The sequence below is a fragment of the Hibiscus syriacus genome, unplaced genomic scaffold (genome assembly GCF_006381635.1).
Source record: "Hibiscus syriacus cultivar Baekdansim isolate YM2019G1 unplaced genomic scaffold, ASM638163v2 tig00113725_pilon, whole genome shotgun sequence".
In the NCBI taxonomy this organism is placed as follows: Eukaryota; Viridiplantae; Streptophyta; class Magnoliopsida; order Malvales; family Malvaceae; genus Hibiscus; species Hibiscus syriacus.
The window spans coordinates 9,288,365-9,360,453 of record NW_024063471.1 but is presented as its reverse complement, the minus strand read 5'-3'; the positions used below and the strand labels follow the sequence as shown (position 1 = coordinate 9,360,453).

General features: G+C 32.9%; 1 protein-coding gene and 1 long non-coding RNA gene across 2 annotated transcripts; one reads left to right on the top strand and one right to left on the bottom strand.

Annotated features, from left to right (window-relative positions):
• Positions 1-19,567: 19,567 nt before the first annotated feature.
• Positions 19,568-20,835, top strand: LOC120187587. Its single transcript, XR_005522312.1, has 3 exons — positions 19,568-19,750; positions 19,873-20,001; positions 20,663-20,835. It is a non-coding gene; the product is annotated as an uncharacterized LOC120187587 (long non-coding RNA).
• A 1,457-nt stretch (positions 20,836-22,292) lies between these two features.
• LOC120187662 (endo-1,4-beta-xylanase 5-like) lies at positions 22,293-62,055 on the bottom strand. Its single transcript, XM_039191328.1, has 9 exons — positions 61,977-62,055; positions 61,771-61,885; positions 27,354-27,490; positions 24,534-24,593; positions 24,311-24,360; positions 24,008-24,230; positions 23,684-23,847; positions 23,522-23,620; positions 22,293-23,453 (listed from the first exon to the last, which is right to left on the bottom strand). Exons 1-9 carry the CDS (start codon positions 62,053-62,055, stop codon positions 22,311-22,313), a joined length of 2,070 nt encoding a protein of 689 aa, XP_039047259.1. The 3' UTR covers positions 22,293-22,310.
• Positions 62,056-72,089: the final 10,034 nt, after the last annotated feature.

The following is a 72,089-nucleotide window of genomic DNA, read 5'->3' as shown; positions in this document are numbered from 1 at the left end:
ATTGTTTTAAGATTAAAACTTAATTTTACACTTGAGTAAGGATTAAAAATGACTTTTGAAAGATTTAGAGTAATGTTTTGATATTCGAATAATTATATCGAATATACTTAGAAAATATTTTTGGAAAATCTTAAAATTCATTTATCTTAATTTGTTATATCGAAATATCAAAATGTTTTCAACAGTAACCTTACAACTCCCTCAAGAATTATACCCCAAATTCTTGAGAACACTCTCTCCCAAAGAGAACAATACAAATTTTGCAAACTTACAAGAAAATCCTCACAAGGAAAGATGTTTGCACAATTCTAAAACAAGAAAAGAACACTCAAGAATGAATACAATTGAATACAAATGGTGTTCTTAAAAGCAGAGATGAATATTGAATGAAATAGGCTTGAAAATGCTCAAACTTAAGGTTTGATGCTTTCTCTTTGATTCTCTCTTGATTCTTGTTTCTTGTTGTTGATCAATGGCTCCAAAGCTTGTTTAAATACTCCTTCAATTGATTCTAAACGTTGGGATGATTAGTGGAGTCAATAGAGCCGTTTAAGTGTGAAAACAATTAATAAAACTGCTTGGAGTGTGGGGAGAATCGGTACCCCCTTATAGGGGACGGTTCCTGCAGAGTACAATTCAAATATTTCGACTGTTATGAGCTGGGGGGAATCGATACCCCCTGGGAGGAATCGGTACCCTCCGAGTAATCTGTTATTTCTCGGAGCCAAAAGCATTCAGGTGGAATCGGTACCCTCTGAGTAAACTGTAATTTTCAGTTTAAGGTTTATTATAAAAATATTTTTGGCTCGATTAAGGCTCGAAATACTTTGCAAAATTGTTTAAAGATTAAAACACATTTTTACACTTAAGTAAGGATTGAAATTGACATTTGAAAAACTTGGAGTAATAATTTTGATATTCGAATAATTTAATCAAATATATAATTAAAATTCAATATAAAATCTTAAAATTCATTAACACTTAATTTGTTATATCGAAACATAAAAAAAATTCAACAATCTCCCCCTTTTTGATATAACAAAACATTTTAGTAATTATAAGATTTTCTAAATCATTTTTAAAATAAAAAATTATGTGTTGAAAAATTACTCCCCCTTACTCTAACACTTCTCCCCCTTTTTGTTAAATCAAAAAGACTCTAAAAACGGTTTTAAAACAAGGATTTTGAAATTTAAGCCAATTGATATATATAAATAAAGCGTAAGCTACTAAGATCACAATCAAGAGAAATGTTAGCCATTAGTTTCATAATTCAATATTCATAAACAATGTGAAATGGCAAAAATTGGTCATAATGCAACTAATATATAAATGATGCAAAAATAAACATTAAGCTCAAAATGAAAGTTAAAACCAAACCAAATATATAAGCATGTAAGTTCAAATATCCAATCATCCAACAAATTCAAACATCCAAAATAAAACAATCTATGAACATCAAAATGTTTCATAATTTAAAGTTCTGAGTTTGAGGTTTAGTTCAAGCAAACTAAAGCAAGATAGGTCTAGTCGTCCATAGGAGGATCGGGAGGAGTAGGATAACGTGCTCGCACTTCAAGTGTAAGAGCATCCATACATTCACGCATCTCCCATTGAACTCAGTCAGTTGAGACTCCATGGAAGCAAACCTTAGATCAAATGACTCCATAAATGTTCGAAAATATGGAGGCATTTGTTCCTCTTGCTGCTCATGGAGTTTGCTTATTGGGACGATACACCCATTGGCCTGTTTCCTTATCCTTTTTCCATCCCGCTTTCTTTAAGGAAGTAAGATTGATTTGTTTTTGGAGAGGGATATGAATATCAGAAGAGATCCTAAAACCAAGTTTGATAAACAAATTACTAAGGAGACAACCATAAACCAAGGTTTCTATATTCTTGGAAGGAACAGTGTTTATGGTAACTCACTAAAGATGATCTGTGGCAGATTAATCTTCTTATTAGGTTGAATACAATATATCCACCATATATCTATGTTCATAAGGGAGAAGTACCTACCTCCGGATGGTCTAAACCACCAAGAGATCATATAATGAAGGAATCTATCATGATGTGTTCTTAGGGTACTTTCACTATCCTTAGACTTATAGGGTGAATCCACAGTCTCTTTTTCATTATATAAGCCTGAGTTATCTAGTCCAAAATGAGTAGCGATTGAGTCGGAGTCAATAAAAATGAATTGTCCTAAAAGATAGGATCGAATTCCTATAGTTTTGGATCGGCGCTCGTTTTGGACACATACCACATTTGAATAGAAAATGTAGACTAATTGATGATAAACCAAAGGTTTGAGTTAACTTCTAGGATTTAAGAGTAGGAAGATATTGCAAGTCCATATCTTCCATAGCTTGGATCGAAGGGATACGCTCTTCCAGGATTTTGTATGACTCAAAACAAGTATGGTACCTATGGTATAGATCTTTTCTACGGCCAGGTACGTTGAAACAAAAGTTCAGAATGGTCATATTTGGGTCATTTGGATTAAGTGGAGGAATAAGAGGTCGGTTTTGACTTGAGCGACTAGACGATGTCCTAGGTCGTTTAGGATTTGACATGGTTTAAGAATCAGAATAGAATATGTAACCTACAAATTTAAACACATGTATGCAATATAATCAAACCCAAAACTAAAATGAGTCCTCAATATTTCAAGGTTCTCTAAATCGAATCCTAAAGGGCAATGTTTTGAAAAACTATTTGAAAAATAATGTTTGAAAATCATAATACGTATAGTTTTTATGAAAACAACATAATTGAATAAAAACATCAATTAAAACAACAATTTTTTTATTTTGAAATTTAAAGATAATTTTGAAAAATTGAGTGTTTTTGACGAAATTGGTTGAAAAATCATCATATAATCAATGCCCGATGTAATGTTCATCTTAGAACTAATCAAAACTAGTCCTAAGTTCAAAAACTAATAAAATAGGGGTTTAAGAGATATTACCCTGAGAGTGTGTTTGGTTCAAGAATTCTATCATTCCCGGCCGTCATTTTTTTTCCTGATTAAATATGCCCATGTTTGGTTGGGTAAGATTCCCAAGTGAGGGTAATCTTTCAATACCAACAGTATATGTTGGGGTGTTTATTCCTGGGAATGTTATTCCCACATGTATCTGAGGTATTTTTTCATTCCCGTGTTAAGGGCTAAAATACCCTTCGTTTCCCCGTTTGTCTCTACATATCTTCTTCTCCGAGCTTGCCTCTACGAAAAATTTCATTTTCCCATTCTCCTGGTAAGATTTCTTCTCACTCCCTTTGTTTTATTGTCTCAGCAGTGAAATTCATCGTTTTATATGAAATCTAGGTTTGTTCTGTTTTCTGTTTTCGTTCGTGTTATATGATTCTATGGCTTCAGCAAACGCGTTCTGATACATCACCACCTTCTTCTTCTTTTTCCTAATCTCTTATAATATTCACCTTCTAGACGTAGACTCAAAATCAAATCTTTTGCATATAAAAACGAATAAAAATGCTTTTGCGAGAGGCTTGATTCCTCGGCAAGTGATTTACGTTAGTTTTATGTTTACCTCCTTTTTCTGATTCTGGGTTGCTGTCGAATTTTGGTTTGTAGTTAAGGATTACCCATTTTGGGAAATTTAAAGTCTTGATCTGCTTTTTCTTTTCTAATTTTTCATTTCTGAGCTTTGGGAATGTTATGTTACAGTGGTTCTTGATTGGGTTTAGATTTGCTTGTTATTCTTTGTGAAGTTCTTGTTTTTATAATTTTGGGTTTTGATCTATTGTTGCTTTTGATGTCTCTGCTTGGTTGTTGATATGCAAGTAAACCCAAATTTGAATTTAGATTTGTACTTGCTTAATCAGATATTGAGTTGAGTTGTTATTGTATTATGGAATACCCAACCTCACAAGAGGTAGCTCTTGTGTGACAAAATTGTAAATAATTTCAGCTCGAATCAGATGATACCTCTCACGTCGGATACGAGCATCCGCACCCGAGCACTTGTCCATTTCTATGTGCACTATAACTCTATTGATACTTGAATAAAGATTGCCATTTCTATATGAATATCCGATTTGCATGCCTGGAAGTATGTTGAGTTAGTTAATGACCTTTCTGGATTCTTGGGCTTACTAACCATGCAATAACATATCATAGGAAAGAATATTAGTTCCCTTTGTCTAGTGATTTTGATCCTTCTCCAGGTTTTACGTTTCTGAAATGACTTGATGTACATCATAGCACAGCTGGTTGAATTGTTATATTTGTAAACTAACTTCATTTCTTTCACATCTAATGTTACAACTTCTCGTGTTTGGACGATATTATCGTGTCAAATATGAAGCTTCTTATGCATTTATGCTGTTGGTTTTCCTTGTTTCGTGTTTCCGCTTGTCTCAGCGGCAATTGTAAAAAGTGTCTAGTGTTCATGTGTTTGCTACTTATGCATTTATGCTGTTGGTTTTCCTTGTTACATATTTCCTCTTGTCTCAGCATCAACTGTAAAAAGTTTGTCAAGTGTTCATGTGCTTGCTACTCAAAACATAGGTTATCACTATGTATCTCTTTTGTGATTTTGTTCTTCTTTTGCAGGATTGAGCAATCTCTCTATCTTAGGTTGGAGATTATTCTCTCGAATTGGTTAAGTTATTTCTTTGTATTCAACTTTTTAATTGAAAATCATGTATGCCTGAATCGAACTATGACAACACAGATTGCGGAAGTAGTGACCCTGATATCAAACAAGAGATGGAGAAGCAATTTGTGGACCTTCTGAAGGAGGAGTTGAAGTTGTAGGAGGCTGTTGCCGAAGAGCATTCCCACCATATGAATATCACCTTTGGTGAAGCGAAAAGGGTGGCTTCCTAGTACCAAAAGTAGGTGGAGAAATGGATCGCAGCCACCGAAACCTGTGAAGAAGAAAGAGAGCGAGCCGAGGCCTAGCTAATCAGGGAGAGGAAAGTTACGACATTGTGGGAGCAACGAGCTCGTCAAATGGGTTGGGGAGGGGAATAAACATTGCGTGTGGTCCATTCAATTATCCTAGGCTAGAAAGATTCTTGTAAACAGGCAACGCTTGGTTAAATCTTGTTTGGGCAAAAGCCCCCAGAATCTCCCTCCCTTCTACATTTTCAACTGTTTTAACTGTCATACTATACTACTGTGTGGGTATATATATATTTATATTTCACATGTAATCAAGTGTTATATGTACTGAAATTATGTTTATAAATGTTTTCAACATCCATACAAACACGATGAGTTCTTCGATCACAATAACTGTCATATACATGGCCCTAGGGGGATGCATCAAATCCACATTTCTCATCCATCAACATGGTCTCGTTATACTGCTCCTGCATTAGAGAATGAATTTTTTTAAAGAACTTGTGTTCATAACAACTAAGTATATTTAAAACATGCACAACGGAATCAAATTGCAAAAGCATTCTCATACCAGGTTAATCATGGAACTCATTATGATGTCCAAGGATTCAATATATATTTTAACCGATATTATTTCGTGGCTTTGTCTGCTCGAAGAGGAAGTCTGCATCAGACCTCAATCTCGTTTCATTTATGAAGCATATTTTTTCAAATGTGGATTATAAGTATTAATTGCCCATTTTACATTAATGATTAAAAAGAACTGGTTCAATGTTGAAGCAGTGGAACGCTATTGCGAGAGTCTTGATTTCTCGACAAGTGATTTGCATTAGTTTTATGTTTACAATATTGAGATTATATTTCTTGATGAACCTTTATTTATGTGATTGATTATAGCTTAAATGTGGATGTAGATCATCATATGTTGATGAAATAAATTAACGGTATAGTATGTTCAAAGTTTGGCCTCTGTCGGTTTTTTGTATGTTCGGAGAGAAATTGCAGGTTGGGAAACATGAATTATTGGGTTGGTTTCTTTTCGTAATCAAGAGTTGAATACAAATCAGATTAGGACTGAGTATTAATAATTTTATTAAAATATTAGCAAATATAATGATGAATGACGGTGAAATATAAAATTATAAATAATATGATTTTTAGTGTTATATTTTCTTAGTTTTTTGAATTATGTTTTTGTAATATAAATTAATGAGATAAATAATAATGATAAAGTATGCAGAATTAAGTATAAATATAAAAGAAAAATAAATAAATTATTGTATATAGAAGATATAATAAATATTATATCGTAGATAACAAAAATAATTTACATTTTTTTATTATAAATATCTATGAAGAATTTCCACAATGTAAACATTTAGTTAAATATTGATGTAAAATTTTAATATATTTTTACATAAATTATGTAAAATTTAATATTAATTAAAATTAAAATAATGCATGATATATTTAAATACTCAAGTAATATATTATCAACAAATTGAATTTTTATATAAATAATTTTTATTTAAATATTTAAAATTTCACTTGTTAAAAAAACAAATATAGAACAATGACAATTTGGTAAAATATACATTCCAGTAATCTTTTATTCCTTTAACCAAACACTGTAATATTACATTCCTGCCAAACCAACCAAACACAGTAATGTAACATTCCCGGTAATCCTATTCCCTGGTAATCTTTTATTCCCACTAGCAATCTTACATTCCGTGAACCAAACGCACCCTGAGAAATTCGGATTTTGTGAGAATGTGATGATTTTTGCACTAGTTTGATGATTCCAACAGGTTTAGGAAATGAACAATGATTGAAATTCGACTAGAAATCGTTGTTTTTAGGTGAAGAGAAGATTTAGGGATGATAGAGAGTGAACGATGTTAAAGAAGAGGATGAAGGGTTTTGAGAGAAAAAAGTTTATTTGGGTGTAATAAACCAAACCCTGTGGGGGGTATCGATTCCCTAAAGAGGGGAATCAGTTCCCATTCAAGGGGGTATCGATTCCTCCTACACTAAAATTCAAAAATTTGTGTATAAACACTCAAAATGCTAAATTAAATTAGCTCTAGTGGAATTGGCAACTCATTTATGAAAAATTAATCATGTTCAATCAATCAATTCTATCTTTAATCATTATTTGAACATATAATTAATTTTCACTAAGGATTATAAGCTCCCCCTAACTAATAGCAAAGAATGCAATCAAAATAGTTATTATTATAAGCATTTTTCATTTATCCTTAAAAATGCTAAAATTAATTTAAACACTAAGTGAAGAAAGGTCAGTTAAACCTAATTCTCTCCTAAGTGTCCAAAATTTTTCTTTGTCTAAAGGTTTTTTAAAAATATCTGCTAATTGGTGCAAAGTATCAACAAATTCTAGAACTACATCTTCCTTAGCGACATGGTCTCTAATGAAGTGATGTCTAATTTCAATGTTCTTAGTTCTAGAGTGTTGGAAGAGATTTTTAGTGAGAAAAATAGCACTAGTATTGTCACACTTGATAGGAATGGTATATACTTCAATTCCATAATCAAAAAGTTGTTGTTTCATCCATAAAACTTGTGCACAACAACTACCGGCTGAAATGTATTCCGCTTCAGTACTAGATAATGCAACACAATTTTGTTTCTTTGTAAACCAAGAAATCAGCATATTTCCAAGGAATTGGCAAGTACCAGAGATTTTTTTCCTATCTAATTTGCATCCTACATAATCCGCATCAGAGAAGGCATGCAAGTTAAAGCTAGAGTCTTTAGAATACCAAAATCCTAAACTATGAGTGTCTTTAAGGTATCTAAAGATTCTCTTAACAGCTAGTAAATGTGATTCCTTAGGACATGATTGAAATCTAGCACATAAGCAAACACTAAATATAATGTCTGGTCTACTTACAGTTAGATAGAGCAAAGAGCCAATCATTAACCTATATAATTTAACATCCACACATTTACCTCCTTCATCTTTGTCAAGCTTTGTTGATGAGCTCATTGGAGTGTCATGAGGTTTCCCATTTTCCAGTCCAAACTTCTTGAGCATATCCTTGACGTACTTAGCTTGATTGGTGAAGATGCCATTTTTTCTTTCTCTGATTTTGAGTCCCAAGAAAAATGAGAGCTCCCCCATCATGCTCATCTCGAATTCACTTTGCATTAGCTTAGAAAATTCTTGGCAAAGAACATCATTAGTAGAACCAAATATTATATCATCAACATAAATTTGAACTAATCATAAATCTTTACCTTTATGCTTTAAAAACAATGTTTCATACCAAGCTCTAGGAGCTTGTTTTAAACCATAATGCGCTTTTGTCAATTTAAGAACATGATTTGGAAATTTTGAATCTTCAAAACCAGGAGGTTGTTCCACATACACTTCTTCTTTTATAAAACCATTTAAAAATGCACTTTTAACATCCATTTGATATAATTTAAATTCATGAAAACATGCAAATGCTAATAACATTCTAATTGCTTCCATCCTAGCTACGGGAGCATATGTTTCATCATAGCCTATGCCCTCTTCTTGAGTATACCCTTGAGCAACAAGTCTAGCCTTGTTTCTCACTATATTACCACTTTCATCAAGCTTATTTCTAAATACCCATCTAGTACCTACAGTAGATTAATTACTAGGACTTTCAACTAATGTCCATACTCTACTTCTCTCAAATTGATTTAACTCTTCTTGCATAGCCATGATCCAATTTTCATCATTTAATGCTTTTTTAATATTCTTAGGCTATATGCATGAAATAAATGCAACATAATTACATATATTTCTAAGAGAAGATCGAGTTGTTACCCCTTTGGATGGATCACCTATTATTTCACCATCCTTGACATAGGTGTATTCCCTTGGATAAGATATTTCCCTTTCTTCAATGGTTGGATTCTCGAGAGGATCTTGAGTTTCCTCATCTTTCGTTTCTTCCTTTGATGATGGTTCTCCAATGTCATGTCCAACATCATTTATGTTTATAATACCTACATCATCATTCACACAAGAATCATTCATCGTAAGGAGATTATCATCGAAAACAACATGTATAGACTCTTCTACAACTAAAGTTCTTTTATTAAATACTCGATAAGCTTTAGAATTTAAGGAATAACCCAGAAAAATTCCTTCATCACTTTTAGCATCAAATTTGCCAAGATTTTCTTTACCGTTGTTTAAAACAAAACATTTACATCCAAAATGAAGAAAATAGCTAATGTTAGGTTTTTTATTTAAAAAACTTCATATGTAGTTTTCTTCAAAATAGGCCTAATCATTACTCGATTAATAAAATAATAAGCGGTATTTGTGGCTTCCGTCCAAAAATATTTTGGCAAATTGTTTTCACAAAGCATGGTTCTAGCCATTTCTTCTAAAGTTCGATTTTTCCTCTCAACAACTACAATTTTGTTGAGGGGTTCTAGGTGCTAAAAAATTATGGCTAATACCATTAGAATTACAAAGTTCAGTAAATGCAATATTTTCAAATTCAGTTCCATGATCAGTCCTAACACTAGTTATAGAGTAATCTTTTTCGTTTTGGATTACTTTTGAAAAAGTGATGAATTTTTCTAATGCTTCATCTTTTAGTACTTAAGAATAGAACCCAAGTATATCTAGAATAGTCATCTACCAATACAAATGCATATTGTTTTCCACCCAAGCTAGTAGTCCTAGATGGCCCAAAAATATCTAAATCGATCAATTATAATACTCTACTAGTGGATATGTCATTACTGGATTTAAAAGAAATTCGTTTTTGTTTTCCTTTAGCACATGTATCACAGATTTTATCTTTATCAAATTTTAGCTTTGGCAACTCTCTTACTAAGTCTCCTTGAATTTGCAAAACACTCATGCTAGTATGTCCTAGTCTCTTATGCCATAACCAACTATCATGCTCATCCTTAGCAACTAGGCATAAATTAGTCATATCAATAGAATCTAAATGCACCATGTATATATCCCTATTTTATGACTAACAAGCATAATCAAAATGGATGCAATGTCAATCAATTTTGTAAACTTTAATTTAAAATAAGACATTGTATATTTTATTAAATTCATTTTTCAAAAGATTATGCTTTTAACCCATTCACAAATAAAACATTATGTAATGTTAATTATCAAGATTAAGAGTTTATGCATAAAGTTTTTGAAAATGTTATGCATTAAAACTTTATATTATTAAAAAAAATAAGATCTATGCATAAACATTAAAAAATATTAAGGTCAAAATTTTGCAAAACCAAAGTTTTTGAAAAATCGATATCAATTGTTAAAGAGATATTAATTACATTTTAAAAACAATTTTGACTAAAAATTAATATGACGAACAATAGTTTATAAAACATTACCAAAAATTACTATGTTCATCATACAATATTGTTTTTAACATACATGAGATAAAACATAATCATTTAGAATTATTCAACATTTAAAACCTCATGCATGCATAAACTAAATGAGCAACCAAATAAAATAATTACGTTAAGTTTAGAGGTTACCCATTCCTTTTTCATGTGTGGCCAGATCATCTTGAATATCGTTATTTTCATCACAATTTGCTCCCACACACCTACAAGAGACATTTAAGTAGATTTTGGTATCCAAAATTACTTTGGATCCTTGAATGTTAGTTTCGATGCCTCTTGTTCCTTTTGGAACCCATACTTGTCTAATTTTAAATCGTTTTCCTTTATTTAAAGGACAAGTATGTTCCTAATGACCATGATAATGACAATGTGAACATATTGTCATTATTGAACTAGATGAATTATTTAAAATGATCTCTTTTTCTTTTGTTAAGCATTCAAGCTTAACTTTCAAATCGAAATTTTCTTTTTCAATACTTTCAAATTTCATTTTTGAAAGCTCTAAATCGTTCTTCAAGATTTTATTTTGATTTTCAAAATCCATTTTCGTTTCTAGAAGAAGTTTGTTTAATTTGAAAATTTCTTTTTCAAAGTTTTCAGATTTTGTTTTTGAAAACTCTAACTCCTTTCTCAACATTTTATTTTGATTTTTTAAATTTGTTTTAGCTTTAAAAAGAATATCATTTTTAGCTATAAATTTAGAAATCAATTTATTGTATTTGGAGTTCATGATCTCAAACTCCGAAAATAATTCATAATAAGTATCTTGTAACTCATTAAAAGATTTTGAACTTAATATATTTGAATTAGAAGATACCTTTGGCTCTGTGAGAGCTAATAGAGACATCACCTTTATTGGTTCTTCTTCTTCCTTGTCTCTATAGATCTCCTCAAGCTTATCCCACATCTCTTTGGCATTTGAACAAGAAGAAACTCTTTTATATAAATTAGGATCAATTGCACAACACAACATGTGCATAGCCTTTGTATTTTGTTGAGCTTTCTTTCGTTCTTAATTACTCCACTTCTTTTCCTTTTTCGTAGGAGAAGAATATCCTTTCTCGATCATCATCCAAGCTTCCATATCAAATGCTTGGATAAATATCATCATGAACTTCTTCCAACGACGATAATTTGTTCCATTGAAGTGTGGAGGCACGTCAATTGGTCTGGATTCTTCCATGGAGAATGAATCGGAAGTGGATGCCATCTTTATCGATTTAACTCTTCCCGAATCGACTCAAGAGGTAGTTAAACCTTCAAATGAGTGAGGCTCTGATACCAATTGTTGAGTTAATCGATCGACGGAATAGGCCAAGAGGGGGTGAATTGGCAATAAATATTTTGGTGGAAGCTTTTGTAGAAAATTGAAAATATTTGCACAGAGATTTAGAGTGGTTCGACTTTCTCAACCAAAGTCTACGTCCACTACCTTAGCTATCCACACTAAGGATTTTCCACAAATTCACTAATTTGTCTTTCTTTTGAGGACAAAGAGTAACCTTACAACTCTCTCAAGAATTATACCCCAAATTCTTGAGAACACTCTCTCCCAAAGAGAACAATACAAATTTTGCAAACTTACAAGAAAATCTTCAAAAGGAAAGATGTTTGCACAATTCTAGAACAAGAAAAAGAACACTCAAGAATGAATATAATTGAGTAAAAATGGTGTTTTTGAAAGCAAATATGAATATTGAATGAAATATGCTTGAAAATGCTCAAACTTGAGGTTTGATGCTTTCTCTTTGATTCTCTCTTGATTCTTGTTTCTTGTTGTTTCTTGTTGTTGATCAATGGCTCCAAAGCTTGTTTAAATACTGCTTCAATTGATTCTAAATGTTGGGGATGATTAGTGGAGTCAATAGAGTCGTTTAAGTGTGAAAACAATTAATAAAACTGCTTGGAGCGTGGGTGAAATCGGTACCCCCTCATAGGGGATCGGTTCCTGCAGTGTACAATTCAAATATTTCGACCATTATGAGATGGGGGAATCGATACCCCTTGGGGGGAATTGGTACCCTCTGAGTATTCTATTATTTCTCGGAGTCAAAACCATTCAGGGGGAATCGGTTCCCTCCTTGGGGGGGAATCGGTACCCTCTGAGTAAACTGTAATTTTCAGTTTAAGGTTTATTATAAAAATATTTTTGGCTTGATTAAGGTTCGAAATACTTTGCAAAATTGTTTAAAGATTAAGACACAATTTTACACTTAAGTAAGATTGAAATTGACATTTGAAAAACTTGGAGTAATAATTTTGATAATCGAATAATTTAATCGAATATATAATTAAAATTCAAAATAAAATCTTAAAATTCATTAACACTTAATTTTTTATATCGAAACATCAAAATGTTTTCAACACTTCTTATCATAGTAACTCCGTCACTGGCTCATCGCAAGCCAATGTTGTTCGATAACATAAGAACAAATTAAATTTGCACTCACCTGGTGTCCTTAGCTTGTAAATTCCCCTTCGGATTTCACATTCCATTCTTAAGCTTTTCCTTAGCTTTAATATTGCTTGATCTTGATTTCAAGCACTCAATCTAAATGAACATCATTACCAAACATATAAAAAAAATTCAAACCAAACGTTAGAATCCGACTAACATAGACATTTGGAAAATAAATTCCTAACAAATTTTCAGATGCTTATTAGATACAATTTCCATGTCACAACATAAATATTGACCTTAACACTTCCAATTGACCATACAAATTCCATTTAATCCAAATTCACATAACATTTTCACTTGAGGTCCCAAATATTCAATTTTTGTGCTTTAAACCTTAACTTTTATAAGCTTTCTAAAATAATCCAAATTGCACATCCTAACTTCAATTTCAACACTCAAACATTAATTACAAGCATAATACATAAAATATTGAATAATTACACAACAATCCATAACTTTTCCAAAATTACTAATTAGGTCCCCTCAACTTTTCAAAAATTATAATTTTGCCACTTTAATCCAACGGTCCAAATTTAACATGGAATTAAATCCTCAAATCCAATGGTTTATTTATTTTCCATCGTTTTAAAATGTGGAAATAATATTTTTAATCCTAATTTATCATCCTTCAAATTTTCTCAAAATCTCTAATCGACTTGATTTACCGAATTTTTACCTGACTTTAACACTTCCTAATTTTTAACACAATTCCCATATCAAGAATCTGATTTCAATAAAACTCCACTCTCAAGAGTAAACTATCCATTTATGAAATAAATTTTTTTAGGGAAAATTAACACTTAGGTCCATAAACATTTCCCAATTTTATACTTTGGTCACTAAACTTTCAATATTTATATTTTGGTCACTAATCAAATACATTTATGGAATAAAAATTCTTTTTGGGAAAAATTACCACTTAGGTCCTTAAACTTTTCTCAATTTTCTACTTTGGCCATCAATCTTTCAAAATTTACATTTTGATCACTAACCAAAATTTTAGGGTATTACAATTCTTCCCCCTTGAGAAAATTCATCCTCGAATTTTCAATGCGTTCATGATGTAAATAGACAAGGATGTTGCTTTTTCACGCTTTGATTTCTTTGTAGAACTTTAATAAGTATTGATTCATTTTCATAAGTCAAATCTGGCCAAATCTCTATTTTCTCTGGGGTGATAATATGCGAAGAATCTTATCGATACCTCTTGAGAATTGAAACATGAAAAACATTATAGATCATGTCCATTTCCAGAGGCACTTCTAGTTGATAAGTCATCGATCAAACTTTTTTTATATAATCTTATAAGGTCCAATAAATCTCAGACTCGACTTTTCTTTACGTTTGAACCGCAATATTTTTTCCCAAGGTGATAATTTAAGAAATACTTCTTTATCACCTTCATAGTATTCAATCTCTTTTCTTTTCAAGTATGCGTAAGAGTTTTGTCGATCAATAACTATCCTGAGATTATCTTAAATGATCTTTTCCCATTACAATGTCCATTATAAGTCGTACTTACTCCCACTAAGGGATAAAAATCGGTTACAATAATTCAGAAGGTGTTTGATGTTTTACTTTAACTCATTAACATGTCAGTCATTAAGAAACAAGCTCGATGATAACTCTTTTCATACTTGTTTTAAACTCTTTCCTCGATAATATAAACATTCATCAGACTTAACCTTAAAGTCTTTAGTTTCCCTTTTTTCTACTTGTTCTATCTTTGACAAACACAATAATTTTCATCTTTTCTCTGAAGATCCTTTATTCGATCTAGCAACATAAGCTTTAAATTTAATTATACAATCAAAATACCATCTTTCTTTAAAGACAATCACATATTCAAAACTCTTAGAATAGAAATATCTTTTGGCTTTATCATATCAACCACCACATTATCCTTTCCTATTTGCATTTGATAAGCATGTCATCATTCTTTAATGAATTCAATCTATTTCCTTTCTTTTCACTCCTTCAAGGAAATACATACTTTTGACTTTTGAGATTCACATAGATATAACGTCACTCACCATATAGATAGTGGTGTTATATCAAAAAGAGTAAACACAACTATTGCCAACTCGAGATCGTGAGTCAGATAATTTCTTTCATGATTATTTAGTTGCTTTGAAGCATAAACCAAGAATTTTCCTCTTGTATGAACATTCATCCCAAACCTATGAGACACATTACTATAATTCACATTATCTTTTCCAAATTCTAATTATACTGATCTTGGAGCTTATTTCAGTATTATTTTTAACATCTCAAAGTTTTTTTTGGGCACTTAACAGTCTAAATGAATAACACATCTTTCTTCAATAGTTTGGTCAGAGGGAATATAATCATCGAAAAGTTCTTTATGAACCTTCTATAGTAACCAACAAATCCCAAGAAACTTTGAAATTTGAAAACATTCTTTGGAATTTATCATTCAACAATATCTCGTGCTTCCTTGATATATATTCTTATCCCCTTAGCTAAGTGCACATGGCCAAGGAATACAACCTTAGACAACCAACATTTACACTTGGTAAACTTAACATGCAATTTTTCTCCCAAATAATTGGAAGAGCTATACAAAAACAAACATTGTTGTCTTCCTTGATCTTACAACAGATCACAATAACATCAATGAACACTACCACAAATTAATACAAGTAAACTAAAATACTTAGTTTATCTAATCCATAAGTGTCACAGGAACATTCGTTAAACCAAATGACATTATCACAAACTCATAGTGTTCATATCGAATTCTGAAAACTATCTAAGGAAGATATTATTCCTCATCATTAACTAATAATATCCCGATAGAAGATTCGACTTGGGAGACGCCAATGCACTTTTTTAACTAATCAAAAGATTGTCAATCATTAGAAGAGAATACTTGTTCTTCTTTTTTACCTTATTTAACGAACGATAATCCATACATAATTTCATAGACTCGTCTTTCTTGTTCACAATAACACTAGTGCGTCCTAAATGACACGCATAGCCTTGTAATTTTAGCCGAAGCCATTTGATACGGGGCTATAGAGATAAATGCAATATCTAATAACATCTTTATTTCAATTTTTACATCTCAATCTAGAGGTAATTCATGTAACTTTTGCAGATACACAATTTGATAGCCTCAAACAGTTGGAATATCTCCCACTTAACTATGAAAGTTTGAGTGTCTACCTCATCCGTTAAGAAGGCTTAACAACCTAGTAACAATAACTTTATAGCAGTTGATGCTAAAATCACATTAGAAAACAAATTTACTCTCTTTACTTACCACAAATATCTTAAAACTTTTCGAGTTCTTTAAAATCAATCGCTTTAAGCAATAATTCATCATGACATGCTATAAAACCCTAATGTGAACAAAAACCCTAGAATTTAGAATCTTTGAAATCAAGCAAGATTAACAAGTATAAATGGTACCAAAAGATGGCATTTTTCCCATAGAACAATTTTTTATTTCACGGTATGATCCAAATTCCTAATAAATTGGCTTGAAAAATCAAAAGAAATTTTTTTCTTACCTTGGCAAGGCTCACGGCAAAGCTTGAGAAGATGAAGAAATTCTCTTGAAAATTCTTCTTCTTTCTTTACTAAATAATGAATTAAAAATTCATTAAATGCTAAATTACCAATTTACCCTAAAAATTTAAATATCTTTACTAATTTACCCTTTATGAAACTTCATATTTACCATAAAACCAAGAAAACTCAAAATTATCATCTTCCAAAAGTCAAAGATGAACAAAATATTTCTCACTTTACTGTTTTGCCCTTGCAATTTCCCAAAATTATAATCTTGTCACTTTAATCCAACGGTCCAAAATTAACATGGAATTAAATCCTCAAATCCAATGGTTTATATTATTTTCCATCATTTTAAAATGTGGAAATAATATTTTAAATACTAATTTATTATCCTTCAAATTTTCTCAAAATTTCTATTCGATCCGATTTACCGAATTTTTACCGGACTTTAACACTTTCTAGTTTAACACTTTCTAGTTTTTAACACAATTTCCATATCAAGAATCTGTTTTCAATAAAACACTACTCTCAAGAGTAAACTGTCCATTTATGGAATAATTCTTTTTTGGAAAAATGACCACTTAGGTCCCTGAGCTTTTCCCGATTAACTTTGGTCACAAAACTTTCAATATTTACATTTTGGTCACTAACCAAATCCATTTATGGAATAAAAATTCTTTTTGGGAAAAATTACCACTTAGGTCCTTAAACTTTTCCCAATTTTCTACTTTGGCATTAAGCTTTCAAAAATTATATTTTGGTCACCAACCAAAATTTTGGGGTATTACAGTTTTATTTATGCCTAAAATAACCTATTAAACTAAAATGGAAAAATTACAAAATTAGTCCAGACAAATTAAAATAAAATTTAAAAAGTCACTACATATGACCAAAGTGTAAAAACACGCTAAACTTATAGGGACTAAACAATAAATAACCCAAAAATTATGTAACATGCAAAGAAAAGGAAAAATAATAATTTCAGTCCTTGCATATGATTAGAATGCAAAAACACGCTAAAGTTAGAGGTACTAAACAGTGAATTTACGAAAAATATATAACGTGCATGGAAATGGGTAAATATCAATTTTAATCTATACAGGTGACTATTTTGTAAAAACACACTTAAAGTCAGGGGACTTAAGCATGATTTTACCCTAATTTCTATCTATATATACAACTTTTTCTTTTTTTAATTTCATTTTAACTGAAACTAAAAAAACCAAAAACACTTTCACCTCTCTCATCCATTGTTTTGAAAATCGGACCGGACCGGTCGGTTCAACCAGAAACCGTTGCCTAGTCCGGTTCAAACTAAACCAATTGAACCGCTATTAGTGAATCGACCGAAACCGTTGAACCGCTCGAACCGGACCGGCTGAAAACCGGAAAAAACCGCCAATTTTGTTTTTTTTAAATTAAACCAAACGACGTCGTTTGTTAAACGAGCCAAGTCGAACTCGAGTATTGCTGAGCTCGACTCAAACTTTAAAAGTAAGCTCAACTCGGCTCAAACTCACGAACTAAAAATTATTAAGTTCAACTCGAACTCGAAATATAATATTAAAACTTGAACTCGAAAAGGCTTGAACTCAAAAAAAAAATTAGAAGCTCGATTGAAGCCTAAAATTCGAGCTTGATTGAAGTGAAAGAATAGTTCACTCTATGCTCACCAAAATGCTCTATGATTTTGAATGTCAAATTACCTCTATTATTTATAGAAGTTAGTTGGGATGCTCTTCTATGTTTCTTAGCCATGTGGATTGTTTTGTTCTCATATTTTTACTTTTTAGACTTTTGGGATGTTCTTCTATGTTTCTTAGCCATGTGAGATTGTTTTTTTAAAAAAAATAAACCAAACGATATTATTTTGTTATGATTTTTTTAGCCCCAAATTTATTTTTTAATTATAGTTATATAATTATATTTATTATTTAATATTTTTTATCTTAAATATTATGTTGTAGTTAATTTGAATCATTTTGTTTCACTTGATTTTATGGTTTTTAACTCATATATGTTATGACTTGCTTTGAATATGACTTGTGATATACAAAATTATTTTTTATTAGATATTTTTGGTATTTTTATTTAATTTTTTAAATAATTATGACGTCGTCCGGTTCTTCCGACCGGTCGGACCGGTTCGACCGGTTGAACCAGTGAACCGATAACATGACCGGTTCGCTAACCGGTCCGGTTCTGAAAACCATGCTCTCATCTCTCCCTAGGTCGGTCGCCTCATACCCCTCTCCGGCCATCGTCCAACCGTCATTCCGACTGCCACATACGGCGGTCAGAACTCCTAAAACAACCTAAAAAGACCAAAAAAACCCTAAACCTACCAACATAGGCCCTTATTTAGGGATATAAACACAAAAAAAGGCTCCTAAAAGGCCTCAAAACCCCCCTAGACCTTTCGGTTTCCCCCAACTCTAGCGAACTCCGACAAAGCCCCCACGACTCAGGTAAACTCAAATCTAACATTTTTTTCTATTTTTTTTATTTTTTTCTTTGTTTTTTACTACGAAAAAGCCTAGATATGTTTTATGCCGAAATCAAAAAAGTTCTTTTTCTTTGTGTTTTACTGGTACTCGAAACAAAAAATGGTTTTTACTTGTTGTTTGTTGTTGTTCCGAAACTAAAAGAAGAGTTTTCTGTTGTTGTTGTTATTCGAAAGAAAGCAAAAAGTTTTATGTTACTAATATACGGGATTGAAAAAACAGAAAAGAAAAGAAAAAGAAATATATGCCCAAACTATTATGCCTTGTATTGCTTATCAAAAGAAACGAAAAAAAGCTCCTGGTATATCGTTCATTTCAGGGTTTTATACCCATTACATAGAAAATCAATTGATTACATTTTTTGTTTGCTTGTTGTTTTTGCTGAGCTTGCGTGGAGTATGGAGCTGGGTGGTGGCGTGCGTGGAGCCTACCTCTGGCATTGGGGAAGAAAACGGCGACCATTGATAGGAGATTAGGGGCGATTATCTTAGGGTTAGGGTTTGGTTTAAGGTTTAGTTTGGGGTAGATTCAAGGTTTGGTTTTGGGCATTTCGTGTTTAGGTTTTGGTTTGGGCTCTGAGTCTGGGATTTATTTTGTAAAGGGGTCTGAGTTTCATTTTGTGAAGGGCCTGATTTTTCTTTTGTGTTTGGACTTGTAATGCAAGTATTTGTTGGTTTGTAAATAATAATTTTTATAATATAAATATAATAATAATAATAATATAAAGGTAAATAGAAAAATGGTTATTACATATACGTGTCCACGTCTTAACACAACAACAACAAAAATGTTAGATATTTCCTTTCTCTTTTTGAAAATCCTCTGTATAATCCTATCTCTGTCTTAACTACCTTTCCCGTCCCACTTCTCTCTCCGCTTCAATTTTCGTCAGCACCAACAAAAAAAAAATCAATCAGCAAACGATGAGTTACTACAATCAGCAACAGCCTCCGGTTGGCGTTCCTCCTCCTCAAGGTCAACAGCTCCTCTGAGTTTTTATTTTATGTTTATTTATTTACTTTCTTTTTGTTCGTTTTCGCTATTTGTGGATCATTTAGATTTTTTTTTCATGTTTTCTTTGTGATTGGGAAATATAGGTTATCCACCAGAAGGATATCCTCCAAAGGATGCTTATCCACCACCGGGTATCCTCCGCAAGGATACCCTCCTCAATATGCTCAGCCACCGCCTCAGAAAAATCAGAGTTCCGGTTGCCTAGAAGGCTGGTAAGTACTCTCTCTCTCTATGTTCTACTCGTATGCGTATAGATTATAGTTCTACTCGTATGCGTATAGATTATAGTTCTACTCGTATGCGTATAGATTATAGTTGTACCAGCATGTCTACCGTATATGGATTGATAAGATCTAGTACTAAAATTCTGATGTTTGGCGAAATAAAGGGGATAATTCTGGTTTCTGCGCAATCCAAAATAGTCGTATTTTTGGGAAAAATAAAATCGGAACAGCCCATTACGATTTTCGATGAAGAATAAGTTAATTGGTCAACGCCCCGAAAACACCCCTATTCCTGATTCTCTCTTTCGGTGGTTGGTTGATTCGATGGTTTGGCTATTCCATCTCTTCTACGAAATAGGGTTTTTTCGTCCATAAAAACTGTTTTTTTTTTTAACTTCTGAATATTTTGGAGGCAATGATGAAGACAAATCTTCGAGAAGTGTGCTTATAATGTCTTCTGATAATTAAATTTTAAATAGTTTATATTGTATAAATGTTGATATTACTTGAGTGACAAGGAGTGTGCATATATTGTGTTTTGATTATTTAAATGGTTTATATTATACAAATTTTGGTATTTAAAAAATTATATTTTCATGTATTATATATCATATTACCGGAGGAAGTGATTGGTTTGTGTGCGTTGCAGTTTGGCTGCTCTTTGCTATTGCTGTCTTCTGGATGTTTGCTTTTGACCCAGCTTAGGAAAATCTTGAATTCCAATATTATTTTTCCAGACTTCATCTTTATATCTTCTTTTTAGTTATTTTCTTTAATAATTGAACCACTGCTTAGATTTCAACCTTATGTTTTATAGTAATATTAGATCCTTTTATTTTATCCCTACTTGTTTTTTCTTTCGATTTCTATTGGGCTTGTGTCTTTATGCTTGGATGAATATGTAAAAAAAAATATTACAGAAAAAGGGCAATAAAATTAAAAAAATAACGGAGAAAAACTATGATAAATAACCACATTTGATGACGGTCTTATTACGATTTAAATAACCACAAGTTCATTTTTATTAACGATATCATAAAGTTACTATTAATCGTACCTAAGTGGTTAATTTCTAGTTGGGTGGGTTCAAGCTTTGGGCAAAAGCTTCTTAACCCATTAAATAGGCTTGAGCTTAAAAGATTTTTGAGCAATGTGAGATAAGCTGTAAAAAAAGTTGTCTTTGCCTGATAAAATCAATTTACTTTTAAAGTTTATACTTGTTTGGAGATAAAGAAAAATTTAATTGTTCGAATTTCACTTGATTAAAGCTCATTTTTTTTATGTAACATGAGTTCAATTCTCATCTCGACTTCAAATTCATATTTTTCAATAATAAATAAAATCAATTTTTTTTATCATGTGTGCGAGTTATTAAAGCATTAAGATGTCCAAACCTGCATTACTCAAGTTTTAGTTTGAATGGATATTTTAAGTATTAAATAAAATAAATATGTTAAAAATTAATTAGATACACGAGACACTCAAGTCAATTAGAATATTTTAAGTAGATAAATCTGGGGTAATATTTTAAGTAGATAAAAGTAGTCCTCTAATTATAAGGTATTATTTTATTAAGTCACTCAATTATTAAAAATTATAAAATGATCATATGATTAAAAGTTACATAATGATTATTTGACTATTCATTATATTTCAAACACATAATTTTTCGTTAAATTATTGATGATATTCTGAGTTGAACGTTAATATATTAACTATGATACAATAAAATATGATTTCAAAATCTCAAACAAATATTATATGCTAGTTATCATGTTGATGACTGCTAATTTTTAATAGAAAATGACAAGTTTGAAATATAATAAATAGTCAGACAATCATATTGTAACTTTTAATAGTTGAGTGACTCAACAAAGCAACACTCTATAGTGGAATGACTATTTTATAATTTTTAATAGTTTGAGGACTTAATAAAGTAGTATCCTATAGTCGAGGACCATTTATATACTTTATTCATAGTTTTTTACAATTATAGATATTTAATTTCTTATAATTAGGACAAATCGAGCGACATCAGTGGTAAATGAATTGTTGTTATTCATTGAGGTCTCCAGTTTGAGCACAAAAATTACTAATGTGTGAGTGTTTAATATCAAATGGTTGATTTTTCTTTAAACAATACAACTTATATTTATCCAAATTAATAAAAAAAATTATCATCAATTAATTTTAGATGAAATATTATAAGAATAATCCACGATTATATTATTGTGCACGAAAAAAAACTACAGTACAGTTGATGAATACTGACTGAAGAGGGAAAACGGCAAAATACATCACGTAGAAACTTGTAGAAGCATAATTTTGTCGTTGGATTCACGTCTAGGTTCCACCTTGAAGCTCTGAATCAATGAAGAATTGGCTGCTTCAATACGATCACTGATTTGCACTTGATATTCTCCATGAAAAAGAGAGGCCTCAAAGAAACCATGGGTATCAGTTTGGCCTTGTAAAATGGCCTTAATCCCCCATTCTTTCAACAGCTTGTCTACAACATCCCCAGTCGCCAAGTTCTTGAAGTTATTATCAGTTAAACACATTCGGTAACACCCTCCCGGTTGCCAGGCCGACCATATTATTATCCCGTTAACACCAGGGTGCCCATGTCCTTCCCTCAACACTTGTTCCAAATACATCGCCTGATTTGGGTTGCTCTTCACGTCTATTTCCGTCAGCCAAATTGGCAACTTCATGGCGGCCAGTGTGTCCAAAGATGATCTTATATACGGAAGGTTCGGGACATCGAAATGGCACTCGAGGCCGATCGCCATTTGCTTAGCATTGCCACCCAATACGCCTTGAATTTCCTTCAGTTTCACAAGGTACTTAGCCGGTGTTGATGCAGCATCTCCCTTCTCCTCGAGCGTATTGAATTCGTTCATGAACAAAGGTACCGAAGAATCGACATTGGACACCATTTTGTATAACGTGGAAGAAGCTTCAGCCCCAAGCTTACTTTCGAAGAAATTGAAGTGCAGATTCTCATTGACAACGTCCCAGCCGATTACTTGACCCTTGTATTTGGTCATGACTGAGTTAATCCTTTTGCTGGCAGCTGCCGAAAGGTCGTTTGCCCCGAGAGAGGGCACCCAACTGGGTTGGTAATGAGGATCGTCCCAGAAAATGTTGTGTCCTCGAACCGCAATGTTGTTTTGTTTCATCAATGCCATCATCGAATCCGAGACTGTATAGTCTTCCTTGCCTCGGCTTGGCTCATTGCTGTACCATTTCATTTCGTTCTCAAAGGTTGTATGTGTAAACCTCGAGGTGAACCAGCTTTGGTAGCCAACGTTGGTGAGGATGTTCTTGTTCGAAGCACAGCCAATGGGTTTCCCCGAAACCTTTTGCTCGATGGAAATCTTCGAGTTCGCAACCGGCTTCCCTCGTGCATCAACACGGATTCTTACCCGTCTCTTTGTCTTGCAAAATATATATATCGTCAGTGCATCTAATATAAGTCGAATATATATTAAGTAGATTAACTGACCTTCTCAATGTTTTCAACATGATGACGGTTCCACTCTTCATGTGTGAATGGTTGCAGAGAGACGCTATCGACCCAGATTTCGACCGAGGTGTTATGGTTCTGAAGAAATTAGATGGTGAGTTAAATGATCTTGAAGGAAAACAAGATGAAATTGATGATCACCTCGAATATAAGCTCAGCAGGGCCCGAGGCATCCACGGTTACGCCACCCTTGAGCATGGTCCAACACTCCGACTCGGCAACAGTTGCCGCAGCTACCTTTAATCCGGTAACAGTTTTTAATACTGCCTTCACCAAAGATTTCCCTTCACTCACTTGTACCCAACCTTCATTGTCACCGATCCAAACCATTATTCTTTTAAATGATTACAATATAGTATATATTTAGAATTTTTTTAACCTATACATATTCTACAGATGCAGCTGCTCGAACTCAAACATTTCTAGATATTTTCTTTTACTAGTGATACCATCGAGATTACTTACTGGAGAAGGTATAGAGCTTGTTGTTTTCCAAGTAAAGCTTGTGAGAGACACCATCAAGGGATTGGGTTCGTTTACGAGCCACAACGAATTTGTTGCCATTCGAATCATTTCGGTGTTGGATTAAGGCATTTCCGAAGGTAGACCATCCTATCAAGCCCTCATTTAACTCTGGGTTCTTAATTATGCCTCCCCCATACTGAGCCTTGTGAGGTTGTGCTAAACACTTGACGTTTTAAAATATATTAGAATTTGAGTTTTAATTTAATATTAAAAAATGGATACGGTACGGTAAAACTTAATTACCTCAATGCTGGCTGTATAATCATAGGGCACTGCCTTCGCTTTGATGACTGCTGCCAAAGATGGGCTCTATTGTTATTATTGATACAAAAAAACATAAGCATGTCATATTTTTTTATGCAATAATTTCATTATCCATGTAAAAATAACCAATACCACTATTGTATTATATTAAATATAAATTCATTTTTGGTCTAATATATATCATTATCTCTAATAATCAAACCTGCGAAAAGGATCCATAATGCTAACAGAAGCAGACTCTCTTTTTTCCAAACCTCCATTGCTGTTTAATTCAATAGGAAAAAGAATAAAATCAATGACATTCTTCTTAAAGAATGGTTAAGTGAAACCGACGACAAAATTATATTAGAAGGAAAAACAAGACATATGCATGGAACCAACACATCATTTTATATTAGGAAGACGAATTTATAAAATTTTGACGAGACACAAACTTATAAATTTTAGAAAAACGAAAATAGATTTACAATTGAAATACAAAAAAATTATTTATAATATATAAGAATTTAAAATTTTCAAAAAGAACGACTGATCCACTTACTCGACCCTCAATCTATCCCAATATATGATATTTTTTCATACACACAAGTTAATACGACTTGATTGAAAATATATTCAAAACAAACTGTAAAAACTAATAGCTGATACCTGTGACTGAAAGAGAGCTACGATTAGAATTGGGTGAGAATATTAAGATTGGATTATTATATATATGTATATGATTTTATACAGTTTTGGAAACACTGCCGTGCATTTTTTTACAGCGATACCATGGTTATATTTTATATTTTAGGAAAACAATTGATTTTTATTCTTCAAATGTGAAATATGTTTACCAATAAAGATATTGTTTTCCAAATATATATTGAATATCAATAATTTTAATATCAGAAATAAAAACAAAAGATTTTGTTTCTGTAAATATAAATTCAAAGTCCTTATCTTTTTCAACTAATAGTAGATATTATTTTTATTAAATAATGAGGAAATATATAAATTATAATAAGAGTCTATAAAATTTTAAAATAAATTAATTACATTAGTTGGATTTTCCCCTAAAATTATCGAAATACACAAACTAATTACATGAACAACAAAATAAAACCTACCAGAAAAGGGTTAAAAGCACAATTAAAAAGCTCGATAAAATGATAAACACAAGCATATATCATCTTCGGTGATGAAGGATGAACATCATCAATGCTAACATAAAACTACATATGAAAATGATGATTCTTTAACAAAATTAACATTATCACAACTTAATACTGATCTTTCTACCATGATTGCAAGAGCCTATCAATATCTAGTCTAAGGGTCCAACGCAAGGAAAAATAAACATGATAATTAAAAAATCCATTTGAATTTGAAGAAATGATGTTAAATCCAACCTTGAGAAAAAAAAAGATGTGTTATAAGAATAGAAAAAGATTGTACTACAAGAACTTTCTTAGCCTATTGATAATTTACACACATCCTATAGACAACATTGCTCGAGCTCAAGACTTCTAAGAAGATCATTCACTTTTACAATTGAAATCACTTTATGAGTTCTCGTAGACTATTTCTACCATCTCACATCATATTTATTTGTCATGTCATATTTTCTCAATATTAAAATTTCTAAATTATCGTCTTATTTATCTTTCATATTATGGTTTAATTTTTACTCTTAATCCTAACTATTTTTCATGGATAACTTAAAGTAAATTAGTTGGAGATTTTATCGATCTAAACAGAGCTCGAAATCTCATAAACAGAATAACCACAAGAAATGAGTGCAGTGTAGCAGGCATATTGGGACACAGAACAAGAACCACCAATTAAACTTGGAAGAATATATAAATAATACAATACTGGAGAGTGTGGCAGCATTTAGTAGTCCTGCAATTCATCTCAACGTTCTTAAACCAAATGACAAAGATAGGCTTAGTTAAACTGGATGAAGTAGGTACTATAGCATCCCTTGCCCCTCTGCATAAAATTGTTGACTTTAATTACTCAATTCAGAGAGAAAATGATGTAAGGTACTCCTACCTTAAATTGATTGTGGATATAGGAAGGAATCAAAACAACCTACATAAGTGAATGTCTCAAAAAGATGACTTGGTGGTAGATGTAAAGGTGAAATGGAGGGCTATTTATGTTATGAAGTGGGTAACGAAAGTATGTTGATATGGATAAGGTATGGGCAATGAAAAAAGGATAGTTGGTGAGGATAGTACCTTAGAAAGACCAAGGAAGAACCAGTGCTACAATGAGCAAAGACCCAGCCTTACAAATCTCTCTAAGGGGTGGTAACAAAGGACTTGGACCCACTATTTATAAGGAGATAGGAACCACAAGTATTAAGGAATAGTGGTTGACGCCACAAGTAATTAACTTACTTGATAAGTCGATAAAAGTCACAAGGACTTGAGAAAAGAGAATAATCTCACTTAAATTATATCAAAGGTGTGCTTACAAAATGAATAGGATTAGCCTATTTATAGGAAAATGAAGGGACATAGGCGAATGGGAACTTAATGTTTTGGCTAGCCCTTGTGTCTCTTTTAAAGTACATAATTAATTGAATAAAAAAATAAAAACATAGGTGTTGGTTTGGTTGACATGGGGAGTCTTAATCCTTGGCAGAATAATGCTTGAACCCCTTCAAGTTTGTGCCAAAGTGAATGGATAGGTGCCTTGGCCGAATGGTGAAGTCCCTTGGTGTTTGGCTCGCATAGGAGGGTCACGTGCATTGCACACACTTGCTGATCACATGGGAGTTCTACGGATGCTTGTGGTGCAGCCTTGTGCATGGGATGAAGGCTGGTCATGTGCATCACCTTGGGTGTGTGAGTTCTGTCCCAAGCTAGCATAGGCGTGCATGTAGCTAGCAAGCAAGTGAGCTGTTATGATTTGTTGTTCCAATCGAGTTCTCTTTGGGTCCTTAGCATCTCTTTTAGCTACCTTTAATTTTTCATTTGGTCAAGTTTATCAACTTAGCTTCAAAAAGTCCACCTAGCGGAGTTTAGCAAACCTTGAGCTTCTCCAGCTAACTTGAGCTTCCCATTGTGTTCCATGAGCTGCCATGAAGTTTGTGAACTAATTGTGAGCTGCATATGGATCCCAAATACTCCAACAAGTTGCCCCAATGTGTCCCATGCTTCCATGTACCTATATGTGCAAAGTAAACAAAGTAAATCAAAGGCACTGAACTTGTATGATCCAATTACCTTGCTGACATGCATGATTATGATCTTGTGAGCTATGAATGCATGTCATGAGCTAAGTACATAATGATATAACATATGTAAGCTAATTTATAAGACTTAAGAGCTAAAATGAATGCATATGAGCTAACAAATGAATGATTAAGCATGCTTCCATTTCATGAATGTAATGAATCATGCTTAAATGAATGCAAGACTAATCTAACATACTTAACATACTTGAAATAACAATGTGCATCAATCATAAAGACGTGGATATGCTAAGTTACTTTACTCATTAAATCACATAACTAACAACCTTAGCATGATATGTATGATTATTTCATATATGATCATAATGATATAAACTAAGTAAAGTTTTAAGAATACTCCCTTTGTATGTGGTGAAAACGTGCTTCCATCATCCCCCTTCTTTAGGGCGATTTGTCCTCAAATTGGAGCCTTTGGTATGCTTGAAATGTTCATTATGTTCTTCCAATTGCATAGCTTTTGGCAAAAGAAAGTATTATTTGGACGAATGTGTTCTTTCAATAGGTACCATTTCACAAGATCTCCTATTAGGCCTTTCTTTGGAATGTAAATTACCAACATGTACCTTTTTGGAATAATCTTCTTCTAAGGATACCCTTGTTGGAAGTGACTTTTCATTTGGTTTTGATGTGATCCTGTCTAGCTCCAATTATCTCCATGAGTTAATCACACTATAGATGATCTTCATTGTTGTTTCTAAGGGAGTTCTCCCTTATCCTATCTCAAACTATGTCATTTATACATTGTATTCTATCAGTAGCATGCATTCACATCTTAGTATAAATTATCAATTTCGTCATATCATCATATGCTTAGTTTATCATGTCTTTCTCATCATTCAAATTTATTCTATGATTACATATATCATTTCTTAGGATATTATTATTACATGTTTCCATTTATCATTTATTATGAATACCACATCTTTATATTATTTGGTGCACATTGTTATTTAAATATGCTAAGCATGTTAGAATAGTTTTGCATTCATATTAAGCATGATTCATCACATTTAAATAATGGTAGCATACTTATTATTTATTCATGAACTTGAGCATTGTAACTTATATACATTTTGTATTTAGTGCAAGGTACGTTCAAGGCAATCCAGTTGACAGTTCACGTCACTCATATTGATCGCCACTTTTGAGATTGTTCCAAGAAACTTTGGGTGATGAAGTATTCTTAACACTTAATCTCCTATCTCTTATCTTTCCAACGTACTTTGAATCGTATCAATCTGATATTGGGAGCTCAAGATATTCCCATATTACTGAAGATAGTGCAGGTTGGAAATAAATACGGGATTTGCAATCATTCATCCATAGAAGACATATATAGCTCATTGGAGCATGATACACGTTGGGACAGCTTGATGAAGCATTTGGAAGACACGTACAGCTTAGTGGAGCATTTTGGAAGACAAACAGCTAGGTGGAGCATTTGGGAGACACAAACAACTCACAAACAGCTCACAAAGAATCTGGGCAGGTAGTGGAACACTAAGGAGAGCTCAAGGCCAGCTAATCACCACCAGCCCTTATTTGCTAACTAGATACCCACTCAAGAAAGCTCATACATGTCCAATTCATGTTGCATATGACCAGCAAACCAGCATACATTTATTCATGTTAATTAAGCATTAAATTATGTCTTTGAGGGAGCACAAAATCTGGCCAAATACCATTCGACTATACGCCTTTAAAATTCTATAAATAGGCTTTCCTATTTCATTTGTAATCAGACTTTGATTAATTAAAATTATTGTGAGGTTTTCTCTCAATGTTGGTTCTTCTTAGAACTATTTTCTTGACATTTCAAATTTTGTTTACACAATTTATACTCTTAAATTTTCAAGAATTTACTAATAATTAAGATTAATTTGTATAATTCAAAAAATTATGAAATTCCTTATATCTCATTAGTAGCCATTCATGACTTTTCTCATTCAAAAGGAATTTTGGTTTTCCTAATTCTTCATAAGAAGTGTTTGGGAAATTATACAAATATTTATAAGGAGTAGTAATGTCTTTTCTTTCCTCTACTTAGGAAATTTACTCAAAGAAATTTAATACCTACAATCAATCTTTTAGTAGTAGTAATGTCTTATCACTTTTTCGTTCATAAAATTTAACATATTAGCCTTAAAGAGATCATCATGTATTTATTTACTATGACTAAATTTGGTAGTTTATTCTACCATTTTAATCTCTACTCTTTTAACTTATGCACTAAGTTTAAAGAGTTCTATTATTGTCATAATATTTAATAAATTAAAATAGTGAGTATAGTTATGAATAGTGCACCAGGTAGGTTTCTAAGAAATAGAGATGGTGCACTAGACAGACTTAAATACCAAATTTTTCAGAGAATCAATCCTAGACATGGACTTTCATACTAATCATATTACTTTCTAATAAATCATTTTATTACTTTTCTCTTTCTTAAGGCCTCTTAACAAATTATTCTTGATACTTTTACTCACAATAGTATCTTATTGAGCATACATATTTTAGGCTCGCTACTGCCTTAGCCTTAGTCTTACTAGTTTTTCACTACCTTAGTCTTAACTAGTTGTTTATCTCATTTCGAAATATTTTCAATATCAATTAAAGACTAACTTAAAGGCTCAATTATTCTAATTCATGTATGTAAAAAACATGAATTAAAAGCAAAGAGTCTAAATGATACGACCTTGCAATTAGAATCATAAATCTCGAGCACACTTGTTCATTCTCACCATGCTTGCAATTTCAATCTTTGCTTCATGACCGCTTAATCAGAATGATCTCGAAATCTACCAAGACGATCACATCTTTAACATTTTCTTTTAATTCTGTTAATTCTAGAAACATAAGAAATTCCACCAAGTCAACCTTTGAGAAATAATTTGTTAATAGTAAAATTTACTTCAAATACTTTAATGATAGAAATAAAGTCCTTATATTTTGTATCTCAGGTCTTTGTGTCAACAGATTTTAAAAATCAAAACAACTCTTTGATAAGGACGTTTTGAGAATCAAAATAGCTCTACTCCAAGTTAATCAATTTGATCCTTCAAAATTGTTAAAACTTCTCAGAGAAAGTGAGATTATTAGTATGACAAAAATAACACTAAACATTATATATGTCAATATAATCCCCAATAGTATTATGGTCCACATTCACTTCACCACAATAGGCTCCTTCCAATTCACATAATATCAATATAAGATATTTTTGAAAAATCAATATAAGATATTTAATCTCATGGTTAAAATGGCTAATGCATAAAATTCATTAAACGTATCTACATAACTTCATATTGATATTTAATCTCTGAAACTAGAAGTTATTCATCCATTGGTAGCATTAAAACTCATTAGCATTAAATATATGCAATTCTCAAAAGAACTAAACTAATGTTAATAAAGGTATTTATATACCTTTACATCGTAAAAATACTTTTGGTTTCCACCATTAATATCGATATGACATCATACTTCAATCTAACATTTCATATTCTTAATATAAAATAAAATAGACCGAATAATTGTAATTTTATATAACTGCATAACAATTCATATGCATCCATAAAGACTATTAAATAATACTTAACAATCGTTTTCAAACATGCATTATTGTGCATTTAAAGGTCCGTTTTAAAATCTTACGCATCATATTCAATTTCATAACTCGCACTTATAAAGTCAATAACTATAAAGCATTCCAGCATTAAAGACAAGAATTCTAAGCTTTATAAAAGAATCAAAAGAAACATCTTAATAGCATGCGAAACAAACTTACTATTTCTTAAAGCATCCAATTTTCACACGCCTATTTCTTTATGCTAAATATTCTTTATACTAAATATTTTAATAATCTGGCCATCATTTTCATTAACGCATGGTACACAAATATTTTAAAAGTCATATTAATATAAAAATATACATATTAATATGTGTAAATGCATGAATTAATGCACGTAAACACTCTAAAAATGGCATTTTGCCACTCCAAATAACCATTGCAATTCTTCAGTCATCAGTCAAGCAATTATATTAATTACGCAAAGATATACTCATTATTTTATAGCCTTCACACTAAAGATTAAACCTGACATATTTCTTTAATAATTTTGTAGGTATATAAAACGTGTATAAATATTTTTGCTTCCAATAACAAGATAGATCAAACCTGAACTCAGATTAAAATTTTTTGTATTATGATCAATCATGACAAGTAGTCTTTCAGTAGTAGTAGAATTCGTTCTTAAATTATTAGAAATTAGACTACTACAAAACTAGGCGTTAGCACTGACTAAATAATAATAAAATAAATAAGGAATTCGATCAACCATGCCTAGTGCCTTAGAAACAAATTCGCTTCGATGTTTTCGTAATGTCTTGAAAAACCAAAAATAATTTTAGGGTTCATTTTACTAAAATTAGATTTCCTTTTAATAATAAAAATATTGATTAAAAGATTCGTCACTAATCTTTGTTTAGGGTATGATTGGAACACCCAAAAATAGTTTGTCATTTTAATAAATTTTAATTTTAAAATTATTAAAACAAATTTTAGGCCTACTTTTCAGTAAAACAAGTTCAGGCGTTGATTACTTGTGGGGAAGGGTTAGCACCCCACAACACCTAATTAATTAATTATTGTCTTTGCAATTAGATTTATGGATTCAAAATTTAATTTAATTAATGATCTCCTGTTATTTAAATAAATATAATGTTATTTAACCAATTAAAATTTTAGAGAGAGAAATTGATTGTTCATGTATTTAACTAGAGAGATTTAACCGCCTAATATAAGATAAAGTGTCATCTCTCATATTTTCAACTAATGCAGTGAATTATCAATATTTCATATCTAAAATTTTAAGCTAAATTGTTAACATTTCAGCATGCCAAACCAAAGGGAAACACCACCTAATATAAGGTAGAGTGATGATTTTCTCTTATTTGGAAAGAAATAAGAAATACTATAATCATTGTATTTATTTATCTAAGGCTATGCAACAAACAAAAGTTTTATTAATGAAAATTATCAGACCTTTAAGATATATAGAAAATGTTTGAATATCTATAAGTATGAAAACTAAGCCTTCGAATAGGGTCGAGAGTCTCATTTTTGATAAATCTAAATATGATAACATTTCTTTTTCTACCCTCCTAATTGATTTTAAGATATTATTATTTTTATGGTTTCATTGGATGATGCCCATTCATTTTAAAATATCAAATTAAACTACCCAGGTGGATTAAGTTAACTCTCTTCAATAATTTAGAATAAATGTGCATTGCCTTTTAATATATTATTGAAAAAATATTGAGTGATGTGAATGTGGCTATCAGACTTATAAGAATAATTAAAAAAATGTTATGCAAACAATTAATTTCAACCATTTTAAATATGAATTAGTCATGCTCGAATTATCAATCAAATTAATTAGCTATGTCATTTTTAAAAATACACACATAAACATGTCATTAAAACAACTAAAATTAATTAATAGTTAGCCATTAAACAAATAAATAAAGCATTCCATAAATGGAATAAATTGATATCTAATAGTAATAAAGTTCATTTAACTAACACGAGGGATTTAATTGAATATAAAAATAAATTACAGGGGGCTAATTGTGAATTTGAGAAGTTAATTTAAAGTTTTAAGGGCTAAATTATAAGTTACTAAAAATAAAAGGACTGAAGAGAAAATTTACCCTTTTTCTTAAAAAAAAAAAGGTGCAATTCGTAAATGTTTCAGACCGAAAAATTGATTCGATCAAGCCGACTTCTATTTAAACCTTTTTCCCAATTTTTTATTCATTTTAAACCCCTTAAAACACTCTGAAGCTGTCTCTACCCTAACCCTCCTCCAATTAGCCAAACCAAGAAACCGGTGGTACTCTAGTGGTTAAATAGGTCTGACCAAGACGTCGACCGCCATCTACGGTTTCCGAAAAACCTAAAATCTACTTCATTCAAAAGCTCTCCCCCTCCTAAGTTTAAATCTCCCCCTCCTAAAATGATCCCTTCCCCTTTTTATGTTGATTGCTTTTAACCATACAGATCTGGATTTTTCCTTTATTTATGATGAATCGAATCTCTCTAAAAGATATTATTTCCTCCTTTTGACGATTTTGGTGTCTACTTAGTGATTCGATTTTTTTAACCAAAATCGAGGATTCGGTTCTTGTTTCCCTTATTTGCTTATTCGATTGGAAGAGAAAATCTTTCTTTTTTGGGGTTGATTAGTGTTGTTTCCAAATTAGTTTCTTTTTCTTTTTCCTTCCAAAATACATGAGATTTGGAAATGGATCTTTCTATTTCTGACCGACGCGTGGTCTTCATGCTCAGCCTTTAGATGCTCACGACCTCTTGTAGTCGTTGGATCATTTGATAAGATTCAACTGCTAAGGCTGATGTGGCGCTTGTGTTTTACATTTTTAGGGCTTTAAAACTCTAAATTTCGTGCTATTTGGATTGCTGATGTTAAGGCTGTAAAATCAAGTAGTGGGATCTGGGTAGGTTGAGTAAAATCGAATATAAGTCTAATTTAATGATTTGATTTGAATCAGGTCGTATATATGACAAATCAATTTAGCTTATTTTTATGTTGAATTGATATCAGATTCAAGTCGAGTTCAGGTCGGATCGATGTCAGTTGAGGTCCGAAAGTAAATAAAGATCAAGTTAATTCAGGTTCTGGTGTACTTCAGTCGGATCTCGTTCAAATCTTGTTACATCATTGACAGATAAAATTCAGGTTGGATGTTTACGGATTAAATTCAGGTCGGATCATTTTTACTTTTGGATTAATTATTTTATCATCTTTCGTGATTGTTGAATTGTATATGATTTCGAGTAAATTATAAAAAAATATTATGGATTAATTTTGTAAAAATATAAATTTAAGAACAAAATTGAAGAAATGTCAAATTACAAATAAAATTTTAAAATATAAATTAAACAACACACATAGGTAACCAAATCGAAATAAATTTAAAATGTGAAATTTAAATTAATATAAAAAAGACTAAATTATACCTATTTAAAAAATTATAGGTCAATTATAAAAATATAAATAACAACTAACAATGGGCCAAATGAATATGCAAATATAAAGTTAAGGACTAAATTAAATACATATAAAAGTGAAAAACTTAAAATTAAAATAAATTAAAAAAATAAAAGGATAAAATCGAAATAAATATAAAATGCGAAGAAATAATAAAAAATATAGTAAATTATATTCATTTAAAAAATTAAAAAAATTTATAATATATATATATATATATATATATATAAAGACAAAATATATAATATATTTATATGTAGTTTATTAATAAACTATGTAATATATATATATATATATATATATATATATATATATTATATATATATATATAAAATATATATAATATATAAGATTTATGTATATAGTTTTTATATATAGTATATTAAATAAATATATATAAATAGTTTACATTAAAAATTATATAATTTATATAAATTGTGAAATTTATTAATGAACTACGTGTAAGCAATATATAAATTATATAAAATATTAAAGTATAGAATTTATATTAATATAATATAAATTTATATAATTATATATATAACTATATTTATTTTATAAACTATATAATTATTATAAACTACATATATAAATTATGTTTATATGAACTGTATATATAAACTATGTATAAACTATATGTATAAACTATAAAAAAATATATAGTTAATAAACTATAATTTTTATTAATATATATATATATATATATATATATATATATATATATATATATATATATATAAACTATATATGTATAAACTATATAAGTATATAGTTTATAAATTATATTTATATTAATATAATATATATATATATGTATGTATAACTAATATAAATAATATATATATATATATAAATACTATGCATAAACTATATAAAATAATAAAGTATATAGTTTATAGAAATACTATGCATAAACTATAAAAAATAATAAAATATATAGTTTATAGAAGTACTAAATCCTAAATTCTAAACTATAAACAATAGTTTATATAAATCATATATATAATATTAACCTACAGTCTATAAACAATAATTAATAGAGAAAATCGCCTCAGTGACCAAAAATGCCTTATAATATACAATTTTAATCAATTTTTTTTGGATTTGCCAAAATGACCAACAAAATCGCAATGCAAAATAAAAATCGCAACGCGATCTCCAGAATCGCAAATCAGTTCCCAGAATCGCAACGCGATTATGAAGAATCGCAATGCGATAGTACAAATTCGCATTGCGATTTTCCAGAATCGCAACGCGAATATGAAAATCGCAACGCGAACATATAAATCGCAACGCGAACCTGACTATCGCAACAAGTATCCGTAAAATCGCAACGCGTATCCGTAAATCGCAACGACAATACTTAAAATCACAACGCGTATCCGTAAATCGCAACGAGAATATGTAAATCGCAACGCGTATCCGTAAATCGCAACGAGAATACGTAAATCGCAATACGTATCCGTAAATCGCAACGACAATACGTAAAATCGCAACGCGTATCCGTAAATCGCAACGCGATCTCCGGTATCGCAAATCAGTTTTCAGATTCGCAACGCGATTCTGACTATTGCAACGCGGAAATCACAACGCGAATATGACTATCGCAACGCGAATATGACTATCGTAATACGGAATTGACTATCGCAACGCGGAAATAACTATCGCAACGAGAGAATCGCAATGCGAAATGAAAATCGCAATGCGAAATGGAAATCGCAACGAGTGAATCGCAATGCGAAAATGAAAATCGCAACGCGAAATTAGTTTCGCGTTGCGATTTTCATTTTCGCATTGCGATTCACTCGTTGCGATTTCCATTTCGCATTGCGATTCTCTCGTTGCGATAGTCATTTCCGCGTTGCGATAGTCTGTTTTGCATTCAACATAATGCAGATTGAAATCAACAAATCAACTATTACATTTCAATCAATTAAACAAGCACAAATATTATGTAAACATCAATTAAACAAATCAACATTTACAAATCATCTTTTACAAATCAATTAAACAATCAAATAATAATAATAAAATCAACTTTTGCACCCATACATCCATTTCACGCAGCTCACTTCAGGATTAACCTGCAGAAACCAAACATTGAATCAACAACACTTTCTACACATCTAAAACCTACAAACAACAAATTATTGAATTCTAGCTACTTAACCAAACATTTTCAAACCAAAAAGAGTAAATATGTTTAACAACACTTGCATTTGACTTACAAATTGTTTATGGACACTTTCATAACACGGATACAGGTAGGCAGCGTCTCGCATATATCGCTCTAGCCATAAAATGCCGAAACCACAAGCCTACTGCACCTCTATCTCTATCGGTGGGAGGTAGAAAATATGTACTTCCTGTCGTCAAACGCTCCAAGCACATGCATACGAGATGACCACAATCCCCTCTGGCTTCCTTCATTTGTTGTGGCGCGGTCTCGTCTCTGATAACTGTAACATTGAACTTCTTTGGCTTCTTGTTTCCATACTTAGTCCAATAATCAATTGCATCCAAGAATTTAGCCAAATGAGAGCTCCATCCCTTAATCATATCTCTCAAATCAGACAATGATATATAATTTATCATGCTGTCATATACTATTATCTTTAGGGATGGGAGCTGAAGCTCGACGAGAAGCCAATGAGTACGGTCCAAAACAGGGATAAACACCTGCATCGAAATGTAATAATTCAAATTGCGCAGTTATTTATGAACACCTTTAAAATATTTAAACAAATATACCAACCTTATCGTTCGCCCACCATGCAGGATAAAGTTTAGCTTGTCCATTAGCCAACACATATGATTCCTGTCGTTGATTCTTCAAGTGAACTACGTGAAAAGACATCGGCATAATTGTATATCGCATTTTTTTAATATTTTTCTTCAATTTCCTTACAATTAGAAGACGTGCCACCCATGCATCAATATGCTGTTTTACAAAAAAATACATATATTAGTGAATTACATAAATTTTAAAAAAAATTAATCAAACTGAAATATAAGAAATATAAGACTTACCCCCCATCGAAATAGTCGTTGTCTTCAATCCATAATAATATACCCCACCAAGACCGTTCAATCAACAAATGCATATCATCGTTGAGTTTGTATATGTCAGCGTAACACCCTTGGCTCCGCTCATGTAGATAAAATCCAACTGCGGTCTTAGCCCAAAGGGTATTATCCAGAATTGTTTCCGGTAGTTGTTTCCTCTCCACTTCATCTGCCGGAATGGTACTGGCCGGTAACTTATACGAAAGCCAACAGTCATCCATCATGTCCAGCACGTGAGGGGGCTTCTCAATAATTCGATATATTACGCCGTGTGAATCGGGTTCTAGAATGTTGGGAGGGACCTTTTCAACGATGACAATGGCCTCTTGAACGGTGGGAGGGGACTCTTGAGGGATAATAGGGGCTCTTGAACGATAGGGGAGGCCTCTTGAACGATGACAGGTGAGTCGGGCTTTTTCTTACGGATTCTTTGCACTATTGGGGTGAACGGAGACGTAATGGCACGTGCACGCCGTCTGATGCGTGAACTTCGTCTTGCAAGAAAAACCCGACGTAGAGCATCCACCTTAGCGGGCCGCTAAAAATAAATTAATACATAAATCAGTAAATAAACAGACATGATATTAAACAGTGAGAACAAAGACAAATATATTTCAAACATGCACGGTATTCACCCAAGTCATTATTATATCATTGTTCACAAAATGCATCAGATAACATTCCAGAAGTAAGCACTTATATAAACATTTAAAAGGACAACATATAGGTTTAGTGCAGGTTCAATGACAACATAAAGAGTAGTAGTTTATTCTTGAAACTTAAATTTTCAACACTGTGAAGTTATTATTTGTCTTTTGGTTGAAGTAATGCAATTCATTCAAGTTTCAATTTGCAGAAGAAGAATAGAATCTGAAACTTAAAATCGCAACGCGAAAATGACTATCGCAATGCGAAAATGACTATCGCAATGCGAATTTGACTATCGCAACGAGAGAATCGCAATGCGAAATGAAAATCGCAACCAAAAGATTGAAACTTGAATGGATTGCATTACTTTAACCAAAAGACAAAACAAAGACAAATATTAACTTCAGACTATTAAAGAATACACAGTTTAGCAGAATTGGCAGCAACCGAACAAATTTACTTTCAACCAAAAGACAAAAAGACAAATACTAACTTCACAGTGTTAAAGAATACACAGTTTAGCAGAATTGGCAGCAACCGAACAAATTTACTTTCAACCAAAAGACAAAACAAAGACAAATACTAACTTCACAGTGTTAAAGAATACACAGTTTAGCAGAATTGGCAGCAACCGAATAAATTTACTTCAACCAAAAGACAAAACAAAAGACAAATACTAACTTCACAGTGTTAAAGAATAAACAGTTTAGCAGTATTGGCAGCAACTGAATAAATTTACTAAGCAATCTAAGTGAAATGGTTAATCTAAGTGAAATTACGAGTAAATTTATCATCAAGTTAAATATAGAAAATCTTAAACTTACCTCGTTGCGTAGAGTATGAACCTCATTCTGCAACGATACTACCATCTCACGTAGAGCGGCAACCTCACCACGTAAAGTAGACACCTCCACACGCCATACACCATCGTTATCGCGTAGAGTACCGATCTCCTCACGCAAGGCATTGACCTCATCACGTAACTCCCTTGACTCATCCCGTGGAGGTGGAGGTGGAGAACAAGGAGATAGAAGTCGTGGCATCTTTGTCGGTCGCCTATCATGAGGTGATGGTGGAGAAGAGGCTCGATGATGTGACGGGATAGGTGATGGCTCTCGTTATAGAGGTGTATAGTCGGGTCGATCAAGTGATGGCTCTGGGTGAGGTGATGGCTCTCGAAGTGGAGAAAGTGGAGGCTGCTCATCATTCGTGCCATCAAAAAAACGTTGACTAGCTTGCCACCAATCAGTGGCAAGCTCAGCCTCCGTGGGTGTCAGTCTCTGTAATGGAGTGTTGGCCTCCTAAAAATATAAAAACTCAAACAAAGTTAAACGTCTACTATTAATAACTTGTTTATATATGATAGTATTTGTGTTAACTTACACTATTTATTGTCGCATATGGTATTAAGTCTTCCCAATCCAACATACGTTTCTTCTTCCAGGAAATAGCCCTAGGAATATCATTTGATGTTTTTAATGCATATGTCTGCATGCTGGGGAAAGCCTCGAATATCCAAATCTACAAACAACATAATAACAAACATTAGTAATTGTTAAATAATTAATTATAATTTTGAAAAAATTATATAGAAATTCTTACCTTAAAGGCCCAAACAAAGCCTGACAAAGTGTATTTCGACCCATCGCCACGCAAACTTTTGCGGTCATCAAAGGCAGACGACAACTTAGTCCAGGTAGCTTTCCATATATACGAACCCCACGGAAACAGATTCCATGCATTTAGGTCCTCTACCAATAGTATTAGCTCATGAGGAATAGGTTGTCTGGCCTCTCTGCCTAAAAAGCTGGCATACAAAAGTACTAGAAGGCATACTCGGACAACATCGACGTCATTCATCCGAGTAAAACCATCTTTCTTATTAAACAATTTCTTCAGGTCGTCGATGTGTAAGTTCGGCTTCTCTATTGACTCATCAGGAAAAACCCAGGATAACCATGATGGGCGGGTGATATGACGAGTGTACCGGCCTACATCATCGTGTCCGAATCGTAGACCAGTGATTAAACAGAACTCCTTCCGCCCAAAATAAATATACGCCGGTGGAAAATAAAACCATATCTCTTCCTCACCACGTTGTATACTGTCGGGTAGATCGCTAGTCATGGTCTGAAGCCACAAATGGGTCAAATTAGCATCTCCACTCGGATGCTGTACTCTCAGCCATGGCCCGAAGCATGTTTCCTCAAACAATTTTCTTTGTGCAGGTGAAAGCTTTGAAGCAATTGTAGTGGCTAGGCTAACTTTATTCCTTAATGTCAATGAAGCCGAAAAAAATTTCTACAAAAACAATAAACATACCAAGTTAGATATACCAAAAACTACACTGTGAAGATATACCAAAAACAATAAACATAAAGAGTAGTAGTTTATTCTTGAAACTAAAATTTGCAACACTGTTTTATCTTTTGGTTGAAATGAAAATCGCAACGAGAGAATGACTATCGCAATGCGGAAATGACTATCGCAACGATAGAATCGCAACGCGAAATGACTATCGCAACGAGAGAATCGCAACGCGAAATGAAAATCGCAACGAGAGAATCGCAACGCGAAATGAAAATCGCAACACGAAATTAAAATCGCAACGAGAGAATTGCAATGCGAAATGAAAATCGCAATGCGATTTTGGTTTCGCGTTGCGATTATCTCGTTGCGATTTTCATTTCGCGTTGCGATTCTCTCGTTGCGATTTTCATTTCTCTCGTTGCGATAGTCATTTTCGTGTTGTGATTTTCATTTTCATGTTGCGATTTTAAGTTTAGAAACTATTCTTCTTCTGTAAATTGAAACTTTAATGGATTGCATTACTTCAACCAAAACATAAAACAAAGACAAATACTAACTTCACAGGGTTAAAGACTAAACAGTTTAGCAGTATTGGCAGCAATCGAATGAATTTAATAAAAAATCTAAGTGAAATGGTTAATCTATTATTGAAATTACCAGTAAACTTATCATCAATTTCAATATGAAAATCCTAAAATAATGCAAAAATTTCAAAAAAAAAATAATTAAAAAAACTAACCCTCGGAGGTTGATTTTCCATTTCTGAATGATTGTGAGGGATTTCTGACCGTGAATGGTTGTGAGGGATTTCGTCGTAGATGGGGACGGAAATCTTCGGAGATGGGGACGGATTTCGCCGTAGAGAGTGAGAGATGGAGATGGGACTGAGTTGTGATTTTAGGTTTTAGGTTATGAGTTGCGATTACGGGATATACTATGGACGGTTCAATGTTCCGACAATTAATATTCGTGTTTGGAATTTGAAAATAAAATACTCGTAGCGATTCTAATGGCGCTTTAAAAATCGCGTTGCGATATACGGATACGCGTTGCGATTTTACGTATTGTCGTTGCGATTTACGGATACGCATTGCGATTTACGTATTCTCGTTGCGATTTACAGATACGCGTTGCGATTTACGTATTCTCGTTGCGATTTACGGATACGCGTTGCGATTTTATGTATTGTCGTTGCGATTTACGGATACGCGTTGTGATTTTACGGATACTCGTTGCGATAGTCAGAATCACGTTGCGATTTATATGTTCGCGTTGCGATTTTCATATTCACGTTGCGATTATGGAAAATCGCAATGCGAATTTGTACTATCGCATTGTGATTCTGGGAACTGATTTGCGATTCTGGAGATCGCGTTGCGATTTTTATTTCGCATTGCGATTTTGTTGGTCATTTTGGCAAATCCAAAAAAAGTTAGTTAAAATCGTATATTATAATGCATTTTTGGTCACTAAGGCGATTTTCTCTAATTAATATATGTAACATATAGTATATGTATACATGTAAACTATATATGTAACTTATAGAACATGTATGTATAAACAATGTATAATATAATATATATATATATATATATATATATATACCTATATATATATATATAATATAAAATAAATTACTTATAAAATCGTAAACTTTAAACCTTAATCTATAAACCTTAAACTATATAAATTATATATATATATAGACACATTTAATAATTCATATATAGTTTATATAAATAATAGTTTATATAAATTATATACGTGTTTCTTTTGCTTTGTATTGATGTTGTGGACTCCTCAAAAGATGAACAAAATTAAATGCTTTAACTCTTTTTGAATTTCAAAGCAAACTTAAAACCGACGGTTAGAGCATGTATTTAGGGATTTTTATTTTTTTTTATTATTTATATTTGTAAAAAGTACATAGGTTAATATTTGAGCTTTGAAAAAAAAAACAATATAATGGACTAGTGGTTGGTTTTATTATTTAAAAGAAAAACGTTCGTAGGGTTGTAGAGTTGCAGTGGTCGTAAGGTCAACAATTGATACGTATAAATTGCATCGATCGCCATTAAAATTGTGTGTCAGAAAGGTGAGAGCCATGACTGCCAAACTGATATTCTCAAACCCTAAAACCATCAAAGATGCCATTTCTGATACCGTTGACAATTTTACCTATGTTTTAGTTGAGTTGAATGTCACTCAGGTAAAGAGTATCTCTGAAGACGCATTTTCATGCGATTTTCTCTTGACTACTCCTCATCATCCTCTATATAAATTCTTTTAATCTTCCTCATTTTTCACACCAAAATCATCTTCTATTCTTTTATATAACTTAAATTCTCTAATTATTTGAGTTTTAAATTTTTTATTAGTGGTAAGAAATTTATTTTTAAGTTAGTATTTTTTTAAATAGTTGTTATATTTTATATTAATATAATTATATAAATATTATTTATTTAAATTTATTAATTAATTATTTTTTGTGTTAATTATAATTTTTGTTGTCTACAATTATAATGGAAAGTAAACTGCTGTTGAGATTGGATGCAAATCATATCTCCAGACATTTTAGTGATATGATAATATTTTTTTATAATTAATGTTAATATTTATTATTATTTTTAATTTAAATTTATCATGAATTTATATTAATTATAAATTTTTATAATGCATATTATTTAGGAAAATGATCGTATTTTAGAGACATTTATTAAAAACTCACGTATACCGACACCGCAACGTATTTTGCCATATTTGTCTTCTGCCGGGTTTGGGTATAATGCAACAATTATTGGAGGTTGCAAACTCGAACTTGTCCTAATTTCTGCATTGATTGAGAGGTGGAGGCCTGAGATACACACATTTCATCTTCCATGTGGGGAAGCTATAATTACATTGGATGATATCTCTATGCATCTGAGACTTCCCGTCGATGGAAATATTATGTGTGGTATGGCGGATGGTGATTGGCAGTCAATGTGCATGGAGTATCTTGGAGCTTCTCCGCCATAGTTTAATGGAGGTAGAATAGCTTTATCATGGTTGAAAGCTAATTTTGAAGTTTTGAATGAAAATGCATTAGATGATGAAGTAAAGGCATGTGCTCGGGATTATATTCTGCGAATCATTGGAGGAATATTGATGCCCGACAAATCTCGCAACCGGTGCATTGTATGTGGTTGCGACATCTGATTGATTTTAATGAAATTGGAAGATATAGTTGGGGCACTGCAGTTTTGGCATTTCTCTTTAGAGAAATGTGTCGTGCGACGAATTAGAAAAAAACTGATATAGGTGGATGTCTCCTACTTCTACAATCATGGGCGTGGTTCTGCATGTCTTTCTTATAACCGGTCGTCAATGAACCATACGTATTCCCCTTATTATTGAGGTAATTTTCAAACTAAATTTTGATTTAAATATTTTTAATTAAATAGGGTGATATTTAGTTTATATTATATTTCATAGGTGGTCGATGAAAAGAAAGAACCATAGAGATATACCTACTGGACTAGAGAAAATTCGTTTACTTATTGATACAAAAGCTGGGTCTGAGGTATGTTTTGAAATCTATTTAAATATGAATATTTTAATTTAAAATGCTAGATATAATTAGAATATTATATTTATTTAAATTGTGTATTTATATTTCAGTTTCAGTTGATACCTTATGCGAGCGATGAAGTAAAGACTTGCATCTCACCCCACCTGAGTGGGTCATTAGATGTTTGGATGTCAATTGTACCTCTTATATGTTATGATATTATTGAGTGACATCCAGTTGATCGCGTGCTCTGTCAGTTCAGTTGTATGTAATATATTCCTGGAGCATCTAGGAATTTAGATGACATGCGTAACATAGACAGAAGAGGAAAGAAATAAGTCAACTGGGTGGTGAGACACAGAGATTGGATTGCGCTTTTGGAGAACCAGTATGTACAGTTGGCCCCTCGATAATTTTACGCTGAAACTGGTCATATGGTTACGGATAACTATATGGATTTGTTTAATGAGAATAGAAAGTCGTTTCTACTTTCGGCGAAAGCACAAGGGGTTAGCATTCTTAGGCGCCGAGAGTGACGTCCACCATCTCAATATCATCGTCCCCTGACTCGTGGACGGAGAGAAGGCGCTACCGATTCTGCATCAGTCCCACCACAACATCCCTATCCACAGATGATGATGCCACAGGGGTACATGCCCAGCCCTCCAGTTTAGATGCCATCTCCTCAGGGATATATGTCAAACCCACCAGTTCATATGTCATCTTCGCAGGGTTACATTCCTAGCCCGTAGGGTTATATTCCTAACACATAGGGTTTTATGACACCATATGGAGGTGCATATATGACTATGTTTAATGATCCAGCATATGGTTCATATGCATCTTATTTGGATGGTCATTCTCCACAGACACCTCAATCTCCATCTGGATCACAGACATAGATGCCAATGTTTTCACAGTTTTCTCAATTTTCTATGAGCGGTGGGATTGTTAGTAACATTCCTCTAGGGTCGTTATTTTATACAGGCCCTTCAATGTCATCTACGCCAAATGAAGAAAATGCCGATGATAATGATGATAGTGAAGATGAGGAGACTGAAGAACAAGTTCCACGAAGAAATCCTCAGCGAAATAGACAATCACTGCCATGTGGAACTCATTCGAGAAGACGACATCAGTGATCCAGTTGTATTTTAATGTTATTTAAATAGTTATATTTCAAAAATTTATGTAATTTTGTTATGTTATTTAAATGTTTAATGGTTGTTACAACAATATTTTTAATGTTATTTTTTATTCAAATTTAACATTAAATGTTTGTTAAATGTTTGTTAAAATAAAAATTATAGTATTCAAAATTTAAAATTAAAATACAAATTATAGTATTCGAAATTTAAAATTAAAATACAAATTATAGTATTCGAAATTTAACATTAAATTCAACTTAATATTCCAATTGAAATTTAAAATAAGTTATATTCCAATTATAGTTCACAACACTTAAATTGAAATTAAATTTATCCATACGTATGGTTTTATCCTTAACATATACATTAAAACATATACATTAAAACCCACGTGTTATAATCCCATTAACAAAGGCTCACAATGGAAAATAATTCGTAAAAACGTGTCGATGCTCATTCCATACAATTTCAATGTCACAACTAACTTATCACTTCACATTTATTCAATTTATCCATAACATTTTATCCAATTTATTCAAACAACCAACTTATCACTTCACATTTATTCAATTTATCCATAACATTTTATCCAATTTATTCAAACTTCACATAACATTTTAATTTAAGTTATGAACTTAAATTTATCCATATGTATGATTTTATCCTTAACTTGCTGAACTTCCAAAAAGAACTTAAATTTTGGTTATAATTTACCTAATTTCACCATCCAGCTCTACGTCTCTGGGGGATATGAGTGACATAATAGGGCAATGATAACATATTCTCTGACAAAATAATAGAAGGCACGCCCCCGGGAACGCGCTTTCACCACTTTGCCAAGTCCCCTAAAAAATAATAGGTACTGATATGAATAGTTCATCAGGGGATATGAATGACATAATAGGCCAATGATAACATATTCTCTGACAAAATAATGGAAGGCGCGCCCCCGATAACGCGCTTTCACCACTTTGCCAGGTCCCCTAAAAAATAATAGGTACTGAAATAAATAGTTCCCCGGGGGACATGAGTGACATAATAGGGCAATGATAACATATTCTCTGACAAAATAATGGAAGGCGCGCCCCCGAGAACTCGCTTTCACCACTATGCCAAGTCCTCTAAAAAATAATAGGTACTGACATGAATAGTTCCTCGGGGGACACGAGTGACATAATAGAGCAATGATAACATATTCTCTGACAAAATAATGGAAGGCTCACCCCCGAAAACGTGCTTTCACCACTTTGCCAAGTCCCCTAAAAACAATAGGTACTTATATGAATAGTTCCCCGGGGGATATGAGTGACATAATAGGGCAATGATAACATATTCTATGACAAAATAATGGAAGGCCCCCCCGGAAACACGCTTTCACCACTTTGCCAAGTCCCCTAAAAAATAATAGGTACTGACATGAATAGTTCCTCAGGGGACATGAGTGACATAATAGGGCAATGATAACATATTATATGACAAAATAATGGAAGGCGTCCCCCGGAAACGCGCTTTCACCACTTTGCCAAGTCCCCTAAAAAATAATAGGTATTGATATGAATAGTTCCCCGGGGGACATAAGTGACATAATAGAGCAATGATAACATATTATCTGACAAAATAATAGAAGGTACGCCCCCGAAATGCGCTTTCACCACTTGGCCAAGTCCCCTAAAAAATAATAGGTACTGACATGAATAGTTCCCCGGGGGACATGAGTGACATAATAGGGCAATGATAACATATTCTCAGTGACAAAATAATGGAAGGTGCGCCCCCGGGAACATGCCTTATCATGAATAGTACCCCGATTATAGACACTATTATATGCAACGTATTATAAACTTTCAAAACAAACTTCATTTCAGAAGCTTTAAAATTCTGAAACTCGAAATTTCTCAAAAATCTCAATCTTCTATTCTCTGAAAATGAGTCATCTTTCTGTTGTTGTTTTATATGATGGAAAAATTAAGGAAGCTAAAGAGGGGGTTGTTTTTGAATCATATCATTATATCCCCTTAACCTTGAAGAGAAACATCACTCTTGAGGAGTTAATCACAAAAATTTCGTTAAAGATTCGTGTAGCAGGCCGGAGAAGACTATCTTCACTTCAGTATACATTTCCTACTGAACTTTTTCCACTCACATATACATTATTTTAGCTTTCCAACGATGATGATGTTTCTATGATGGTTGATGCTAATATGGGAAGTTCACAATCTCTTATTGAAATGTATGCCACTTTTATTGAGGTTCGTGCTTCTCGTGGTCTATCATATTCCTCTCACTTTGGCATTGCATATCAAGCTGATCAAGTTGATAGCCCGACACAACTGATCTGTAATGATTTCACATAATTAATGGCAAATCCAACGCCAGATGTCATGCCATCAAGTTCAATAGGAAGGAATTCATCAGCAACTGCTTATGATCTCAACCTACATGGCTTCACCAATAATCCATATGGCAACATCTCTTCTACTTCAAGGGGCAGACATTCATCTGCCACTGTTTTCGACTTACACATAGAAATGCCATCGAGACGGCAGTCTGTTCACATCTCACATGATACAATGACCTCAAGTTCAAGGGGATAACACGCAAGCGGCAACTTCTTTGACCTCAACATTAGATTATTTGAGGAACCCTCATCTCCACCAGAAGAACCTTTTCGGAAGCCAGGTGCAGATGGTGTTGAAACGAGATTATTCGTTGAACCTGACTCACCACAGTTTAACGTACATTCTGATGATGATGAGGATGACGTTTCGATAAATACAACACCAGCCGAACTTCTTGCACATATGTATGAGACTGATTATGATGCAATGTACGAGCCTGAAATTTTGGATCTCCCCGATGTTGGCAACTATGGACTTCAGTCATCAGTCAATGACAGTGATTTACATATTGGAATGGAGTTCGCATCGAAAGATGAAACAATGATGGCAATAAAGAGTTACAATATTCATAACTCAGTTCAGTCCCGAGTTGATCGATCTACCACGGAGAAATATGTCTACTACTGCGTCCAACGTGACAACGGATATCAATGGATGGTCCGTGTATCAAAGAGGAAGAGGAAGAACAACTTATGAGAACTAACCAGATAAAACGGTCCTCATACGTGTTGTGCAAAAGGTATAAACCAGGATCATCCCAACTTGGACTCCAACATTATTTATCAAGCAATCATGTCCATTGTGAAGCAAAGCTCTCATATAGCTGTTGCAGTGTTGATTTTTGCTATACAGTCACAATATGAGTACACCGTCTCCTATAAAAAAGCTTGGTTGACAAAACAGAATGACATTTGCAAACTTCATGGCGAATAGGATTCCTCTTACAACGAGCTTCCCATTTGGTTTCATGTTGTGCAAAGACTTAATCTCGGGACAATTATTGATTTTGAAACTCAACATCATTACGTGAATGATCGAGTAGTTCGCGATCGCTGCCAATTCTACCGTGTCTTTTGGACTTACCCTCAGTGTATTAATGCAGTGAAGTACTGTAAATCAGTTGTCCAAATTGATGGTACTTTCTTGTATGGGAAATACAAGTAAGTTTTATTATTTGCCGTGGTCCAGGATGGTAACCACAATATTATTCCTGTTGTGTTTGCCCTCGTTCAAGGAGAAGACACTGAGTCTTGGGCTTTTTCCTTAAAAATTTACGTTTACATGTTGTCACAAGGGAACGAGTATGCATTATTTCAGACAGAGGAGCCGAGATAAAAGCAACAATGGACTCTTTGGGTCCAATGTGGAGACCTCTACATATTGAACATCGTTATTGTGTCTGTCATATTGCTGCAAACTATTATGGAAAATACAAGAAGAACGATGAACGTCAGTTTGTCGTGCGCATGAGTATGTTACTTTTTTCCAATTTTTCAATCATTTTCGTATTACTTATTTATACTTCATATTAACTATTACATATTTCTAATGGCTTAGGTTACGAACTCTTACCTCAAAGGTTTGAGTCTATGTTACAAGAGTTGTTTGGCAAAAATAAGAAGGGGTGCAAGTACATTATGGACATCAGCAAAGAAATGTAGACAAATGCGTATGACGGGGGGTATCGCTATGGTCATATGACAACCAACTTGGCTGAAGCAATAAATTCAACCTTAAAGGGGCGCGTCATTTACCAGTTACGGCGTTGGTCAAAACGACTTATTTTCGTTTGGATCAACTCTTTGCAAAGCTTGGTGGACAAGCTCTTACTTGGATGCAAAATGACCATATTTACCACCCAAGACTAGTAGGTGATTTATAGAAAAAAAGTGGTTGCATCAAATGGGATGTTGGTTACAAATTTTTCTCGCACCCGTGAATTATTTCGTGTAACCGAAATACCACGTCCGCTGCAAGGGGTTGAAGCTAACTCTTTCAGAGTTAATCTGCAAGAGAGATGGTGCGATTGTGGTTTCTTTCAAGCACTCAAATATCCATGCTCTCATGTTATTACAGCTTGCTCACATTCGCATTTGGACTACAAAAATTATGTTGATATCGTATACCAACTTTCACAAGTATTCAAGGTATATGAATTTGAGTTTCCGCCCATAGGAAACGAAAGAGTCCCAGATGAGATTCAAACTTGGCTTACAATTGTACCAGATCCGTTGCTATTGAGGGACTCAGGTCGTCTAAAATCTACTAGAATACATTGTGATATGAATATTCGGGAGAAGTCAACAGAACAAAAAAGATGTGGGCATTGCAGAAACATCGAGCACAATAGAAAAAAATGTACAGCTCTGTTATCATCACATAACCGTTAACCCTTATGTAATTAATATTCTATTTAAATGAATGTTTTTGTTTCTAATATTTAAATGTAATTGCATTTTCTATAATTTCCCAATGTACACCTATATAAATTTTATTTTTTTAACATTTAATCCTTTAAAAATTATTTTATGATATTTGGTTAATATTATATATAAATTATTTTTATTGGTAATTTTATTAAATGATTAATTATATTTATTTAATATAATAATTACTATTATTTATTATAAAAAAAATTTATTATTAATTTTAAAATATTATAATAATTCTACCTTCTAATTAGAGAAAAAATATTAAATTAAACAAATTAAAAGTTATAAAAAAATTTATGTATACGATGACACATTTCATGTTCTGATTGAAAGATTAAATTTATTAAATTAAATTAAAATTAAGACTAAATTGATAAAATATGTAAGTATTGAAGATTAAATGTGTAATTATACTAATTTTATTAACTTATGCATCAATATTTTGGTTAAATATTGACAACATATGACTAGATTGATAAAATTTAAATAATTAAGTGATAAAATCAATTGATCGATAATCAAAATAAAAAAAAATAGATATATAACCATACCTGTAATATTATAATTTCATACATTTTTCCTATAACTACAATAAGATCAAAGCTGGTTTTCATCTATTGTTCCATCCGATTAATGTCGCGTGGAATGAGTGAATGTCAAAGTCCCATAAACATATAACACTTTAACCTAAATTAACTTCACCTTTAACACACATTTAAAAAATAAATTCAATAATTCTTAAATTATAATCGAAACACTTTACATAATATATTACTAATTTATAATAACAATAAAAATTAAATCTTTATCCAGCGTGGCATCCGACTCAACAAAATCCAGGTAAAACGCGTCTCCGGAGATGCGCCTTACACGTGTGGCTTCTCAATCAGCTAAAACCTAGATAAAACACATCTCCGAAGATACACCTTTATGCCACCTCAACTGAGAGATTATTACTTCGAGAAATATTGATTAAACAAAAAGAGAGAATTTCGTTAAATGTTGGCTGTTTAGTCAAATCGCCATTCAAACTGCCTACTTTTCTCTGACACAATTTTCGCACTAAATTGTGAATGACACGAATATTATTGCATTAACTTATGCCAATTTACCCACTTCTGCATATAATTTATTAAAAAAGGAACCTTAGAATCAAGTTTTCGATATGGTAAGTGTACTTTTTTTTAAAATCGCTTTTTTCAGCCCTCGAACCAAGGTCATGTGGTTTGTGCGCTCTGACCGAAGCACACCAAAGCCAACAAGCCGGAACAAGTGCCAGTTGGTAAGTGTACTATGAAGGGTACGGGTGCCATCTTCCTCAAAACTAACTATTCCAAAGCCACCTTACCCTATATATATATATATATATATACAACAACAATAAAATCCTATATTAATATAAAGGAGGTAAGATAGTATACTGTCTCTAACATCATATTAAGAATAATTTCCGTAGAAAATCTCTGATAGTATAAAAATTAAAAATAAAGATAAAATATAATTTATATATAAATAAATAAATAAATAAATAAATACATAGTAGAACAATCTTTATATGCAGTCTTCATATGCTCGTCTGTACTGAGAAGTAATCTCTGTAAATAAATTCCTGGGTAAAAATCTCTGTAAATGGACAGAAACGTAAGTTCTGACTAAATTTAAAAAAAAAATATGAAGAGAAGAATAACAAGAAGTCAACGATAATAACCGACTAAAAGAAATAAAATTAAATAGGTTAAAAACTTAAACTAAGACAATATTACTATGTTACCTTAATTTTCTCTCTCTCTCTATATATATATATATAAAAGCTAATATAGTATGACCTTTATTTGTAGGACCTACGGCTTAGCTTGCATGCTTGTCAAATTCAATTCAACCGCTGTCAAGTCGAACATCAAACAGCAACTTTTGAACCAAACTCACTATTCGAACTCGAGTAAGCTCAATTACATGTAAATTATATATGTAAAACGTTCAATACCAATATTCATTTATTATCAAATTAATAAATATTTATATTATTAATATTATTTTTTATTTATATAAATTGAACTATATAATTTATATAATTTAAACTATATTAATATACATTTAATTATTATTCAATGTCAATATTTTTATTAATCATGTTTTATGTAATTTATATTTAAATAATTTTATTAAATAATCTTATATAATAAGTCTATTTATTAATTTAATTATCATAATAAATATTTTATTATAACATTTAAAAATTAATCATATTAATTTTTTAATTATATCATAAACTCAAAAACTCACAATTTTATTAAAATCTTATAATTTCGTCTATGGTAATATATAAGTTAGGTAAATATCAAGTCAGATAAATATCAGATCAAGTCAATAACAAGTCAGATCATTTACAGGTCAGGTTGAAAACAGGTCGGGTAATATCAATTATTTACCAAGTCAATATCGGGTTCGAGTTCATATCAGTCCGATGCAAGTCGGGTTCAGGTATCATTTTTTTCGGTTCAATTCAGGTTCAAGTCGTTCTCAGGTCAGGTGCAGGTCGGGTTCAGATCCACAATTTCTAGGCCCAACTCGGATTCAGGTAAACACCAGTTTCAACTCGAGTTGGTTTCGAATCGTTACAGCACAGGTTAAAAACAATTTTAACTCAAATCGATTTCAGTTAGTTTTGTATGTCGAGTCAGTTTTTTACAGCCCTAACTGATGCCCCCTAACCTGATAGCCCTCGCTACGCGGTGCTGGAAACTTTACCCGGAAACCTTAAATCACTGGGTCTGGCGAGCGTGCATCCCTATCAGACTTGGCATGCCTGCTTCAAATTTCATTTGCTGGACTACGTCACTTGGACCTCCCAATCTACTGGGTCAAGCAGATTGGGTTTGACATGGACCATTACCCACGCTAGATTTTCTCCTAGGCTCACTGGACTTGTAAAAAAACAAAAATAAGAATAAGAATTATAACACATAATATTTTATACAATATATAAAAATATAATGATATAATATATATAATATAATATAATATATAACGATATAATAAAATAATATATAGTATTCATTATGAATGTATAATATATATATATATATATATTACAAACGGTTCGAACGAAAATAAGTATCTACAAATATGTATAATCATTACAATAGGCGAAGTGAACTATCAGCTGTAATGCTCATCAAAAGAACAATAGAAAGTTTTTTCTCAAAAAACTTTGAGAGGAAAGAATTTTTTAAGCAAATGAGGTACTTGGGATGATTTAAAAAATTGAAAATCACTTGTCATTTATAAGATAAAATTGGGATCAAAAACGTCTTTGAACTAAAATCAGTAATAAATTCTAATTTAATTTTTGTAAAACATACTAATTAATATATGTAATTAATCTGCTACAACTGGATGAATTTGGCCTCAAACATATCCATATTCATTCATAAAATATAGCTATTACAATAGCTATTAGTTAGCAGATAAACAACTGAAATTAAGGGTTTATAACAGCTGTAATAAATGACTGTAAAAGGTTGTAAAAATCATTCATATGCATCCTTACCAGAAAACAGCCAGGCTACTCTCCAAAAATCACGCTGTCAATTACAACAAATAAATCAATGGTAATTACATTTTTCCGTTTCAAAATTATGTTTCCAGTCTATAAAATTCAAATAGTATATATTTTCCCAAAAGTATTTTCCTTCTAAATGTAAGATATGTGCTCATATATCCTTGACCATTACCAATATCATTATGTAACTTTTAATAGTTGATGTAACACCCACAGACCGATGCGGGTGACCCGATCCGAGGTGTCACATTAGGGTCACCAGAGCGACCCACAGTAAAATTCCCGGAAATATTTTTAAAATTTCTTTTAAAACATGTAAAATCATAAAACAATTTATAATTAAAATACAAGTTCGGAAAACCATTCATATATTACAGACATAATTAAAATCATACACGTTTTAGATTCAAATATAAAAACAGAATACCACCTACATGCCCCCTAAACACATGCACCATACTCTAAAAGTAACGCCATTGGAACCTCTTTACTGATGTAGTTGCACTGGTTCAATCCTTTTAACCTAAAAATAGTGAGTAACAGAGTGAGCTTTGGAAAGCTCAGCAATACAGAACTACCAATTGATGCTGATAGACATGTAGATAATATGTAAGAATAATTTTCCTTATTGATTCAGACATCTACAGATTTTTATGCTGAGCTGAGGTCCCACTGATATCTCAGGTAGTAAAAGATAGGAAGCTTCCAGTTCAGAGTAAACGTTTAGAGGAATAGGTTCAGGAGATCAGAATAGGGTGTCTAGTGTGTTCACACAAAACTAGTGAAAGTGTACACATATTTTTTAAAATAGTAGTAGTTTAAAACGTATTTTTTTAAAAACCATAATAAAACCCTCCAATCGAAAACCAATATGTAGTTCCCCACAACTGCATCCATAAGGACTTACCCTAGGCCCAAGGGCGTAGGTGCCAACCTAAGGGAGCACCTTGGGTCCATAAGGTCTTACCCTAGCCGAAGCGTAGGTGCCCACCTGAGGGGAGTGCCCTCAGGCCCATAAGGACTTACCCAATGCATACAACAAAGGAGCCATCCTAAGGGAGTGCCTTAGGGTCCATAAGGTCTTACCACTAAGCCCATTAGGCCCAAGAGCCCACCCAAGAGTTGCCTTAGGTCCATAAGGAATTACCAGCTCGATCGGTCTGAACCTATATAAGGAATTACCAATTTGACCGAGCTGAACCTACAGAGACTTCATACCAGATCCCAGAGTACCCCGAAAAAAAAACATTTTCCAGACAAAAATCAGTGGTAGCAGGAAATCAGAGTTCAGACATATCAATTCAGTAGAAATGGTATCCAGAGATCATAAATCAGACATACAAACTTAAAACTTCAGTAAGTCAGAAATCTTGGTAAAACACATTTCAAAACGGATAAAACTAATCATATAACATATAGGGAACACACTAGAGGATCCATTTATTTTCTGAAAGTGCTTGCTCTTTATCAAATAATGAGTCATGAAACTTCTGTAAACTGATTAAACTCAAAAATGATATCCCCATAAAAGGGTTTGATAACTGACAGATTCATCAGTTATTCAGAACGTAATTTATTAGGATCATATAGCATTCAGATATTTTTCGGAGGCACTATGTAATCAGAAAGGTATTCAAAATCCTTTGTATAAGAGTTACTTGTGTTTTCAGATATGACAGGAGTAATTCCATTATCCAGGAAATCAGAGGCATTTTGGGCATTAGATTCTTGGAGAATTCTTAGTGATTTGAGCTAAAAAATGATAAACGAAGATTCAAGGCATTTAAGATTTGTGTCGATTTATCGAAATATCAAGATAACTCGAACTATACAAATCCCATCAATGATACCTGTTAACCGATCAAATCGTTGCACTTAAAGGGTATTCACACTTTAATACAAACAACTCTTGTAAATTATTCATCTTTAGAATCATCGTTGTATGGATCTTAGGGAGACGCGTAAATATTACAATGGTAGTTATTTCATTTATGTATTGAAACGATATCGAGAAATGTCAACGTGTTTGATTCGTGGTTTAAAACCCTTATGGACGATACAACATATAAGATCATCAGTGTTTCTAGACTTATCCAAGTTATTTGCTTAATTCAAGGTCATTAGGGTACTTAAATCAATTAGTATTCAAGTTTATTCAGTCACTTCAGAGTTTCCAGAGTAATTTTGTCGTTTTAACAATTCGAATATATACAATACTTCCATTCAGTTCAACTTTGTCATTTCGAGAAATTCATACATATAAGATACTTTCGATAATTTAACCTTCGGTTGTTCGCTCATGAATTAGAAATTTAAAGTGTTTTACCATATCAAAGATCCTAATCAATTAACATGATTATTTTCACTTTTCGGGAAAATCCTTATCTTTTACATCATACCGATATTTTCGTAGTTTCTTATTTAATTATTTCCGACATTTAACCTTTAACGAGATTAGTTAGAATTTATGAGTCTTGAGATTGATTGATTTACTGATTAAATCACTGAACTTATATTTGTTTCTGATCGGTCTACCAATTTATTTTACGAGCCGTCTGAGTCTTATACAATTCTTCGTCTTTATTCCAAATTCAATTTGAGTATAATGATAATTAAATACACCTCATGGATCAATTATTTCCATTCATACATTTACCAATTATCAATGTGTTTCGGAAAGCATATAAAAGGTAATAGAGTATTACCTCGATTTCTGTGCTCCACCAATCGAACATTTAAACTCTATTCGATCACTCTCAAACTTAAATTCAACGTCCAATAATTCTCGGATACATAACAATCAAATTTACGACATAAACTAAACTTAATTAAGAAACCAAATCAAACCCGAAGATAAAACATTGAAAAACAGCTTACCGAGTGAGAATATGGAAAAATAGACTTCAGATTCAAACTCAGGACGTCGAACAACATAAAATAGGACTTTTTGAAAAATTTAACTTTTTTGGTCAAAGTCAACGATCAACAGTTCGACCGGTCAAAGTCAACGGTCAAACCGGTCAACGAGTCAAGTTAAAGTCAATAGGTTGGCTCAAAGTCAACGGGTTGGGTTGACTCAGTTCGGGTCAAACAAACCTGGTTCGAACAGGGTTGGCATGTTCAGACCGATCCAGACCGACTAGGTCGGTTCTAGAAGAAAATAGAACTAGAGACAAGCCCCACGCACTATCCCACGCACACGCAACGGTGCGTGTGGTGTATGACAATGGTGTTGGGTTGGGAGACGGCTTTCGATTACCCCCTTTTCAAGCACTCAACAATTACAATCAAAATTTAATCAAAACCATGTCAAAATCAAAAGAAAATAATCCAAACTATAAACCGAAGCTTACCCACGATGACGGATAACGACGACGTGACACTAGGCGATAGGATGGGTCGGGTTCTGATCGAAATCATTTGGGGAGTGCAACAGTGGCTGGATTGAGGCAGAATAGCTACTGGAATGACTGAAAAAGGAGGAAAATCAAGGTTTTTGACGAAGCTTTCAATCGTTCGATCCCGGTGAATGACAGTCGATACGGGGTCATGAGAGGTCGGGGTTGACTCACCAGAGAATACTGGATTGTTTGATAGCGGCGGGGCACGACAACGACGGTTGAAACGAGGCGAAATAGTGGTCGATGGCTTGAAGATGATGTTAGTTCATGTTATTTGATTTGGGGGAAAATATTAGGAATTTTAGGGATTTTACTAGGGGAAATTTTGGTTTTGAGTATAAAACCCGAGCCAGAATATAATGAAACTTGTATTTTATTAATTACATCACAAATATAAACCTAGCATAGTGGCTAAGGTATGGGCACCCATAACCTTAGGGTTACGGGTTCAAGCCCTCTCAGCTACCCTAATCCCATTTTTTCAATAGATTAGAAAATGGGATAATTCAGGGTTAAGTCTCTAAACTTTTAAAAAGTTCTAAAATCGAGCTATAACTTTTAAAAATTTACGATTTGGCCCTTAAATTTTCCCTTATTACAACTTTAATTCGATACTAAAAATTAATAAAAACTAGCCCCTATATTGGGGTGTGACAATTCTGCTCCCCTTAAATGAATTTCATCATCGAAATTCCCTCAAGTACAGAAATGCATAAGTGAAACTTTCATAAATTCTTCATTATCTTCAAGTAGCTTTTACAGAAGTACTAGTCCTTTACTAATCCTTAACCAAGTGAATGTACATTCTCGACAAAACTCTCCCTTATTCCCAATAAAAAAATCTAAACAGAATTATCCTTGTGGAATCAATTCGACCTTGGTTATGAGGTTAGGTTCATAGAGCGGTAACATATCCCAATTTTATTTCTAGAGTCGCTTCAGAATTTCTCAGATGAGTAAGTCTCACATTACTCATGAAGCACATTACAGAATTTATACAAACGTTACTGGTATTCCTTTATGCATAGGTCGAGCCCTAACAGATAGAAAACTTAGGTTAGTTTATTACAAAGAAGAGCTAACTTTGGAATTCTGGCTTAGAGAAGTATGATTATAGTCTAGGGGCATGTACCGACAAGACAAACTAAGTGAAACTTTCATAAATTCTTCATTATCTTCAAGTAGCTTTTACAGAAGTACTAGTCCTTTACTAATCCTTAACCAACTGAATGTACATTCTCGACAAAACTCTCCCTTATTCCCAATAAAAAAATCTAAACAGAATTATCCTTGTGGAATCAATTCGACCTTGGTTATGAGGTTAGGTTCATAGAGCGTAACATATCCCAATTTTATTTCTAGAGTCGCTTCAGAATTTCTCAGATGAGTAAGTCTCACATTACTCATGAAGCACATTACAGAATTTATACAAACGTTACTGGTATTCCTTTATGCATAGGTCGAGCCCTAATAGATAGAAAACTTAGGTTAGTTTATTACAAAGAAGAGCTAACTTTGGAATTCTGGCTTAGAGAAGTATGATTATAGTCTAGGGGCATGTACCGACAAGACAAACTATGACATTCGACCGGTCGGTCTCCCTAGAAAACTTGACTTAACCTAAGCTCTGATACCACTAAATGTAATACCCACAGACCGATGCGGGTGACCTGATCTGATCTGAAGTGTCCCATTAGGGCCACTAGAGTGGCCCACAATAAAAATCCCAGAAAAAAATTAATTTCTTTTAAAATGTGTACAATTATAAAACAATTTATAATTAAAATACAAGTTTGGAAAACTATTCATATATTACAGACATAATTAAAATCATACACGTTTCAGACTAGGATATAAAAAAATACCACCTACATGCCCCCTAAAAACATGAACCATACTCCGCAAGTAACATCGGTGGAACTCATTTACTGATATCGATAGTTGCACTGGTTAAATCCTTTTAACCTGAAATAGTGAGTAACAGCGTGAGCTTTGGAAGGCTCGGTAATACAGAACTACCAAGTGATGCTGAAGGACATGTAAATAATAAGCAAACATAATTTTTCTTATTGATTCAGACATCTACAGATTTTTATGCTGAGCTGAGGTCCCACTGATATCTCAGGTAGTAAAAGACAGGAAGCTTCTAGTTCAAAGCAAACGTCAGAGGACTAGGTTCATGAGATCAGAATAAGGTGTCTAGTGTGTTCCTACAAAACCAGTGATAGTGTAAAAATCTTTTTAAAATAGTAGAAATTTAAAATATACTTTTTTAAAAACCATAGTAAACCCTCAAATCGAACGCCAATATGTAGTTCCTCATAACTATATCCATAGGGACTTACCCTAGGCCCAAGGGCGTATGTACCAACCTAAGGGAGCACCTTGGGTCTATAAGGTCTTACCCTAGCCGAAGTGTAGGTACCCACCTGAGGGGAGTGCCCTCAGGCCCATAAGGACTTACTCAATGCACACAGTAGAGGAGCCACCCTAAGGCACCTTAAGGGAGTGCCTTAGGGTCCATAAGGTCTTACCACTAGGCCCATTAGGCCTAGGAGCTCACCTAAGAGTCTCCTTAGGTCCATTAGGAATTACCAGCTCGATCGGTGTGAATATATCTAAGGAATTACCAATTAGACCGAGCTGAACCTGCAGAGACTTATACCAAATCCCAGAGTACCCCGAAGAAAAACATTTTCCAGACAGAAATCAATGGTAGTAGGAAATCAGAGTTCATACATATCAATTCAGTAGAAATGTATCCAGAGATCATGAATCAGACAGACAGACTTAAAACTTCAGTAGCTCAGAAATCTTGGTAAAACAGATTTCAGAATGGATAAAAACAATCATATAACATATTGGGAACACACTAGAGGATCCGATTATTTTTCGAATGTGCTTGGTATTTATCAGATAAGGAGTCATGAAACTTATGTAAACTAATTAAATTCAGAAATGAGATCCCCATAAAAGGGTTTGATAGCTGACATATTCATCAGTTATTCAAAACATGATTTATCAAGATCATATATCATTTGGATATTTTTTGGAGGCACTATGTAATCAAAAAGGTTTTCAGAATCCTTTGTATCAGAGTTACTTGTGTTTTCAGATATGACAGGAGTAATTCCATTATCCAGGAAATCAGAGGCATTTTGGGCATTAAATTCTTGGAGAATTCTTAGTGATTTGATCTAAAAAAGGAGAAACGAAGATTCAGGGCATTTAAGATTTGTGTCGATCTATCGAAATATCGAGTTAACTCGAACTGTACAAATCCCAACAATGATACCTGTCAACCAGTCAAATCGTTGAACTTTAAGGGTATACACTCTTTAATATAGACAACTCTTGTCAATTGATCATCTTCATAATCATCGATGTATGGATCTTAGGGAGACATGCAAACATTACAATGGTAGTTATTTCACTTATGCATTGCAACGATATTGAGAAATGTCGACGTGCTTGATTTGTGGTTCAAAACCCTTATGGACGATACAATATATAAGATCATCAGTGTTTCCAAACTTATCCAAGTTATTCGCTTAATTCAAGGTCATTAGGGTACTTAAATCAATTAGTATTCATGTTTATCCTAGTCACTTCGGAGTTTCAAGAGTAATTCTATCGTTTTAATAATTCGAATACGTACAGTACTTCCATTGAGTTCAAGTTTTTCATTTCAAGAAATTCATACATGTAAGATACTTTCGGTAATTTAGTCTCCGAGTGTTCGCTCATGAATTAGAAATTTTAAGTCTTTTATCATCTCAAAGATCCTTATCGATTAACATGATTATTTTTACTTTCCTGGAAAATCCTTATCTTTTATAACATACCAGTATTTTAGTAGTTTCTTATTCAAGTATTTACGACATTTAACCTTTAACGAGATTAATCAGAATTTACTAGTTCTGAGATTGATTAAATTAATGATTAAATCACTGAACTTAGATTTATTTCTGATCGGTCTACCAATTTCTTTTATGAGCCGTCTGAGTTTTATATAGTGTTCCGTCTTTATTCCAAATTCAATTTGAGTCCAATGATAATTAAATACACCTCATGGACCAATTATTTCCATTCATGCATTTACCAATTATCAATGTGTTCTGGAAAGCATACAAAAGGTAGTAGAGTATTACCTCAATTTTTGTGCTCTACCGATCAAACATTTAAACTCCATTTGATCACTCCCAAACTTGAATTCAACGTCCAATAATTCCTTGGATACATAGCAACCAAATTTACGTAAGAAACTAAACTTAATTGAGAAACCAAGTTAAATCCGAAGATAAAACATTGAAAAATGGCTTATCGAGCACGAATTGGGAAAAAATGGAATTCGAATTCACACCTAGGACGTCGAAAAACATTAAATAGGACTTTTAAGAAAACTTGACTTTTTGGTCAATGTCAAAGTCAACGGCCAGACCGGTCAAAGTCAACGGTCAGATCGGTCAAAGTCAACGGTCAAATCGATCAATGTTCAACGGGTCAGGTTAAAGTTAACGGGTCGGGTCAAAGTAAACGGGTCAAGTCGGGATGACTCAATTCGGTCAAACAAACCTAGTTAGGACCAGGTTGGGCCGGTTCAGACCGGTCCAGACTGATTGAATTGGTTCTAGAAGGAACCAGAGCTGGAGACAAGCCCCATGCGCACGCGATGGCGCGTGATGACGGTGACAGGTCGGGGGACGACTGTCGATTACTGCCTATTCAAGCACTTACCAATTACAATCAAAATTTAATCAAAACCATGTCAAAATCGAAAGAAAATAATCTAAACTATAAACCCGAGCTTACCCACGATGATGGATGACGACAGCGTGACACTGGTGACGGGATAGGTCAGGTTCTGATCAGAATCATATGGGGAGTGCATTGGTGGTCGGCGTGAGGCAGAATGGCGACTTTAATGACTAGAAATGAGGATAATAAAGGTGACAGTTTTGGGTTTATATGAAGCTTTCAATCGTTTGATACCGACGAACGACGATCGATACGGGGTCGTGGGAGGTCGAGGTTGAGTCTTATGAGGATACTGGATCTGTTGATGGTGGCAGGGCATGATAACGACGATCGGAATAAGGCAAAATTGTAGTCGATGGCTTGAAGATAGGGTTGCTTTTGGTTATTTGATTTGGGGGGAAATTTTTTGGAATTTTAGGGATTTCACTAGGGGAAAATTTAGTTTTGGGTATATAACCCGGGCTAGAATATAATAAAACTTGTATTTTATTAATTACATCAAAAATAGGAACCTAGCCTAGTGGCTAAGGCATGGACACCCATGACCTTAGGGTCACGTGTTCAAGCCCCCTCAACTACCTTAATCCCATTTTTTTCAACATATCAAAAAAATGGGATAATTTAGGGTTAAGTCTCTAAACTTCCCAAAAGTTCCAAAATTGAGCTACAACTTTTCAAAATTTATGATTTGGTCCTCAAATTTTCCCTTATTATAACTTTAATTCGATACTTTAAATTAATAAAAACTAACCCCTATATTGGGGTGTGACAGTTGAGGGTGTAACACCCCAATTTAGGGGTTATGTTTTTTCTAGATTAAATATGAAGGTTTGAAAAAAATTATTTTATTAGACCATTGTTTTATTAAACAAATAGAGGATAATATAGTAGGTAGAAGTGGACAAATTGTTGGTTGTGATGGGATTAAATTAAGGATAATGCATTGCCACCATGAAACCCATTTAGTCGACTGAAAAAAAATTAATTAGTGCTTCCATGGCTTTATTCTCTGTTGGATTTTTCCTAAAGTTCCCAACAATCCATGTGCAGTTTCAATCATGGAGCTTCTTCTGGCATCACATGTGCCTCAATCATCATAACTCCCCCTCTTCCACTAATTATTTTGCTCTCTTCACCATACCCTTGACCCTTGTAATCAGTTGTTGGTATATATATATTCCTACTTTAGTTCTTATGAGTAAAAAAATAAAAAGAGGCCTAACTAGTTTTAGCTACCTTCCAATAGCAATGGATGCCGATTCTGTAGCTTGCAACAAATCATGGTCCATCAGCGAGGACTCGCTGATAAGATACGTTCAATTTGTAAGTGAGAGTTGTGTGCAGGAGTTGTTAGCATCGGCTTCGTCCGAGAATTCAAGTCGTGGTCGTGACGGATGGAAGGTTCTCAACCGTAACAACGTATGGAGATATCGAAACGAAGGTTGAGATCTCTTCAATTGAAACCAATAAAATGCATCTCGATTCTCTTTACTGTTTCTGAAGCTCATCTCAAATCCCTTATCTTCAAGCTCAAAATCCCCAAACAACCAACGTTTTGAGCCAAAAATACTCCATTGCTTGAGCTAAAATGACGAACATGGAATATTTTATGTACGAAGCAAAGTATTCAGAGGTCGTATTCGTGATGAAGAGTTTGATGCGATTCGAACCATGTATATTGGTTCTCGGACGACGATTAGTGACGACGGTTGATACGGTGGTCGTCGGCGTTCAACTACCTATCGACAAGGCTTCCTTGTTCATCTGCAAAATATGGCTTGAAGCTTTAAAGATTATGTAAAGGAATGAAAAAGAAATGGTGGAATGAAATAAGGCAAGTGATTTTGGGGGGTTGTTATTAAAGTGAGAAGGCGAAATTTCAAGGTAAGCCATCCAAGTTGTTAAAAGCTCAACATTGTCTCCTAGTTTTCATATTGATATGATTATGGCATAATGGTTTAAATAAGATCAATTTAGTCCATGATGTTGGTAATTAAATATTACTGGCTCTTCAAGTTTTTAGTTATGCAAATTGGGTTTCCAAATTATTAATTAGATTCTAATAAGTTATTTTTTTATGGAAAGGAAAATTATTGGAAGTCGTATTTGTACGATAAATTATCCGTGTTCGTTAGAAAAAGATTGGAAGCTAGAAATCAAGTTGGTGAGCTGGAATTTAAGACTAATATTTTGGGTTTTGTTGATGTTCCGATTTTGAGGTTCGTTTTGCCAAATTCAAATCCGGTAAGCTGTTTTTCACTGATTAATCACCTAATTCGATTCGTTTTTCAGAATTAAGTTTTGTTTTTGATAAAATTTATGTTAATATGTATCTGAGGAATTATTGGAAGTCGATTTCAAGATTGAGGGCGTTCGAATTTAATTTAAATGGTCGAGCAATATGGCAAGGAAATCGAGGTAATACTTTACTACCTTTTTATGCTTTATGGAACATGTTTATATTGATAAATGCATGAACAAGATAATGTTGGTCACTTTGGTGAAGTTGAATAATTTATACACTCGATATGATGTGGTAGAAATTCTGTAACTGATTACGGATCGAATGACTAATATAAGAGATTGAGGAATTGTTAGATTAAATTACAAGTTTGTGATTATTGATAAAGAAATCAGCCCTGTATCTGCAACTTATAATTTATTTCATCAAAGGTTAAATGTTAAAGGTACTTGGATGAGAAATTATGAGAATACTCTGGTAGGGTAAAATTACGAAAATACCCTTAAGTTGTAGGATGACAAGAATTGTCCCTGGAAGTTAGTTAATAACTCTGAAAAGACATATTGATTCGATATAACTACTAATGTGCATAAGAAATGTTAGTTTTACTTGGAAATTTCGGATAACCGGTTTTTAAACCCTAGAGGGTTTGTGCAAGATATTAGAATTATATTAAGGAATCATTTCAAGATAAGAGAATGTTCGGTAAAGCAATTGATCATAGGATCTCTAAATTATAATTATTTTCGTTAAGAACTAATATTGAAATTATCTGGTTAAGAAATTACGAAATTACCCTTGAGAGGTAAAATAGTTCTAGTTAACCCTGAATGAGAAAATACTTTAAGGATTTGTACTTAACTCTGATCAGGCTAATAAACAGAATGGGCCTAATGTGACTCTTGGGGCCCCAAGATACATTAGGTTGGCTTCCCTTGCTGTGTGCTTAGGGTAAGCTATATGGACTTGGACTTACGGGCTTAAGGATACAAGCTCTAAAGCTTATCCTTAGGTTGGCTTTCTTTTTTGTTGTGTGCTTAGAGTAAGCTATATGGAAAATAGTTTTGGAAATTACTGATGGTGTACAAGAAAAGAGTTTAAACTATGATTTTCAAAAGTGAAACTTCATTATGATTTTATGATGATTTATTGAACTATTACTCGTTTATTGTACCTACTATGATTTTATCGTATTGTTGGAACACACTAGACATCCTATTCGATCTCATGAAAACGTGATACTATGAATGCTTCCTATAAACTGTGATCTTCATGGTTTCTACTCGTTGAACTACTAATGGAATCCCAGATTATCTTGCAAACTGGTATACATTTGATTCAATAAGGAAATTATGGCTTCACATTTATCTGCATGTCCTTTAGCATCACTTGGTAGTTCTGTATTACTGAGCTTTCCGAAGCTCACTCTATTACTCAACATTGTAGGTTAAAAGAATTGTACCAGTGTAGCTATCGATAACAGTAAGGGAGTTCTTCCGGCATTGTTTTCAGAGTATGGTACATGTGATTAGGGGGCATGTAATTGTATTTTGTTTTATATACGAGTCTGGAAATCTGTTTTATTTTTAAATAGTGACAAATGATTTTATACGTTTACATGTTCTGATAAAAAGTTTTAAAATTTCTGCTATTTTTACAGTGGGTCGCTCCGGTGGCCCTAATGTGACAACCCAGATCGGATCGGGTTATCCGCATCGGTCTGGGGGGTTACAGAGGGACTCAACAAAATAATAACCTATCTATAGTTGATGACCATTTATGTATATTACCTGATATATGTTTAAAATATATTTATAGGAAATAAATATATTAACTAATAAAATAAAAATGGGCATAATGCAAACAAATACCCTTAACGTTTGACAGTATATGCAAAGTTGGCCCTATTATTTTTTGGAACATTTGACCCCACAACTTTTTGTTTTGATTCAAAAGTCACCCCCATCGGATGAAAATCGTTAGTCAATTGATGGTCAACGCCTTCAGCTGACTAAGCAAGCACATGTGGACACAAATGATGACATGGCATGTCTATGTCACCAATGTATGCTAACGTGGAATTGACACGACATATTTTTTTTGTTAAAAATTAATATTTTTTAGAATTTTGTACCATTGAGAAAGTGACACATGTCACTCTTCTATTGGTGCGTATTGAGAAGAATGAATAAAAGCCTACTTGCGTGGAAGAGGACTCGAACCTGGGGCAATGGCGTGAAATGGTATGCCTCTTGCCACCAGGCCAAGCATATTACTCGGTTTTGTAATGAAACAAAAGCTTATTTAACCCATAATAAATATTCAATTTAATTAAACAAAATAAAACACACGTTTCAAATATCTCACAGACATATGAAATGGGGGAGACTCGATTATTCCCAAAATATTAGGGTTTAAAAACCCCAATATTTCAAATCATTTCTCCTCTCCAATTCTTCATTGTCCTTCAACCAGCAGCTTCCAACCGATTACACAATCGTATATTTCAAAGGTGAGTTGATTTTTTTAATCGAATCTTAAATTATTTCCTCAATTTTGAATGGGGTTGAGATTAAGTTTTGTTAAATGTTTTGGGTTTGTGCGGGTTTTGAATGGGTTTTGTAGATTGTATGAATAGGTTGTTTAGAACCCTTGAACATTGTTGCATACTTTTGTTCAAAATGATTTATTCTATGGGGTTGTGTTTTACGCATAAATTTTTGTTTTTATTTGGTTTAGTTCAAAATGAACATTGTTTTGTGAATTCATTTAATTTAATAATTAATCTTATTTATATTTTTTGGGTTTTAGTAGAAATTGTCTAATGGACAGGTTCGAATCTCTAACCATCATTGGTTCCTCTCGATGAGATTTCTTGTACGATGGTGAACCAAAAAAGTGTTATTGCAATAAATTGGCACTTAGGGAAATTTCATGGAGCGATTTAAACCCCGGAAGAAGGTATTACGGTTGCTCAAATTTTCCAGTAAGAATATGTTTATAATGACCTTGTATTAGTTAGCTTGAGATAAATAATGCATGTACGATAAAGTGTTATTGCATATATCGACTGATAACGAAATATGTTTTTCCCTTTATTGTAGCACAGTTGTAGGTATTTTGAATGGTATGATGGTGGCATGCCAGAGCGAGCAAATTACTTACTACGACAATTACGTGATAGTGAGTGAAATTTAGCGAAAGAGAATGAAAGACTTAGAAGACAAATTACAAGTTGTTTCCTAACTTCTACTGCTAAAATGAATAGTGTGTTGTTGGAAGAGAGTGAAAGTGAAAGTGTTCAAATAAAAGTGAAAGAGATTGGAAGTGTGCAAAGTGAAGACAATGATAATGAATTAAAGCAAAAGATTAAGAGCTTGAAGGAAAAATCTAAAACAATGAAGAAAGAAAAAGAATTTTATAAGACAATATGTATTTGCTCAATGGTGTGTGTCATATGTATCTTTGTGGTAATTGTACTTGCAATAACACTATAGGATTTTTGTTAAAGATTAAGTGTTTATGTATGTCTATTATTAAGTGTTTTCCCGTTACTTATTAAGAACAAATGACTAAGTTTAGTGTTTTCTATTCTCTTGGCTTATGTTCTTATTGAAGTCCCTACCCTACCGAAATCGATTCTTCTTGTACATGTACTACCTTAACCTAAGAAAGCTTAACAATGCCACCTCTAGTTCACCAAAGTAAGCCTCTATTTCTCCAAAGTTGCTTGAAGTTAAAGGGGAAATATGTGAAAAATTATGTTGGAATCATTTTCAATTTATCCTTTAAAAGCCTTCGGATGATCATTGGGTTCATGAATTAATCAAAATGAAAATCATGATTCATCAATAGCACAAATGTCATCAGTTTTTACTCAATAATTTGCTGAGTCAAATATTGCTGCAACTGCAAGCCATAGGCGAGTTAATTTTAAAAATTTTATTTTCTTCATATATATATATAAAACTTACCTTCACATTTTCCTATTTCCAAAATGTTATTATGGCACAATGAACACTAATTTGCATCACCATATGCTCACAGAGGAATACCCAAAATGAATTTTTCTACTTACAAGTTTAAAGTTTTCCTTATTTAATACTTAAGTTTGACCTCATCCTTTGTTTCGTTTTACATGCTTATGGGAAGCTCACTTGTATTCGATAATTTAACCACTGCTTAAACTAAAGAAACCAACAAAATCGGATTGACCTAATCGAACAAGCTGGAAAAGTAATATGATAATCTTAAGGGGTAGACCCTTGCCTGTTTAACAGCTCACATGTAGATATTTGTGCTAAGAGGTATCTCATATCTAGTTAGGCAGATATTTTCCATACACAAAAAACAATACAACCTAAACATATTGTAACATCCCTAAAACAGGGCTAATGATTAAAATGTAAGTTTTTTAAACTTTATGATCAATTTCAGAAAATTGATAAGTTCAGGGGGTTATCTAGAAAATTGTGTGTATGATTAAATACTAAAGAAAGGAAGTTGGAAAAGCATATTTGTCATTAGACAAGAAAATAATTAAAAATCCATTATGGTTGTTTTATATAGCCACGTGGAAGAGGGGAGAAAGAAATCAGAGAGTTATAGACATCTTCTTCCTCAACCTATCATGACTCCATAAGCTAAGGAAATGATTCTTCTATTTGGTCATTCTTTGTAATTTTTAAGAGGTTTTGATCCTTGGAGATTGGGAAAACTTAAGGTTGCTTAAAATTCAAAGATTGATAAGTTATGAGATATTGAATATAAGAAGTCTTTAAGTGAGTTATTGAGGACGAGTTAGTAAGTGAAGTTTGAGATTAAATTTGACTTGTCATCAGTTAGAATAAGAGATTTATGAGGTTAGAAAGGTTTTATAACAAAGTTGAAATTTTTTTATGATTTTTGATTGCAAGTATGCTACTGAGAATTTGGATGATTAGGAGTGCTAAAGTGAAATAAGTTGGTTTGGGAGAGTATAGTTGAGTTTAAAAGCTTTAAAGAAGAGTTAGATGATAAAGTTAGCAAAGTTTGAGAAAATTTTCGAGTTAAATGAGTCAATTCTGGGTTAGAGGTATCGATACTGGATGAATGATACCGATACTTCAAAGTGAAAATGGATGATATTTGGGTATGGATATTGATACTGGATTAACTGATACATGCACCACATGCCCTAAAGCTAAGGATGATGAATTTACTATACCACTTGGACCTATCACACGAGGCCGGACCAAACTTCTTAAAGACAAGCTTCAAATCGCAGTTCAAGCATTCATCCGGAAAGGTCTTTTTAGTTATCTTTTAGGATCAGATTTATTATTTTATTAGGAATTAAGGTTGGGTTAAAACAATATTTTTAGTTATTATTATTTTATTAGGAATTAGAGTTAAAACATGTTTAGTTTATTAATATTTTATTCTTTAGTTATTTAGGACCTTTAGAATTCAGCCCCTATATAAAGGAGGCTTCATTCAACTTTGTAAATCAGATTTCTTTGATCAATAATACAACAAGAGTTTGTTTTTGCAAGTGCTGATTGCCTTGTGCCTTCGAAGCTTCTTCTCCTGGAGTTCTTTCAAGTTCTAGTGAGGGAGATTAATCTTCACACTCCAATTTGCCTTTTCATCGCGACTAGGAGGGTTGGTTAGAGCCATATTATCGTGTTTGCCTTTTCATTGCGACTAGGAGGGCTCGATAGGACATTATCCATCGATTTTCCACATCCATCCACGCCATCAATCATCTTTACTGTTCACTTTCATAAGGGAGATCTTTGATTTCTTGGTTATTTTCTCTATTTTTAATTCCTTTATCTTTTTGTTTATCTTATTTTAATCTTGTTTCTTTTCTTGTTTCCAGCACTAAAAGAAACCCTAAATAACTCTAGCTATTGCCCCCACCTTCCTCATTCATTCCTTATTGTTCTTCATCGAGTCTAGAGCTTTTCTAGGTTTGATTCTTCAACAAGAGCAACGTTCATCAATCCGCCACCGCTTCCCTATCAATTGGTATCAGATTTGGGCCGATTCTTGGAAAGAAGCAAACAATTTTGCTTGTTCTTGCACACAAATCCGTCAAGGTACCCCAACGGAGCTAGTTCAGAGAAGATTCATCGTTTCAGGTTCTTTTTATTTAATTTTAATTTAGATTCAAATCCTTCTTATTAGTTTGCTATTTTTTTTTCAAAAAACAAAAAAAAAAACAAAAAAAGGCACAAAAAAAAGCAAAAAAAACCAAAATTTCAAAAAAATTGCAAACGAAGGTATTTAGGGCTGATTTTCTGCAGATATCATATCCATCTTAATTTTAATTTCCATTCCAAAATTCACTTCAATCAGAGTTCATTAGAGCATTCAAATACATCATTCAAGTTTTATCAGCAGATTCAGTCTAGAATATTGTCGAATTTCTTGAAAATTATACAAGAGAAATTTTGTGGTGAAAATTTCCAGATTGAAACTTCATATATTGTTGATCATTCACACAAAATATCAGAATTTTTGGAGATCAAGAACAACTTCGAAAAAAGTGATCAAGAAAAACAGATTGTTTGAGGACTCACCGTTCAACAGAGTCTACTGGATACTACTGAAAGTATTTGGTTCTGAAATTTTACAGGTGGTTTCTTGACGCATCGAAAGACATTCAAGAAATTTTTCAGAATTTGTGGACACCGGTAACCCCCTAAAAAACGTTGCTCAAGTTGATACAGCGTTTTCTAGGTTTTCTGGTTCGGTCCCCTTTTTTTTTTTGACTCTTAGTGCTTTAGGTTATTTTGTTTTTCCTTGTTATTGTTCTTTTGCATTATCTAACACATTATCTTCTTTGTGTTAGTAGGACTAAAGAGTTTGCATACTTCTTCCTTCTTTGCATTCTCGTTCTCTTGGAGTCTAACCTTTGTTTGGCCTCTTAGAGCTTTTAGGTTTTTCTTATCGCCTTTGCTAGTAATTAAACTCCGATACGAACTGTGAAAGACTACTTGGTAAAGTGAGTTTTAAAGAGTAAAAGATCGGCTTACTTGCCTCTCGTTGTGTTACTTTCTTAGAGTGACTTGTGAGGTTTCTTGCTTTGTTTTATTTTATTTTTTATTCTACTTTAAAATCTTCTTTTGAGTGTTATAATTGTAGGATGGGCGACAATAACAATGAGACACTTACGGCTATCTTAGCCGCACTTGAACGACTCATAACTCAATTTGATCAACTTAACAATGCCTTGAGAGAACGGCAAGAACTACAACTGGATCAACCAAACCAGAATCCAAGGCCAAACAATGCTGAACTTTTGGCCCCCAGGCGAGCACAACCACGTTTTCAAACACCCAAACTCTTTGCAAAACCAAAGTTCACGATCCCGTCTTTTAAAGGAGACTACGACCCAGACAAGTACATCGATTGGGAAGGAAAAGTTGATCTCTTGTTCGCATACCATGACTGCCCCCAAGCTGAACAAGTTCCCCTCATCACCTTGGAATTCGAAGGATATGCTCACACTTGGTGGATGCAAACAAGGAAAAAGATCGACAACTACCAAATTCAACCAATCACGTCTTGGACCGAACTCAAACATACCATGAGGAACCGATTTCTACCGACACATTATACACGAGAAGTTAAACAACGACTACACCGACTTCGACAAGGTAGAAGTTTAGTTGAAGATTACTACAAGGAGATGCAGTCCTTACTCAATAGGGCTAACATAACTGAAGAAGAAGAGGACACCATGTCAAGATTCGTCGTTGGCTTAAACTCAAACATCACTGATCTTCTTGATCTCCATGGGTATGAAAACCTCGAAGATACACTAAATAAAGCAATGACAATCGAAGCACAAATACAAAGGAGATTCCGATTCAGAGAACATTACCAAGGTACTTCATTCTCTTACCAAGGTAATACTTCAAATCCTTCCTCATCTT

Bases quoted from the DNA above. Each gene is read 5' to 3' on its own strand.
- LOC120187662 (XM_039191328.1), bottom strand. From the start codon at position 62,055: ATGCACTCCCCATATGATTCTGATCAGAACCTGACCTATCCCGTCACC. The intron at 24,594-27,353 runs GTTTGCTAAACT...TGAATTAAACAG, and splicing joins GTTAGCTGGAGAAGCTCAAG to CAATGGAGGTTTGGAAAAAA. The intron at 23,454-23,521 runs GTCAGTTAATCT...ATATTTTGCAAG, and splicing joins ATGTTGAAAACATTGAGAAG to ACAAAGAGACGGGTAAGAAT.